Source organism: Delphinus delphis, chromosome 14 (assembly GCF_949987515.2).
Source record: "Delphinus delphis chromosome 14, mDelDel1.2, whole genome shotgun sequence".
Lineage (NCBI taxonomy): Eukaryota > Metazoa > Chordata > Mammalia > Artiodactyla > Delphinidae > Delphinus > Delphinus delphis.
The window spans coordinates 8,589,773-8,661,861 of record NC_082696.1 but is presented as its reverse complement, the minus strand read 5'-3'; the positions used below and the strand labels follow the sequence as shown (position 1 = coordinate 8,661,861).

At 39.9% G+C, this 72,089-nt stretch overlaps 1 protein-coding gene across 1 annotated transcript; it reads right to left on the bottom strand.

Moving 5' to 3' along the window:
- Positions 1–30,118: 30,118 nt before the first annotated feature.
- On the bottom strand, positions 30,119–50,540 carry RSPH3 (radial spoke head 3). The gene is given in 9 exon segments (XM_060029697.2): positions 30,119–31,185; positions 31,600–31,686; positions 34,090–34,252; positions 35,836–36,039; positions 37,418–37,563; positions 39,132–39,273; positions 44,754–44,841; positions 49,572–50,110; positions 50,112–50,540. Coding segments are annotated over 9 exon segments (1,947 nt in total). The 5' UTR covers positions 50,394–50,540; the 3' UTR covers positions 30,119–30,889.
- Between the last annotated feature and the right edge of the window lie 21,549 nt (positions 50,541–72,089).

Genomic DNA, 72,089 nt, shown 5'->3' with positions numbered 1-72,089 from the left:
TAGCTATTCTCTCCACGCTGACAAAGCCTCACATGCTTTGGGCTTTTTTTTTTTTTTCCTGGGCACTTGGCACCCTTAAATGTCTGTTACAGATGTCTATGACTGCAGCAGCCAGGAGTCTTACCACATTTGATGCTGTGGCTGGAGTCCCATTGCACTGCTCGTCCAAGCCCTGCAAAAAAGGTTCCTTGGAGGATGTTCAGGAGGCTTGAGGGAGATGACATTGGTATTGACTTTAAAAGTGGGCATTTGAGGGCTTCCCTGGTGGTGCAGTGGTTGGGAGTCCGCCTGCCGATGCAGGTGACGCGGATTCGTGCCCCGGTCCGGGAGGATCCCACATGCCGCGGAGCGGCTGGGCCCGTGAGCCGTGGCCGCTGAGTCTGCACGTCCGGAGCCTGTGCTCCGCGGTAGGAAAGGCCACAACAGTGAGAGGCCCGCGTACCGCAAAAAAAAAAAAAAAAAAAAAAAAAAAAGTGGGCATTTGAGGGAGGGTCACAAATGAAAATGGTGGAGGATTTTTGACACAATCTTTTACATCCATCACTGCCTGTGAGAAGTGAACAAGAGTGAGCATGATGCCGTCATTCACAGTATTCAGGAATTTGGAAGAGACTTTACATAGATCTAGTTGAGGCCCTCACTCGACAAATGAAGAAAGTGAAATGAGAGAACGGAAGGGCTTTCCCCCTTCCACAGCCGCCAGGCAGGGGCCAGGACAAGAGTGCAGTGCTCCTGACGGGGCTTCACGCTGCTCATTTACTCAACAGACAGCCACTGAGCACCCCCTTGCTGTGTGCAAGGCTGTGTGGGAGAGCAACTTGCGATAGCACAGGGAGCAAGCACTGACCTGGTGCTTACATCCAGTATTTTCTATGTTATAAAGGGTCAAGTTCTTGCATAGTAATTGAACTTGGAAAAAGAAAAGCCATCATATGAATCTGAAAAAATATGAAAAGTAAAACAACAAGGGTTTCTAATATCGTACATACACAAAATTCTCCTGGAGTGGACCTGCTGGTGGCAATCACTATGCCATCAGTAACAACATGACAGTAGGCATGTCAATTATTAGTGCAGTCCAGACCATAGGTCTGTTTTCTATTATTTGTTTTTGTTTTTAGACAGTTTATGAAAGTAATCCCTGAAGTTTTAGGAATTTTGACAATTAACTCATCTGACTTTAAAGTCCTCTCTTCCACTAAGAATGTTTATTGAGCATATTAGTTTCCTACTGCTGCCATAACAAATGACCACTTTGTGACTTTGGAACAGCACATGTTTACTGTCTTACGGTTCTGGAGGTCAGAAGCCCGAAATTAGCTTCAGTTGGCTAAAACTGAGGTGTCAGCAGGGCTGGTTCCTTCTGGAGGCTCCAGAGGAGAATATATTTCCCTGCTTTTTCCAGCTTTTAGAGGCTGCCCACAATCCCTGGCTTGTGGCTGCACATCACCACAACCTCTGCTGCCACTGTCACATCACCTTCTCTGACTCTGACCCACCTGCTTTCCTCTGATAAGGACCCTTGTGATTACATTGGGCCCAACTAGGTAATCCAGGTTCATCTCCCCATCTCAAGATCCTTAACTTAGTCACATCTACAAAGTCCTTTTTGCCATGAAAGGTAACATCTTTACAGTTTCTGGGGATTAGGATGTGGACATCTTCGGCGAACCATTATTCAGCTTATCACTTCCAGCATTTCTTTTTTGCGGGGAGGTGTGGTAGCAAAATTCTAATACACAACTATGCTGTGAATGATGAAATGTGGTACTATGTTAAATAAATCATAAAAAGAACTGCTGACAACTTATATCAGAAACTAATTAGTCACGTTTTGATATTCATTTTAGAGAATTAAGTATTTTTAAAGTATCCTATTATGACTGAATATTAACTTTTGGTCTAGAAATGTGAAAAATTCAGGTATGGTTTTCTTAGATGAAGTTGAGGTATATCTAGAGTCTGTATAAAGTGTGATTTTTACAAGTTTAATTAATTTTTTCGTTTTTTTTTTTTTGCGGTACACGGGCCTCTCACTGTTGTGGCCTCTCCCGTTGCAGAGCACAGGCTCCGGACGCGCAGGCTCAGCGGCCATGGCTCACCGGCCCAGCCGCTCTGCGGCACGTGGGATCTTTCCGGACCGGGGCACGAACTCGTGTCCCCTGCATCGGCAGGCGGACTCTCAACCACTGCGCCACCAGGGAAGCCCAAGTTTAATTAATTTTAAATTAAGATGGAAGGCTGCCTAAAGGAATCCTACAATGATTTTTTTAGAAGCTAAATCCAACTTTCTGTTCTACTGTCCCATTTCTTCAGGTTTTCTGTCATATCATCTGTTCCTTTCACTGCCTCCTCTTCCTTCCTCCTGTCCATTAACTGCATTCTACAACTATCACCCTGTGAATTTCTCTCCTCTTTCACTCTCCAAGATCTCATTCATTCTTTCACTTTCAGTTACCACCTTTATGAGATGGTGCCCCCAAACCAGTCCAGTTTCCCTGTGGCCCAAACTCTTGTCACCCCAACAGCTTATTTGCATACGTCCACGAGGATGTTTCCCCACAACCTGAACAGGTTCCAAATCACAGCCGCCCTGTTCCTTCCCTGCAAACCAGCAGTTCCTTTCAGTCCTGTTTCTGTCACAGGCACTTCCACTATCTTCTCGTCTTTCACTGTCTCTACTCAGAAGCAGGGTAGGCTCCCAAAGGCTGTTCCTGTGTCTTTTGATACTAGAGTGGGAGCTTCATGAGGGCAGGCCTCTGGTCTGTTTTGGTCACTGCTGGAACCTCAGTGTCTAGAATAGTAGTTCCTGGCACACAGCAGGCATGCAGTGTGTATTTATTGCACAAGCGGCTGTGGCTCAATCTGTTGGTGACATATTTTTGCTTTGGCACACAAATTTTAAAAATCTATTTCAAGAGATAATAAGAAAAAATATCTGTGGATCATTTTTGAAACTACAAAGCCATTTGACATTTACCTATTTTATTTTTTACAGAAATCTTGTGATGAGGCTGAGGGAATATATTGTTAAATCTCCAGTTGAGAAATGTGAAAACTGAGACTCAGTGAGCAATTAATTAGTCCAATTTCTTCACCTGAATTTGATTTCATCTTCTCTTAACTTACAGACTTTGCTTCATCTATAATCTCTCAGCTTTGTCTCTCATAACTGTCCCTTGCTTTCATTTTCCACGCTCTCAATACCTTACTATCTCTTGTCTGGACAACTGGGATTGTACCTTCCTGTTTCCAATCATACCGAAAATCTATTTTAAAGTTCTGCTAGAATTATCTTCAAAATACAAATCTGAGGTCATTCCTTTCTTAAAACTACTATTGCCCTCCCAGAAGATTTTATCCTTGACCAGACATCATAATACAGAAGCCAGAATGAAATTTTCCACAATCCAGACTGAAGAGCAGAGAAAAATTAAGTTGGTATACACAATTTTCAATTGGCCTTCAGGGAGTAGGTAGTATGATTTCAATCTTTTGAAAGTACTATGTTATTTCTCAGCATAATTCTTTAAAAGAGGCACACTTCAAATACCATTCCCTCAGTAGTTTATAGTTTACAAGCTTACCTCAGGAAACAAGAAAAATCTCAGATAAACAACTTAACCTTATACCTAAAGCAACTAGAGAAAGGAGAACAAACAAAACCCAACGTTAGGAGAAGGAAAGAAATCATATAGATCAGAGCAGAAATAATTGAAATAGAGACAGGAAAAACAATAGAAAAGATCAGTGAAGCTAAAAGCTGGTTCTTTGAAAAAAGTAAACAAAATTGATAAACCTTTAGCCAGACGCATCAAGAAGGGAGAGGAGCCAGATCAATAAAATTAGAAATGAAAAAGGAGAAGTTACGACCGACATGACAGAAATACAAAGGATCATAGGAGACTATTATGAACAACTATATGCCTAGAAAATGGACAACTTAGAAGACAAATTCTTAGGAAGGTACAATCTCCCAAGACTGAACCAGGAAGAAACAGAAAATATTAACCGACCAGTTACCAGTAATGAAATTGAATCAGTAATTTAAAAACTCCCAACAAACAGAAGTCCAGGACCAGGTGGCTTCATGGGTGAATTCTACAAAACTAAACTCTTCTCTAAATGAGAAGAGTTAACACCTATCCTGAAACTATTCCAAAAATTTACAGAGGAAGGAATACTTCTGAACTTTTTCTATGAGGCCAGCACCACTTTAATACCAAATCCAGACAAAGATATCACAAGTAGCATTCCCTTATATGTGTATAGAGGTATTAATGTAACAACAGCAAATACATCTGTCTATAAGATATAGTCAATTTAGTTCTGGTGTGTCAGGCTAAAGGGAATAGTTCTTATTCAGTATTGTTCTTATATTAAAAATTAACATTCATCACACACACATTATGTGCTAGAATGGTCTTGGATGACCCATCAGGCTGAGCCACCTACTAAATAATAATTCCTAGACCTCGTGGAAATAAAACTCAAATGTTTTATTACTTCAGAGTCTGAAGTGAAGTTCTAGAGAAGCAGACGAACAGTAGCGGGGTCACAGCATTCCTTGATGCAACATTGGCACACCGCTGCTGAGTTCTCGCAATGTTACTGCCAAGGCCAGCGTGGCCTATCCCGTCTCCTCTGAACTCACTGGGTTCAGCTGTCAAGGAACTTCAGCTTTATAGGAGAGCCTTTTATTTAGCTTTACTATTTTATATTTAAAAACTCCATTCTCATTTTCTGATAGATTTTTTAAAAACAGATAACTGGATATAGTAGTTTGAAGATAAATATTGAGAACCCTCTTAACTAAATTGATTCAGTTCAGCATCGTGCAAAATGCTATGTATTCCTGTTATTTTGGTAAACTTTTAAACTTCTAAGGACTCTTCCTAAAAGGAATGAGAATAAAAGATGTGAAGTCACTACCTGATATTTTCTATTGATTACGGTGGCTTCGCTTACAATTCAGGGACCTGCTGAAACGCTGCTGGCTGCCAAAGTATTCAACTTTACCAGGGCAAGATCGCAAGCTGGCTGTATGTCTGCTTAGAAACTCAATGCTCTGTAAACGTGTGTTTGCATTTCCTTTGTGTTATGTTTAGAGAAAGATAAATGATTGTGCAATAGAACAAAAGAATCTATACAGGGTGGCAATGTCGAGAAGTTGACCTTCACGGCATTTAATGAATACACTTTACTCCTACACAGTGGTAGCAGAGTACTGAGCAAGCTGTACTTGAGGCAGGGCAGGCAGAACACAGCTTCATTCTTCCCCCACTGGCTCGTTAAGCCCTCTCTGTGGACTTGTTTCTCCTTGCTTCTTGGATGAAATCTTGGGCACCTTCTAGAGCTTTTCTGGTCATTCATTCATTTATTCATTTATTTATTTATTTATTTTGCGGTACGCAGGCCTCTCACTGTTGTGGCCTCTCCCGTTGCGGAGCACAGGCTCCGGACGCGCAGGCTCAGCGGCCATGGCTCACGGGCCCAGCCGCTCCGCGGCACGTGGGATCTTCCCGGACCGGGGCACGAACCCGTGTCCCCTGCACCGGCAGGCGGACTCTCAACCACTGCGCCACCAGGGAAGCCCTCTGGTCACTCTTAAGGCACTTAAACCTCCAGTTTAATAACTGAGTCTAACGCAGTGCAACGGTCAAAATCCAGACGCTCATCCAACCGGAAGTGCCTCCCCTTCCGGGACTCAGCCAGCTTCAGGTCTGCTGGTCTGCAGCGGGGTGGCAGAGGCCCGGGGGTGGTGTGTCGGGCCCCTCCTCCTTTTCTCCCCCAGTCTCCCCAGCTTGCTGTGAACGCCTGTTTCTCTCCCCTCCGAGCCCGGGCCAGGGAGAGGGAGACCCCCCCGAGGTGCGCAGCTGTGCTCTGCCATCAGGGCCCTCTGGACGGCGGATGCGAGGGCTTGACTCTTGCACTCACACTGCCTGAAGAAGCGGGCTCTGCCATCGGCTGCTGGGGTGGCTCTGAGGGCCTGCCAGCCAGACGCTCACGTCACCGAGCTGTTGGTCGGTGGGGCGGGCGGGAACAAGGGGCATGCTAGGTCCTGCCCTAGAATGTCCTGAGGGGCGTCTGAATGCTCCTGTCCAGCAGCATGTCACTCATGACATGCTGTGTAAATCCGTTCTTTATTATTTGGTGATACTTCTTAAAGTCTGCTATAAACCCTTCAATGGCAATTAACTCCAGCTCCAGGGATTGTAGGTCAAACTCCTGAGTGGTCTCCGGGAAGCCTCTTTCCCACCTAGAAACTGCACAGCACTCCAGTCACCCCCAAAGGACCCCCACTCTGGGGTACTTGGCTCCCTGCAGCTCCTCGGGGCACTGCTCCAAGCGCCCCTGCTCCCCAGGCAGTACCCTGCACCTCCTGCCTCTTTCTCAGCGGCCTCAGCGCAACCCCTGAGAACGGAGTCCAGTTTACCACCCTGTGGCATGACTGCATTACAGAGAACACAGAAACTCAACCAAGAGGCAGTTAATAAGTTTACCTTTAAAGCACTGAGTAGCTTAGTTTTATCCAACAAGGTAACTAACAAAAATGAGTCACTGATTAACTTAATTGCCAAAATTACTTTTGAAACGAGTTTTTTTTAAGGTGATGTTAGTAACAGCATCCTAAAGAGTGTATCTTATTGATTCATCTTATTAAAAAAGTGATCAGATACTAGAAATTTAGGAAAAACCGAAGTCATAGGAAAGCATGAAAATTGGTTGACACAAAAATATTACTAGGTATGTGAAAAAGTAAACAAGGCGTTAGTCATTTGGGCAAGCACTGTTCATGCACTACAAGTGTGAATGTATGAGTTGAGGTGAATTATGAGAATGGGTACCGGCAAACCAAGGGGTCAGAAAAATATGGAAAACAATTAAATGAAGTGAGCTTGATGTAATAGCTTTGTTGAAGTTTAAGCCAGACGAATGTTGGCTAACCCTTCCTTGGTTTTGTTCACGTGGTGGACATTTGTCGATGCCCACGATGTGGATCCGAACATTCAAATGTAAAGCATATCTCGGTCTTCAGGGAGCTCACAGTCTAGTGGTAGAAACTGGCTGATGAACAGTGATAACACCACGTGATGGGGGCTGAATCTGAGGTAACATAATGCCAGCAATGGACCTTCGGCCCTGGGACTGAGCAGGCCATGCTCAGTCTGCCAGGATGACAGGGACGCCACTGGAGAATGCTTGAGGGCAACACTGCTGACCTCAGAGAGTCCATTCTCATGGCATCGCTGTGCCCACTGCTGGGGAGAATGGCCACTGACCAACTGATCCCTGTGACTACACGTGACACTTATCCAGAGCAGCCGGCCCCCGGCCCCAGTTTCTGTGATGGTGGAATATTCCGGTGGAATACAGGAGACACCACAATTGCTCAAGTGGCTTCATTCTTGGCTGGGGGTAACTGAGCTGACAACAGTGATAGTGATCTGTTAGCTGTGCTTAGACAAAGAGCCAGTGAGATTTTCCAAGGCATAAAGACCCAGCAGGTTGGCCTGCTTCCTTGGCCAGGGTGGTTCTGGATAAGAGGATCACTCCTGACATTGTGCTGTCTGCCTAAGGGTGTGCCTGTCTGCCCACTGGCCAACACGTCATGCTGAATATGGGCCAACCCAGCAGGGAGTTAGAACAGTCAGTCTCCCACATGTAAGAATGAGAAGGACGCTTGTTTCCGACGTTCCAGGGAACACCCTGGACAGGACTGGCTACGTTAGTTTGCGGCTGCAATGCAAAATAAAAATGTGGTGCCCCTGTGCAAAAACTATTAAAAATTTCAAGGTAGTGACAACAGGGCATTAAATCAAGCTCGAGCCCCTATAAAAGCAACGGGACACAGGTGCCACAGCCATGACGCTGGCTCTGATCTTGTGACCTCTTTTCTTGCCTGGATCTGGACCTTACAGCCTCTAGTCTGTTCTGCAATGCCTCTTTAGAGTATGTCAAGGACTGGCATCTCAGTCCTCGTGAGTGAAATGGCACGAGATGCTGATGGAACAAGGAATGAGGCAGCTTTTGGATGCAGGAAGGTGAACTGAGGTAGAGGTCAACCTATCCAGGACTCCGCCTCTGCAGAATTGGCCTTTCAGAGATAGAGCTGGCTTTCCATGGAGACCACTGGGATCTTCAATCTGCGCTAAGGAAACCGGCCATAGCTACGTGCTTAAGGCAGTGCAGTCAGTCCTGATAGAATGCCGAGTGGCAGATCAGAGCTGGAAATCACGGATCCACCATGTTATACAGCCGCAGCTATAAGGCCTGGATCTCAGACCCTGATCATGCTAGGGGAGGGCCTAATACTTACCTATTATGCAACTGATCAGATGCATGTCGTAACACAGGGCTGAGGTTTCTCTCCTGGAGTCTAACTCCAGCTCTGCTCAATCCCTGTCAGCTCCCCCAGATTGGGATGGAGAATGGGGAAACTCTGCACTTCACTACTCCTGTTTCTAAGTTTTTCTCCCGTAAGTACTATTCAGGCTGGTATGTGTGCTGCCAGAACGCTACAGTCCTAAGGCAGAGGCTTCATGAAGTGGGGACACTTTAGCTGAGTATTTAAGGATGAGAAGTTTGCTAAACAGGCAAATGGTGTGTGTGTATGTGTGTGCATATGTGTGTATGTGTGTGTGTGGCAGTGGTTGGGGGAGGTTTATAGGCAAGAGGAACAACACGTGCAAAAGCAGAGAAGCAAACCAGAGGAAATAAAAATCAGGAAATCATTAGTAATTTGATTTGGTGAGAACAAAGGGTTATGTGTGCGAGAGTCATGGGAAATGTGCCTGGAAAGATAGGAAGAGGCCAGATCACAGAGGCCCTGCATGTCCTATTAAGGAGTTTGGACTTTATACTTTGTATACTACGGTTAAGACAATGAAGGATTTTCAGGAGGAAAGTGACACAATCAGATCTAAAGTTCTGATGGATTGCCAGAGTATAAGTGAGAGGACGCTAAGACTGGAGGCAGGTGGTTGCAATGGTCTAGAAGAAAATGACGGGAGAGGGAATGCTGTCGAGTTGAATGACTGCACATGTGATTAAGCCAAAGAGACCCTGAAGCCGCAGGATTGTGGAGCCACAAAACAGGAACAGCCTGGATATTTGATTTATTTTTTTGTAAGGGAGATTCTCAGGAGAGTCACCATCCCAGGAACATCTGAACTGGGTTTTACATAAGAGTAACATAAAGTTTTATTGGGTTTAAGCCATTGAGATTTTTGGATTTCTTTTTAAGTATTTCAGCTTTTAGCCTATATTGATGTATAGAAGTAAGGAAATCAATGGTGGGTAGTACCGTTAATTCAATATAGTGAAGACAGAAAGGAACCAATTCAGAAGATGATGATGAATTTGTTTAACTATGTCTTGCATTTGAGAGGCCGGTGTGAAAGCACAATGGAACTTGTAAAGAAACAGTTCTCTGTGAGTCACCTTAGTTTCTGTGCATCCTGAGAGCAAGTCATGGACTGCCCTCTGTTTCAGACTCTATCTTTTCAGGGGTGTTTAGATAGCAAATAACCTTTGAAGAAAACCTGAACAACATTTTTTTTTTTAAGATTTTTTTTTTTTTTATGTGGACTGTTCTGAATTTGTTACAATATTGCTTCTCTTTTATGGTTTGGGTTTTTGGCCGCAAGGCATGTGGGATCTTGGCTCCCCAAACAGGGATCAAACCTGCACCCCCTGCATTGGAAGGTGAAGTCCTAACCACTGAACGGCCAGGGAAGTCCCAAAACACTTGAACAACTTTTGAAGAAAATGATAGTGTCTCCCTCTGGAGCAAAGAGCAGGCATGCCTGCTGCCCACTATAGAAGACTGGAGTTCTCTAAGCTCACGTTCCTCTCCCATGAGGCCACTCACCGCATGTGCAAGTTCCATCTGGCCTTCATTTTGCCTTGTGGGAACCAGAGCTCCAGAACCAGCACAAAAACGCTGATATTCTGGGTACAACTCTTGCTGTGAGTAACATATCACCCTATGTCTCCGACTCAGGAGTCTTATGTCAAAATTTACCAGCATCCATGAATCTCTGGCAGGCTAATTTGATAACTTGGAAGTAGTTCATAGTTCTGGACAGAGCTATCTAGAAATGGTTAGTGATATAGATTTGGAGCTTAGGCCCGAGGTCTCATCAGAGTGTAGGTGGGTTGAAGTCGTGGGTGTTGATGAGATTACCTGGGATTTGGGGAGTAGAAGCACTAAGTGAGAGATGAGAGAGAAGAGAACCTTGAAGAACACTGACTACTAGCAGAGAAAGGAAGGGAGAAGCGCACATGGGACAGACCAAGACAGAGACACATGAGAATTAGTTTCAGCTTCACACAGGAGGGCTTAGGAATGTTAATTATTGTGAAAGTCAGTAAGATAAGCAAGTCTGTATCTGAAACTTGAGAAATCACTGGAGACTTTAGGATGACCAGTTTCAGGGGAGTGATGAAGACAAAATCCAGATTGCCATGGGTTTGAAAACAGTAGGAGGTAAGAATGCAAGGACAAGTGCAGTCCCTGTTTCAAGAAGTAGGTGTGAAGGAAAGAGAGAGGATTGATTATACTAGTGAGGTGTCTAAGGTTTGGAAAAGTGTCTCTGATATGATTTTATATACATATATATATAAAATACACACACACACACACACACACACACACACACACACACACGGCTATACCTTATACTTATATCCAAGCTTTTCCAGCCTGGCTCTAATTTACTTTTCTTTTTTCTTTTTTTTGGCGTGGCTTGCAGGATCTTAGTTCCCTGACCAGGGATTTGAACCTGCGTTCTCGGCAGTGAAAGCACGGAGTCCTAACCACTGGACAGCCAGGGAATTCCCTCCAATTTCCTTTTCTAAACCAATTTCATACTGGTTTCCACCATGAAATGTTAGTGTAAGTCTAGTAGGCTTACTATCCCCATACTTCCTTCCCAAGTATTTTGCTTATTCCTACCTTAATGCCAATACAAACCCTAACCATTGTTCAAGGCCCTGTTAAAATCTCCCCCTCTTCATTAAAGGTTTCCCTGTTTCTCTGCAGTCCACATTGACCTCTCCTCCCACTAGCACTGCAGGCTCTGGTCTCTATCTCTCTTCTAGCACTTCGTATTTCCAGACGTGTCTCATACTTTATAGTCCAAATAGATGGGAGGCAGCTGTGTATGGGGAGTTGAGAGCCTGGGCTTGAGGATCAGGCAGAACTGGAATCAGGTACTGGCTCTGCTGTGAACGAGCAGGCCAGCCACAGGCAAGTCACCTAAGTTCTCACAGTCTCAGTTTCCTCTAATGTAAAATGGGAATTCTTATCTTATAGGACTGCTGTGATAATTAAATTGAGGCATGCAAAAAGGCTTGATATGGTGCCTGGCATATATTAAGTACGCAATTTTGTTCTCAAAGGTACTCATAAACCTTTGCTGAGTAAACATTTAATTATTTATTATCAAGGACAATTTTTATAATTTTTGCTTTAAACAGCTATAAGACTTATACTGTATAAAGAATTTAGAAGTGGAAAAAGCAAAAAGAAGAAAATCATCTTTCACATGTCTCGATATTTATCCTTTCTCATCCTCTTTATTATTTTTTGAGGATCCAACTTTCTATCTGGTATCGTTTCCCTTCAGCCTGAAGAACTTCTGTTAGCATTTCTTGAAATGTAGGTTTCTTGGTGATAAATTCTGTCTTCTTTGGTCTAAAAATGTCTTTATTTCACCTTTATTCTTGAAGGGTATATATTTCCAGGTCATTTGTTTCTTTCACACTTTAAAGATGTTGGTCCATTCTCTTCTGGCCTGAATAGTTTCTGATTTGAACTCATTTGTTAATCAAAGCATTTTTCCCCAGTATGTAATGTGTCATTTTCCTCTTATGACTTTCAACATTTGCTATTTATTTTTGGCTTTCAACAATCTGACTATGATGTGCCCTGGTGTGAAATTTTTCCTGTTTATTCTGCTTGGTGTTCACTGACAATCTGATATCTTTCACTTTTTTCTCTGTTCTTCACACTGAATAATTTCTATTGATTTCTCTTCAAGTATACTATTTATTCTGTCATCTCCATTTGTCTGATAAGTCCATCCAATAATTTAAAAACTTCAGAAATTGTATTTTTCAGTTCTAGAATGTCATTTTGTTCTTTCTTTAATCATTTCTACTTTTCTCCTGATATTTCTTAGGTTTTACTTACTGAAAGCATATTTTATTTTACTTCATTGAAGAAGATAGCAGTTTAAAATCACTGTCTTCTAGTCCCAGTATCTGGAACATCCTGGTGTTGGACTCAGTTGATTTTCTTTTACCTTGAGAATGTGTTCCATTCTCTTGGTTCTTTATATGACAAGTAGGTATCGACTGTATCCCAGTAATGATAAATATTAAATTGGGGAAATTCCGGATTCTTTTATTTTTCTCACATGATTGTTTCTTTTGTTTAAGCAGGCAACTATCTTGTCTGTGCTTGAATTGTAAAATCTATTTTTTGGGTGACAGTTCCAGTCTCAGTTCAGATATTTTGTCCTTAGATGAGCTGCTCAGTTTGGTTTATATATACATGGTTCAGAGGTCACTCAGATGTGAGTAGACACATTTGGTGGAACTCTTTCTTGCTCTTTCCCTTCCAAGATTCCTCTACTCTCTTCAGTGCCCATGATTCTCTGGCCAAAGAGATTGCTGTTTTCAATTAGCACCTCCTCCAAGAACATGCACTACTCATAGACCACGTTTAACCCCAGAATAGAAGCCATAAAACAGGGAACTTACTTTGTGCAGCTCCCTCCTCTCCTACTCTGAGCTTGTCCTTTCCACCAAATTCTGTCTGCTTTGTTCACTCTCCAATTCATTGAGATAGTTGCTTTTTGTATTATGTCTAGGGCTTACAGTTGCTTTCTGTGGGGAGTTCTCCAGTCAGGTCTTATTCTGTCATCACTGGAGGTTGAGATTCCTATTTGCCTTTTAGCTTAAAGGTGATTTATTTCAAGAAGGTAAAAATATAACATCTAAATTACACTGACCTTGATGGGAAGGTAAAAAGCTGGGGCAGGGCTTCCCTCGTGGCGCAGTGGTTGAGAGTCCGCCTGCCGATGCAGGGGACGCGGGTTCGTGCCCCGGTCTGGGAAGATCCCACATGTCGCGGAGCGGCTGGGCCCGTGAGCCATGGCCACTGAGCCTGCACGTCCAGAGCCTGTGCTCCGCAACGGGAGAGGCCACAACAGTGAGAGGCCTGTGTACCGCAAAAAAAAAAAAAAAAAAAAAGCTGGGGCAATCTTTCTGGAAAGCAGTTAACATCAATATGTATTGAGCCTAAGGTTCTTCAAGGACCAACAGTAGGACATCATTAAACCAGTAATTGCACGTTAGGTACTGTTTGTAAAGAATACTGAATGAAGTGTGAAATGCAAAAGAGATTAAATGATAACAGCAGAAAATGAAACGATATTCAACATGATCCCAATTTGGTGGAATTATAAACATACACATTCATGTTAAAAAAAAAAAAAAGACTGGAAGAAAATATTATAGGTGATAACTCCTATTAGCTTTTGGTGGTGAGACTATAGGTGATCTTTTTCCTTTTTAGTAATGTTTAATAACTTCCAAATAGTCTCAATGAAATAAAATAATGGAATAAACAACAGCAAACTGGGGCTTCTCTGGTGGCGCAGTGGTTGGGAGTCCGCCTGCCAATGCAGGGTACGCGGGTTTGTGCCCCGGTCCGGGAGAATCCCACATGCCGCAGAGCGGCTGGGCCCGTGAGCCATGGCTGCTGGGCCTGTGCGTCCGGAGCCTGTGCTCCACAGTGGGAGGGGCTGCAGCAGTGAGAGGTCCACGTATGCAAAAAAAAAAAACAAACAAACAAACAAACAAAAAAACCTCCCAGCTAACAAAAGTCCAGAACTGGATGGCTTCACAGGGGAATTCTACCAAACATATAAAGAAGAGCTTATACCTATCCCTCTCAAACTATTTCAAAATATTGAAGAGGAGGGAACATTCCCAAATTTATTCTATAAGGCCACCATTACTCTGATAACTAAAATCAGACAAAGACACAACAAAAAAAGAAAATTACAGGTCAATATCTGTGATGAATACAGATGCAAAAATCTTCAACAAAATATTAGCAAACAGAATTCAACAAGATTTAAAAAGGATCATATATCATGATTAAGTGGGATTTAATTCCAGGGATGCAAGGATGGTTCAATATCCACAAATCAATTAATCTGACACACCCTATGAACAAAATGAAGGATAAAAATCACAGGATCATCTCAATAGATGCAGAAAAAGCATCTGGCAAAATTCAACATTATAAAAATTCTTATCAAAGTTGGTATAGAGGGAACATATCTTAACATAATAAGGGCCATTTATGACAAATCCACAGCCAACATTATACTCAATGGTGAAAAGCTCAAACCTTTTCTTCTAAAATCAAGAATAAGACAAGGATATCCACTCTTGCCACTTCTATTTGACATATTATTGGAAGTCCTAGCCACAGCGCTCAGACAAGAAAAAGAAAAGTCATCCAGATTGGAAGGGAAGAAGTAAAACTGTCATGTATTTGCAGATGACATGATACCTTATATAGAAAACCCTGAAGTCTCCAAGTCTCCCCAAAAAAACTATTAGAATTTAGTAAAGTTGCAGGATACAAAATTAATATACAGAAATCTGTTGCATTTCTGTACACTATAATGAACTATCAAAAAGAAAAAGCAATAAAACGATTCTGTTTAAAATTACATCAAAAAGAATAAAATTCCTAGGAATAAACTTAACCAAGGAGGTGAAAGGCCTATACTCTGAAAACTACAAAACACTGATAAAGGAGACTGAAGATGACGCAAAAAAATGGAAAGATATCCCATGTTTATGTATTGGAAGAATTAATATTGTTAAGATGTCCATACTACCCAAAGCAATCTACAGATTTAATGCAATCCCTATCAAACTTTTCATAGAACTAGAACAAATAATCCTTAAATTTATATGGAACCAGAAAAGATCCTGAATAGACAAAGCAATCTTGAGAAAAAAGAACAAAGGTGGAGGTATCACATGCCCTGACTTCAGACTATACTACAAAGCAACAGTACTCAAAAGGTAATGGTACTGGCACAAAAACAGATACGCAGATCAATGAAACAAAATAGAGAGCTCAGAAATAAACCCACACAATTATGGTCAATTAACTCATGACAAAGGAGGCAAGAATATACAGTGGAGAAAAGACAGTCTCTTCAATAACTGGTGCTGGGAAAACTGGAAAATGAATGAAATTTGAACATTTTCTCACACCACATACAAAAATAAACTCAAAATGGATTAAAGACCTAAATGTATGACCTGAAACCACAGAAGAAAACACAGGCAGAACACTCTTTAACATAACTCATAGCAATATCTTTCTGGATCTGTCTGCTCAGGCAAAGGAAACAAAAGCAAAAATAAACAAATAGGACCTAATTAAACTTAAAAGCCTTTACACAGCAAAGGAAATCACTGACAAAATGAAAGACAACCTACGGAAAGGGGGAAAATATGAAAATATTTGCAAATGGTATGACTGATGAGGCGTTAATATCCAAAATATACAAACAGCTCATAAAACTCAATATAGAAAAAACAAACAACCCAATCAAAGAACAGGCAGAAGACCTTAATAGGCATTTTTCCAAAGAAGACATACTGATGGCCAATAGACACATGAAAAGATGCTCAACATCACTAATAACCAGGGAAAAGCAAATCAAAACCATAATGAATATCACCTCACACCCGTCAGAATGACTTTTGTCAAAAAGACCACATATAACAAATGTTGGCAAGGATGTGAAGAAAAGGGAACCCTAGTGCACTGTTGATGGGAATGCAAGTTGGTGCAGCCATTATAGAAAACAGTATGGAGGTTCCTTAGAAAACTAAAAATAGAGCTACCATATGACCTAGCAATTCCAATCCTGGGTATATATATCCAAAAACCCCACAAAAACACTAATTTGAAAAGATACATGCACCCCAATGTTCATAGAGCATTATTTACAATAGCCAAGATATGAAAGCAACCTAAGTGTCCATCAACAGATGACTGAATAAAGAAGATCTGGTATATATATGATGGAGTATTATTCCGACATAAAAAAGAATGAAATTTTGCCATTTGCAACAACATGGATGGACCTGGAGGGTATTATGCTTAGTGAAATAAGTCAGACAGAGAAAGACAAATACTGTGTGTTATCACTTATATGTGGAATCTAAAAAATAAAACAAATGAATGAACATACCACAACAGAAACAGACCCACAGATATAGAGAACTAATCAGTGGTTACCAGTGTGGAGAAGAATGGGGAGGGGAGGGACAAGGTAGGGATAGGGGATTAAGAGGTACGAACTGCTATGCATAAAATAAATAAGCTACAAGGACATATTGTACAGCACAGGGGATATAGCTAATACTTTATAATAACTTTAAATGAATTACAATCTATAAAAATATTGAATCATTACGTTGTACACCTGAAACTAATATAATATTGTAAATCAATTACACTTCAATAAAAAAGTCTATAGGGGCTTCCCTGGTGGCGCAGTGGTTGAGAGTCCACCTGCCGATGCAGGGGACACGGGTTTGTGCCCCGGTCCGGGAAGATCCCACATGCCGCGGAGCGGCTGGGCCCGTGAGCCATGGCCGCTGAGCCTGAGCGTCCGGAGCCTCTGCTCCGCACGGGAGAGGCCACAACAGTGAGAGGCCCGCGTACCGCAAAAAAAAAAAAGTCTATAGATCTTGAAAGTGATAATAGAAAGTAAAATTTCAAGCCTCCTCTCACTCCCAATGAAAAGAATTTTTGCTAGTTTCATTTATAGGATGGGCATTGTCATGAGTCATTAATATATGTACCCTACTCAAGAGATGAGGGAGGTCTGGACAAGTATTCCTACATTTTTAGATTCCACAGACTCATAACTTTTAAAAAACAAGTTTAAGAATGCACATGTAGAGGGAAAAATCCCAAGCAACTACCCTCTGCTACCTTTATTTCAATTTCTTTCATCACCCCCTTCCCAAATATAATCTCAGAATTAAAGATCTTTAAACAAAAAACTCATAGCGTTGTCCTTATTTTTCGACGTTTGCCATGCTTGATGAAGAGTTTTTGTGGACTGAATCGAATTTTGAGATCCACAGGATTGGAAAGGTTCTCAAGTCTCTTTCTGTACTATGATTAGATGGTCTTCAACTCATTTTTAGGGCCTGAAATCCATACATAACCAATGTCCTGCCATAAATCATTAACTTTATTTGCTTGCTGAATTTTGATGGCTACGAAAATTCTTTCACCTTGAAATGCAGAAATTCTTCTGGTAGACTCATAGTGAACTCATAGTAGAATGGGTTAGAAACCATAATATGGCAAGAAGGATTGACTTGTAAATAAATTGGTATTGTATCTCAGCCATCTCTAGGGTTTAAAACTTTAAGTTTTTTTTTTTATTTCTTTGGAATTTTAAAAATATTTACTATTCTGACAGTTGGAATTTCCTAATGGATTTAAATATTTCCTAAATGACTAAGATATAGTCATATACCCTAAGTCAGCAAAGAATATTTGCAAAAAAAATTCCACTTGTAGAAAATTAAAAGCAGTATGTTTGCTGGGTTTTTTCCCTATGTATATTTTGTTGTTTTGAAGGGGAAAGCTTTTTAGTTATTGGTTACTTATTGGGTGGTGGAAATCTGCTCTTCTGAAATTCTTTGATGGAACTCTTTATCCTAAGGTAGGTATATCTGAAGGAGCAACAATTCAAAAGACTGAGAATATGGTGCTCTTTCTTTGTGCGACAGCAAAAACTAGTTTATCTATAGGAAGCCTCAATTACTGAACATATTTGGGGCAGAAAAACAGTCTTTCATCTATCCAGGAAGACTGAAGAATAAATTATTGTGGACAGCAAAATTGTGCAGTTGTCTGATCTTCAATTTTTTTCTATAGAGCATTACACACTAAGAATCTTACATGGAATGCACTGAACATAATTTCACTAATTTTTTGATGCTTCAAGGTCATCTTTATAAACAATAACTTTTTTATGCCAGCTGTATGGAGACATAACTTACATATAATAAAACTCATCCATTTAAAATGTACTACTTGGTGCAACTATGACCACTATTCAGAGCATTTTCATTACTTAATACCCATTAGCAGGCATTCCAGTTACACCCTCTACAGCCTCTGGCAACCACAAATTTACTTTCTGCCTCTAGGATTTGCCTATGCTGGACATTTCATAGAAAATAGAATGACATAATGTGACTTATGACTGGCTTCTTTCTGCAGTATAATTTACTTTCAAGCTTCATCCATGTTATAGCATATAAACAGCACTTCTTTCTTTTTATTGACAAATAATATTGCATTGTTTGGATATACTACTTTTTGTTTATCTATTCATTGATGGATATTTAGATTCTTTCCATTTTTTGGCTTTTATGAAAAATGCTGCTATGGACATTCATGTACACATTTCTGTGTGGATATGTTTTTATTTCTCCTGGGTGGAGAAATGGAATACTTAGGAGTGGATTGCAGGGTCATACATAACTCTACGTTTAACACTTTAAGAAACTGCCAGACTGTTTTCCAAAGTGGCTGTACCATGTTACAATTCCAGCAGCAGTAAATGAGCTTTCCAATTTCTCTTTATCTTCATCATCTCTTGCTATTGTCTGGCTTTGATTTTAGCCACCTTAGTGGGTATGAAGTAGTATAATAATGTGATTTTGATTTGTATTGCCTTGTTGACTAATGACATTGAACCCCTTTCATGTGCTCATTGCCCATTTGTTTAAATTCTTTGGAAAAATGTCTAAGAGTTCTTTGTATATTTTAGATATAAGTTCCTTATTAGGTATACAGTTTGAACATGTTTTCTCCCATTCTGTGGTTTGTCTTTTTGCTTTCTTGATGGTGTCCTTTGAAGAACATTTAAAATTTTGATGAAATCGAATTTATCTATTTTTTTCTTCTGTCATTTATGCTTTTGATGTCATATATAAGAAACCATTTTCTAACCCATGGTCACACAATTATACTCCTATGTTTTATTCCAAGAGTTTTAAAGTTTTAGCTTTTTACATTTAGGTCTTTGAGCTAAATCCATATGAGTTCATCCATTTTGAGCTAATTTTTGCATATGGTGTGAAGTAGGCGTCAAACTTCATTCTTTTACATGTGGATATCCAGTTGTCCCAGCACTACTTGTTGAAAAGACTATTCTTTCTCCACTGAATAGTTCTGAACACTTGTGAAAATGAATTGGCCATAAATGTATGGGTTTATTTTGACTCTCTGTTGATCTATACATCTATCTTTATCCCACAGTACACTGTTTTCACTACTGTAGCTTTGTAGTAAGTTTTGAAATTGGGAAGTGTGAGTCCTATGACTTTGCTCTTCTTTTTCAAGATTGTTTAGGTTTTTTTTTTGGTTCTCCTGAAATTCCATATGAATTGTAGGATAGGCTTTTCCATTTCTGAAAAAAAGACTGTTGGGATTTTGATTGGTATTGCACTGAATTTGCAGCTCACTTTGGGGAGCACTGCCATCTTTCCAATATTGTCTTCCAACATGAACATACAATGTCTTTCTATTTATTTAGGTCTTTAATTTCATCAGTTTTGTTGTTTTCATTATGTACGTTCTGCATCTCTTTGGTTAAGTTTATACTTCAGTATTTTATTCCTTTTGATGTTATTATAAATAAAATAGCTTTCTTAATTTCCTTTCAGATTGTTCATTGCTAGTGTATAGAAATACAATTGACTTTTGCATACTATTGATTTCATAGGCTGAAAACTTGCTGAACTCATTTATTAGTTCTAGTAGTCTTTTCGTATATTCCTTAAAATTTCTGTACACAAGACCATGTCTTCTGCAATTATAGTTTTACTTTTCCTTTCCAATCTGGATGCTAGATGCCTTTTATTTATTTTTTCCCACCTAACTGCCACTGCCAGAACTTTCAGTACAATGTTGAATAGAAGCGGCAAGAGTAGACATTTTTGTCTTGTTCCTGATCTTACGGGGAAAAAGCATTCAGTCTTTCACATTACATTATGATGTTAGCTGTGGGGTTTTCCTAAATGCCTTTTATAGGGCTGAGGGAGGTCTCCTCTATTCCCAGTATTGTTGGCTGCTTTAATTAAAAAAATTGAATTTTGTCAAATGCTGTTTCTGCATCTATAGAGATGATCAGGTTTTGTTCTTTACCTTATTAATATGGTATATGACATCGATTGATTTTCAGATTTCACAACTTTGCATCCTTGGGATAAATCCCACTTGGTCATGATACATAATCCTTTTTTTTTTTTTTTTGTGCGGTACACGGGCATCTCACTGTTGTGGCCTCTCCTGTTGCGGAGCACAGGCTACGGACGCGCAGCCTCAGTGGCCATGGCTCACGGGCCCAGCCGCTCCGCGGCATGTGGGATCTTCCTGGACCAGGGCACGAACCCGCGTCCCCTGCATCGGCAGGCGGACTCTCAACCACTGCACCACCAGGGAAGCCCCATAATACTTTTTATATGTTGCTGGATTCAATTTGCTAGTATTTTGTTGAGGATTTTTGCAACTATGACTTTAAAGGATGTTGATCTGTAGTTTTCTTTTGACGTCTTTGGTATCAAGGTAAACTAGCCTCATACAATGAAATGGGAAATATTCCCTCTTCTATGTTTTGAAGAGTTTGTGAGGGATTGGTATCACTTTTTCTTTAAATGCTTATTAGAATTCACCTGTAAAGCTATCCTAGCCTGGGTTTCTGTGAAAAGTTTTAAAAATTATTAGCTCAATCTTTTTATTTGTTTTAGGTATATTCAGGTTTTCTATTTCTTCTTAAGTCAGTTTTGGTAATCTGTGTCTTTCTAGGAATTTGTCCATTTCATCTAGGTTATTTAACTTTGTAGCATACAGTTGTTCATAATATTCTTATAATAATCCTTTTTATTACTGTAGAGTTGGTAGTGATATCCTCTCTTTCATTTGTAATTTTAGTAATTTGAGTCTTCTTGGTCAGTCTAGCTAAGGGTTGTCAATTTTGTTGATATTTGCAAAGAACCAACTTGTGGCTTTATTGATTCTATTGTTTTTCTATTCTCCGTTTATTTCTACTCCAACCTTTATTATTTTCTTCCTTCTGCTTCCTCTGAGTTTATATCACTCTTCATCATCTAATTTCCTAGGTGGAAGGTTAGGTTACTGACTTAAGATCTTTCTTCTTTTAAACAAAAGGAAATCCCTGGTGGTCCAGTGGTTAGGACTCCACGCTTTCACTGCTGAGGGTACAGGTTCAATCCCTGGTTGGGGAACTAAGATCCTGCAAGCTGCGTAGCATGGCCCAAAACAAACAAACAAACAAACAAAAAAAGTAGGTGCATCCCATAAATTTTGGTAGATATATATATTTTGTTTGTGTGTGTGTGTATGTGGTACGCGGGCCTCTCACTGTTGTGGCCTCTCCCGTTGCGGAGCACAGGCTCCGGACGCGCAGGCTCAGTGGCCATGGCTCACGGGGCCCAGCCGCTCCACGGCATGTGGGATCCTCCCGGACCGGGGCACGAACCCGTGTCCCCTGCATCGGCAGGCGGACTCTCAACCACTACACCACCAGGGAAGCCCTGGTAGTTATATTTTAGTTTTCATTCATCGCAAAATACTTCCTAATTTTCCTGTGATTTCTTCTTTGGCCTATTTATTTAGGGGTATGTGTAATTTCCATATTTGTGAATTTCCAAAATGTCCTTCTGTTATTGACTTCTAATTTAAATGTATTGTGGTTGGAGAACATACTTCGTACGACTTTAATATTTCAAATTTATTAAGGCTTATTTTATGGCCGAACATCACCTATCCTGGAGAATGTTCCAGGTACACCTGAAAAGAATATATATTCTGTTGGTGGGAGGAGTGCTCTATGGATGTGTAATCCTAGTTGGTTCATAATGTAGTTCCCATGTTCTATTTTTTTTGTTGATCTGCTGCCTAGTTGTTTGCTCCATTACTGAAAGTGGGGTTTTGAAGTCCTCAACTGTTGTTTTCGAATTGTCTATTTCTCCCTTTAGTTCTGTCAGTTTTTGCTTCATTATTTTGGAGTTCTGTTGTTATATTCCTATGTGTTTATAATTGTTATGTCTTCCTGATAATTGATACTTTTATCATCATATAATACACTTCATTATCTCTTGTAACAATTTCTGTCTTAAAGTCTATTTTGTCTGATATTAGTATAGCCACTCCAGTTCTCTTTTAGTTACTGTTTGCATGTCATATCTTTTTCTATCCTTTTACTTTCAACCCAATGGTTCTTTCAATCTAAATTATGTCTCTTATAGATAGTACAGTTAAATTGTTTTTTAAAAATCCATTTTGCCAATCTCTGCTTTTTGATTGTAGCATTTAACCCATTTAATTTTGATGTAATTACTGACCAGTTAGCATTTCCATGTGCCATTCCATTGTTTTTTTTTTTTTTTTGCGGTACGCAGGCCTCTCACTGTTGTGGCCTCTCCCGTTGCGGAGCACAGGCTCCAGACGCGCAGGCTCAGTGGCCATGGCTCACGGGCCTAGCCGCTCCGCGGCATGTGGGATCTTCCTGGACCGGGGCACGAACCCGTGTCCCCTGCATTGGCAGGCGGACTCTCAACCACTGCGCCACCAGGGAAGCCCCCTATAATTCTTTTTATAGGTTGTTGAATTCAATTTGCTAATATTTTCTTGCAGATTTTTGCAACTATGAGAGATATTGGTCTATAGTTTTCTTATAATGTCTATGTCTGATTTTGGTATTAGAGTAATGCTGGTCTCATAGAGTAGGTTAGGAAACATTCCCTCTGCTTTTATTATGTGAAAGAAATTGTAGAGAATTGGTATAATGTGTTAAATGTTTGGTAGAATTCACCAGTGAACTCATGTGGGCCTGGTGTTTTGTTTTGTAAGGTTATTAACTATTGATTCAATTTATTTAACAGATATAGGCTTATTCAGATTGCCTACGTCCTCCATTTTTTTTTTTTTTTTTTTTTTTTTTTTTTTTTGTGGTACGCGGGCCTCTCACTGTCGTAGCCCCCCCCCGTTGCGGAGCACAGGCTCCGGATGCGCAGGCTCAGCGGCCATGGCTCATGGGCCCAGCTGCTCCTCGGCATGTGGGATCTTCCCAGCCCGGGGCATGAACCCGTGTCCCCTGCATCAGCAGGCAGACTCCCAACCACTGCGCCACCAGGGAAGCCTCCTTCCTTTTTTAAGAGCAGTTTTGTCGGATATAAAATTCCTGAATGGCAGCCTTTTTCTTCTGGCACTTTTGAGTACATCATTCTACTGCTTTCTGACCTCCATGGTGACTGAATAAAAATAAGCTGTTAATATTGAGGAGCCCTTGTATATGATGAGTTATTTTTGTCTTGCTGCTGTTGAGGCCCAGGGCATGCTGCCCCCAAATATGTCTCAGTGGCATATTGATTATTTTGAATTAAAGTTACTTGAGAAACAGTCAGTGAAAAAAATGATATATAAAACCCACTATGGGGCTTCCCTGGTGGCGCTGTCTCAGAATTGTCTTTGTCTCTGTCTCTTGGCAGTTGGACTATGATGTGTGCAATTGTGGATCTCTTTGAGTTTATTATACGTGGAGTTTACTGAGCTTCTTGGATGTAAATATTAACATTTTTTTTCCATCAAATTGAGGATGTTTTCAGCCATGGTTTCTTCAAGTGTTCTTTCTGCCCCTTTCTCTCTTTCCTCTCCTTCTGGGATTCCCACTATGTGTCTGTCAGTGTTCTTATAGTGTCCCACATGTCTCTGAGGCTCTATTCAGTTTTCTTCATTCATTTTTCTTTCTATTCCTCAGAATGGATAATATCAATTGATTTAACTTCAATTTCATGGCTTCTTTCTTCTAACAGTTCACATCTGAGGCCCTCTGGTTAATTTTTCATTTCAGTTATTGTACTTTTCAACACGAGAATTTCTATTTGGTTCCTTTTTATGATTTCTACCTCTTGATATTCACTCTTGGGTGAGAATCATTCTCATACTTTAAGTCTTTAGACATGGTTTCCTTTAGTTCTTTGAACATATTTATAATTGCTGATTAATGTCTTTGTTAAATAGGTTCAAAATTTGGACTTTCTCAGGGACAGTTTCTATTGACTGCTTTGTTTTTTCTTCTGCATGGGCAATACTTTCTTATTCTTTGCATGTCGTGTATTTTTTGTTGAAATTTGAACATTTTATTTTACTTATTTATTTTTGGCTGCGTTGGGTTTTTGTTGCTGTGCATGGGCTTCTCCCTAGTTGCAGCGAGCGGGGGCTACTCTTCGTTGCGGTGCGTGGGCTTCCCACTGCAGTGGCTTCTCTTGTTGCAGAGCATGGGCTCTAGGCGCATGGGCTTCAGTGGTTGTGGCACGCAGGCTCAGTAGTTGTGGCTCGTGGGCTTAGTTGTTCCACAGCATGTGGGATCTTCCCGGACCAGGGCTCGAACCCGTGTCCCCTGCATTGGCAGGCGGATTCTTAGCCACTGCGCTACCAGAGAGGCCCTGAACATTTTAAAGAATTAAAATGTGGTAACTCTGGACATCAGATTCTTGCTCTACCCCTTCAACCTGGGTTTTTTGTTGGTGTTTGTCTGTTTAATGGCCTTCCTGAACAAATTCTGTAAAGTCTGTATTCTTTGTGTTGCCACTGAAGTCTGCTCAGTTAGCTTAGTGTTCAGCTAATGATTAGAGAGATTTCTTAAGTGCCCTGAACCAGTAAGTCTTACACCCTTTGCTGAGGGGCTCTGTGTGTGTCGAGACACACCCTCAGTATTTCAGCAGTTTACAACTCTGACTTAGCTTTTAACTCCTGCTTGTGTAGATCCTCAAGGTCAGCCAGGGATGAGAGATAAGGGCCTTCCCAGGTCTCTCCTGGGCATGCAAACAGCCCTACAAAGCACCCTACACATATAGATTCCCAGGAATATGTTGAAGCTTTTCAAAACCTCCTGTGGACATCACATTCCTCAGATTTCCTTTTCAAGTTTTTTGGCCAGCCTCCTGTTTGCTCCAACTGGCATTTCCACCTCAGGCAGCTGTGATGTTAGACAATTACTGCTGATTATTTATTTATTTTTAAACAAATGCCCTGGTGTTGGGACTTTGCTCACCGAGCAAGCTCTGAGTCAGGTCAAATAAAGATAAGCCCTGTAAAAAGACTTATCCAGGGAGCTAGCCCCCAGACAGGTCAAATACTGACAGTTTTCTAGGGATATGGCTTTTCCGGAGAGCTCTAGGGCATGTTTTGCTCCCTCCAGTGGCTGATAGGCTGCTTGTTTTCTCAGTTACCGTGGTTTTGAGTCTGTTGGTTTTCAAGGCTATTGTGGAGCTGGGAAGAATGAGATGGGAATAGGGCAAGTTAAAATGCCACAAAGCTTACTCTTCTGTGATTCAGCTACTGTTCTTAAATAAATACTCTTAATTGTTGCAAGCCTTTGGTTAATTTCCAGAGTTCTGAAAATGTTATTTTTTTGACAGTTTTTGCCTGTGTTCTCATTGCTTTTATGGAGGAGCTGAGTTTCAGAGGTCCTTACTCCACCATTCCAGAAGTGCTTCTTCCATAAACATTAATTTCTGTACTGTGCTGTAATGTAATCATGTATTCAAGAGCTGATGAGGAATATTCAATTTTGGCCCCAGACTGCTGTGCCTTTTGAGCTATCTATTGTTTCCTGCCTTTCTTCTACCTTTTTTTTCTTATAAATGTTAGCCCACGGTCTTCCCATAGCAGTCCCTCTCTCCTTGTCAATATGCTACTTCTAATACGCTGTGGGGTTAATAAACAGCCCAATTGGGTAGCAATGTTAGAATAGCTTTAGATGGTCCATGGCAAAATGTGTGGACTCGGACACTGTGACTGCTCAGAAGTCACTTTGGCTTTCTCTCTCTTATGCTCTAAAAATGAGGTTTCTAGATATCTGAATTTAGAAGAAGTGAGTTGGTGATGTCCAAATCATAGGAGATAATAGTCCCACAATACTCCTTGCTGAGTCAGATTATATCTATAGTAGGATACCTAATTTTGGGTAACATGTTTCAAGATGACTTTGACCAAATAGGAATTTCAAGGTAACAGTAACCAGGATGGAGAGTGAGTAGTTCTAAAACTATGCCATACAAGGAATAATTGGGAACAGTGGTGGTACTTCATTGGGAGAAAGAAAAACTTGGAAAAAAGAAAAAACTATTGGAGTACAGGACAGTGCTGGTATGGTAATAAAATTATTCTGTCTCCCTCCACCATAATCATGCCAATTGATTACAGGTTATAAACGAAAAAGAATAGGTTATAATGGGACAGATTTTGACTCAGTATAGAAGAGATTTCTCATAATGAGAACTGTCAAACAATGTAATTGACTAAGTATTTACCATAGCTTGAGCCTGGGGAGACAAAACTAAATAAGATAGAATCACTATTCTAGGGCAGCTCATAAAGGGAAAGCCCCGTCCTTAGTGATTAAACAAAGACTAAGTGACCACCTGTTAAGGATGCTGTATTGGATAGAAGACTGGAGTACATACAGCTAACGTCCATTCTAACACCACCATTTTAAGGGTCTGAGGTACAGGGTGGAGTCTGCTGCAGTCCCTGCAGAGCTGGCAGATGACTTTAGGGCAAGATAAAATATTCAGTGTGAGTCTAGAGCAGCAGTCCCCAACTTTTTTGGCACCAGGGACTGGTTTCGTGGAAGACAATTTTTCCAGGGATAGGGGAGGTGTAAGATGGTTCAGGCGGTAATGCGAGTGACGGGAGCAGCAGATGAAGCTTTGCTTGCTGGCCCGCTGCCCACCTCCCGCTGTGCGGCCGCCTCCTGACAGCCTGAGGACCGGTAGTGATCCGCGGCCCAGGAGTTGGGGACCCCTGGTCTAGAGTCTCCAAGGAGTACAATATATTTCTGAACTCTTTGCCTACCAAGGTCTCTTTAGGGTCATTAAATTATGTATGACGTTGGAGGCAAGTCAACTTTACTTTAGGGATTTACTGACACCTAGTGGTAAAAATAGACATCAATATAATCCAAAATGTTAGAAGACCATACACACAAGTTCATTATAAATATAAAGATGTATAACAACAAAATGTATAATTTACAAAAGTTATAAATGCACATTGTGATAAAAATGTATTAATGTTTCAAATTCTATTTTCAAAAAGAATTTTAAATTCTTTAAATGTTATATTTTTATACTGAAATTTCAAACTTCGATACCTTGATTGATTTTATTTATAAGCAAACCTATAACACCACTACTGTATCTTTTAACTCATATATTTCATTTATGCTATTTTCATGGTTTATGAAAAACAGAAAAATATCACCTAAGCTATCAATTTATTAAATTTTAATCTGTAAGTTGAAAGCACTAAAACAGAAAGGTTAATATGCTCTAATTCAAAGGGAGAATTAGAGACATCAATCCAATACCATTAATAGTAGTTTTTCATGATAGTGACACCTGATCTGTAACATTTTTGTTTGGGTCTCTGTGAACAAACTTGGAGAAGCTTGGAGAAGGCTGGTTCTGGTTAGACCTAGGAGCTATGGCTAAAAAACAATAGGTGTTAATTGGGCTATGGGGAAATCAAACCCATATTTGGGCCTCTTCAGAATGCCTTTATGCTAAATAAACTGAGATAAATGGCTATGGCTACTGAGCTACAGAATACATAATAAAACTGTGATTCACCCACAAACAAAAGAGAAAAGCAGAATGGAACAGATTTTGCATAGTAAATAAAACATATGAAAACTAAAATTATAGATAAAAAATTTAGCTGATGTGGTTAATATGTTTTAACAACATGACAAGAAAATGAAAGTTTTTTAGGTTCGAAGAAATGAGTACCATTAACATTCGGATGGTTATGGTACCATAACATTTTGATATGATATGCAAAATGCCACTTCTCCCACACCCATTATGAGTTTTAAAGGAACTATCATGTCCAAATACTTTTTCCTTCTGCAAAACCTCCACTCTCCTACATGTTTTCAAAATAAACCACAGTCTGATAAAACAGTTCTTTTTCCCAACTACAGAGGCAAACCCCTTATGCGTGGCGAAGAACTCAGGACCAGGCAGTCTGGCTCTGGTGTCTGCTTTCAGTCACCACCATGTGATGCTCTGAGTGACTTCTCAGCCCACGCCAATATTCCTCAGCTCAACAGAAGTCAGAATGGCTTAAACACCATGATACCTACACTAGAGAAAATCACTTCTACCTTTCAGCTCTATTTCAGTGATATGGGAATTTTTGTCAGGGATGACAATCTCTATAAAGTTCTTACATATTATCCGTTTTATTACTATTTAGCTTCTGTTAGCTTAGTGTTGGTTGAAAATAGAAAGGAACAGGACTCGTAAGAAGAGTATTAGCAAATGTGAGCACAGCCAATTTAAAGTTTCCATTCAGTATTTTTTCCTACAGATAATATATAACCGGCTTCACGGGACAGTGCCCTAACTTCGCAACTATTTTTTTTCTCTCTAGGATGGAACAGGATGGCAGTTAAGCTTAACCAACTTCAGTGTGGGGTCTACAGATGTAGGTATATTTAATAAACTGAATTAACTTATGGAATTATAGAGCTCAGAACTGGATGTTTAGCAAAACATCTGCAAAGTGTTTAACGGACTGGCTTACTGTAAAGCCAGGTTAGAATTGCAGAAGATAATCAACCTCAAATCCATCTAGAAAGCATTCTTAAAATTGTGGGTATTGAACAACCCATAATAAAAGTGATCCACAACAACCCCAATTAAAAAAAATGTCCTGGTCTTACTACCAAAATTAGTATTTTGTAAATTTTAGGAGGATCGTAACGACCTTTTAACAAGATGGAACTAACCCAGCAATGAATAACAGAAGTGATTCCAATTTTTAAAATGCTGTTAATGCAATAATTTATTTGAAGTTATTCTTTGCACCTCACAAGGGCTCAAGGTTGTTCAGAAGAAAGTATAGTAGATTAGAAGGAAGGAGATTGGGGCTCCAGCTTTCATCCCATTATTTACTAGGCTTGTCACTTAGGGCAAATCACTTAAAACCCCTGAGCTGTGGTTTCCTCATTTTACCCCTGCTTCACTCAGCTCCACTGCTAGGCAGCCTCCTCAAGGTGCTCCACACCCAGAAGGCACTCAGTGAATGTTTGCTGGCTGAACAAACCAAAGATTGATTGAAAATGAAAATAAAAATATTGTCACATACACCGCAGAAGTTGCTCTGAGGTTAAAATGATGTGGGGTTATAATATGTGGGGAATTAGCTTGAGAATCATGAAAAATGCTATAGAGACATACAGTGCAGTTCATTTTACAAATGGAGAAAGATGTTCTTATATATTTTTAATACCTAATTTAAAAAGAAACTAAGGTTGGGACTTCTCTGGCAGTCCAGTGGTTAAGACTTCGCCTTCCAATGCAAGGGGTGCAGGTTTGATCCCTGGTCAGGGAGCTAAGACGATACATGCTTTGTGGCCAAAAAACCAAAACACATAAAACAGAAGCAATATTGTAACAAATTCAATAAAGACCTTAAAAATGGTCCACATGAAAAAAAATCTTTAAAAGAAAAAAGAAACTAAAGTAAGTGTGTTAATAACTGCAAGCTATTTCAAATAATTTATATATTTATAAATACTTATATATATTTATAAATATTATATATTTATAAATATTCTGAGAAAAACAGACTATATCTACCTAAAGCTTCAGAAGACTTCAGTGATTAAAGATTCATAATTTCAGAAATAAAATATCTGTGATTTTCAATAGTGCAGGTAAATTCACCAGAGAAGTTCAGATTAAAAAGTCAAATGGTAATTCCCTATAACACAGTCATACTAGGTAATATCTTACCATATTTTAAAAAGAGATTTATATGTACTAATGTTGAAAGGTCTAAGATATACTATTAGGTGAAAAATGCAAATAACACATCCCATATACTTCCAGGTGTTCAAATCTATATCTATAAAAATATCTTGAAAAAGGCCTGGAAGGTACACACCTGATCGATGACAGTGGTCGTCTCTGAGGAGGGACTTTTAGCTTTATTGGCATTGCCTGAAATTTTTTAATAGCAGGAATGTGAAAAACTAGATGAGAGCATATTACTAATTCATAGAATCCCTTGAGCATTACTTGAAGATTGAAGATTGAAGGGGTAACTATCTGTTTAATTTTATACAAATATGGGTATACTTCTTGGTCTTTGCAAGGAGAGAGCACTATAGCTTTCAGTTACCCAACATTTAGGGATTCTTGGTTAGAGTAAGTTAAACAGTTTTTCTGCAGAGAAGAAAAGCTCAATGGCTGACAGCACTGATATCTAACATTAAATAGCATACTTACTAAAAAAAGAACGAAACCACAAAACTAAGGAAAAATATATTAGCTATATATAGTGGTAATGGGAAGAGTAAGTAAAAATATATTAGTTACACAGTGGTGATGGAAGGGCTAAGGAAAAATACATTCATTAGTTATATATACTGGTAATGGGAAGCTTGTAATTAGACATAATTCTCATTAGAGTTATAATATAGCTTCTAAATAGTCTACTATTAAATAAAGTTTCATTTTAAAAATTAGTTTTATTATTTCAACGTATTTGATTTGCTCAGTCCATTGGACAAGAAGACATGTTGACTAAACACAACCTAGCACATAACCTGAGGGGACTCGCGCATCGTTACCTGATTGCTCGCAAAGCTGACTGGCTGCTGCTGGGTTCCACGGCTCCGAAGCTCCCCTCTATTGCAACAGTTCTTCACTCCTGAAGGATTTCCTCATTTGTTTGCTCATCTTCTTCTTCCATAAGCTTCCTGTCTTGGGATGACACTCTCTCCATATACATTGCATCATACGGTGTTCTTTGCAGGGAGTCTGTGTCTGGAAGTGGCCTCTGTGCCTGTGATGCACCGTGATCCTGGAACTCGTAGCCCACCGGTGGGTCTCTCATTCCTCCAGGACCACTGAGCCCATCCTCAGGTTTCAGAGAAGAGTGCCTGTCCTCCTTACGCTCATACAGACTCAGTCGTTTCCCAACCACCTCACGGATCAACACTGAGAAATTATAGGTGCAGAAATCACTGTGATTTTTCGTATTTTGGTAGTTATAATGCTGACTTACAGATGAGTACAAAATATTCACCAGCCCTCGTCCCTTCCCTGTATCATGACCTTTTATATAAAGTCAACATACTTACCTTCTGTGCCACTTAATGCGCTAAATATGCATTATAGTCAATGCCCGTTTTAACAGAATATAACTTATAAAGTAATGACAGAAGATATTAATTCTGATCAAATTATACAAGAACCAAAATTAATATTGAGGGTAAAACTATGTACCTTTGTTAATATAACTGGTAAACTGAAAATTTAAGAACCAAAACTTTAAAATATCTTTCTTCTATATATTCTTTCTACTGAAAAATTTCAGAGATGACTTTCAAATAATAAAATAAAAGAACTTACTGTCAACCACTGTTCTTCCAACCATGCTGTGCTCCATGGCTTTGTCAACTTCATTCATTAGCCATGGAAGGAATCCTATCTCAATATCTGTAATTTAAAAAGTTAACTTCATTAAGTGATTTTTAGGCATCATTATAGATTGGAAGAATTTGTGTTTTCCCCTAATGTTACAGATACATCAATATTGTTTTCTTATTATAAAATGTCAAATAGACTCATACAGCATCACTTTTGTTGTTACCACATTCTCTATATATCTTCTGGTCTATTTCTGTTCAATTGCAGTAGAAACAGTATTTTTAGAACTATGAGGCCTTCCTTGGGGTCAAAGGTGTTAGAACTGACTTTATAGGTGCAATGTGAGATGAATCAAGGAGGCGGGGGGTGGGGGTGGAAGCAGGGGGTGTGGAACTGGGAGCAGAACTCCAAGCCAAATGCAATGCAAAGCCAGGACTGAGCAATGCTGGCACCTCCACCTGAAGCCCAGCTGAAGCCTGGGGACGACAGAAGCTGATCAAGATTCAGAGGTAAGGGTCAGAGGGCATCTAAGAAGGCCATGTAGAAATGGGTTGGAAACGAGGTGTTTCCATTAGTGATAAATTTGTTCAAACTGAAATGGAAATCTACTCTATGGTATAAGCCTTTAAAAAATATGGTTCCTGGGCTTCCCTGGTGGCGCAGTGGTTGAGAGTCTGCCTGCCGATGCAGGGGACACGGGTTCGTGCCCCGGTCTGGGAGGATCCCACATGCCACAAAGCGGCTGGGCCCGTGAGCCATGGCCGCTGAGCCTGCGCGTCCCGAGCCTGTGCTCCGCAACGGGAGAGACCACAACAGTGAGAGGCCCGCGTACCGCAAAAAAAAAAAAAAAAAAAAAAAAGGTCCCTTACAATATACATTTTAATGTTTTAAAATGGCTTTTTTGGGGGGCGTTTCTGGAGGTGCAGTGGTTAAGACTCTGCACTTAAACTGCAGGGGGCACAGGTTCGACCCCTGCTTGGGGAACTATGATCCCACATGCCGTGCGGCATGGCCAAAAAAAAAAAAAAAAGCTTTTTTTGGGGGCAGGCACCTAATTGTTATTTTTCAATGGGTGACAAGAGAGAGTGTGATAGAATATATATTCACTACTATAAATAGTCTTAATCTGAAGCATGAATCTCCTTTGCAAGCTTTTAAATGATCTATAACTGACTTTTCCAGCAACCCATGAACGCAGAAAAGGTTGCTGGCCTCTGTGACTAACAGCAAGAGGCCCAGCTGGACCCCGGGAAGCTGGCAGCATGGCAAGGGCACTGGACCTGGAGTCAGAGTCCCAGTCAGTGCAGACCTAAGCACCCCCCGAGTGTCCAAGAGCAATTCAAGTTCTCTGAGCTTCAGTTTCTACTTCTGAAAAATGGGACTTAATCTGCCATACTCCCTCCCTCACAGCCCTTTCGGATGGGCCAAATGGTATCATGTGTGAAAAACACGACAAAAATTGCAAAGTACAATAGAAATGTAAACTAATAATATTTGTCTGTAACCTGACCCTTATGTATTGAATTCAGTGTGTCATCTGTGAAAACTGACATGGCTAATATCTGCCCTCAGACAGTATTAGCCATTTGAAATAGGACCTGTGTACAAAGCAGCATGGATGTAAGTGCTTTTGAACCCGAGGAAGGAGGGCGGCAGTGAGAAAGTGCCAACTCTTCCCCTCCGTTTGGCCACACCAAGCTGAGGAGAGTGGCTCTGAGGGGATGCTGGGAGATGGCTAACAGGTACGGGTTCTATCAAGGCAGAGACCAGGTTGGTTTGGTTGTTGTTGAAGCCTCCAACACTTAATACAATGCCTGGGATAGTATAAACACCTCATTACATAACCTCACTAGCTGTCCCCAAAGAGATTTTGATTGGAATAGGAAGTCTACTGAGAAAAACTTAGCGACAACTACTTACACATATAGATTACATATACAACTGACCCTTGAAGGACATGGCGGTTGGGGCTGCTGACCGCAGGCACAGCCAAACATCCGCGTATGACTTCGCAGGCAGACCTCTGTATCTGCAGGTCTGCATCTGCGGCTTCAACCAACCATGGGCTGTACTATGCTGCAGTACGTATTGGGTGAAAAAGTCCGCGTTTAGGTTTTATTTACATTATGACGTTTAGCTCCTAAATGATCCTCGTGTCACACAGGAGGAGACGGAAGGTCATAGAGCTTAGTTAATGATAAAACTGGGATTCAAGCTCAAGTTTTTGACATCAAGTCCGTATTTCTTTCTACTATCCAATATTGTTTCTCAATGAAAGTAAACATCCTAAAATCAAGATCTTTATAATGCACCTCTTACTAGTAACAGTTCTTTCTTAAAACAACTGTAATTGATTTTAAAATTTGTTTCAGAAAGATTCCAATTCAAAATAAAAATGGGCACGCGATAAATCTGAACCATGAAGAGGATGCTTATTGTTAGACAGTTAATCTAACAAAGACCTCCACAGACCTCTTTCAACAGGATCATAAAAGTAGCCTGCATCCCTGAGGCTGCTGAAAACAGAAGGGAGAAGGTCGGCCAGGTAACGCTGTGCAAACGCTCGGGCGGCGATTTTCTGTGCAGTCTCCTTATGCTTGTGAACCACCTGCCACTGCTGCTGCTTACGACGTTCCTGCCCAGAGAAAAACGCCACCACAGGTGGTTATTCAGCTATTACGTCTTCCCCAAATGCTGACTCTAGTGAGCGGGAAGAATTTGGACTTATATTTTTGTATCCAAAAATGAACAGCGAGGTGTCTATTACCAGTTCAGGTTTTTCATCAAGATTTTAATGAATTTCAACAGCTAGGTAGGTACTGAATTCAGAGGAGATGAAACTTAAGGTAAAATTTGTTTCCTGATCCATTTTCAAGTAAAATAATTTCAAGACATACATGTTTGACTGTATGGCTGATATCAAAGAATAATAACAGTTATATGTATTTTTAATTAGTATTTTAAAGTATTGCTGATATGAAAATTACAGTTGCTTAGATATCTTTGATTAAAAACTTGGGCCAATAAGTTATCTCATTTGTAATGATTCTTTGAGTTCATAAAGTTCAGAAAATTATAAAACCTCTTTTTGTTGTTGTTGCTTCTTGTAGCTCATATGAAACCTCTGAAGCTAATGAACTATTCTCTACTCCTATGTACAAGTGGGAACATTAATATATTTTCTAATTAAATCTATTTTCAAAGTTTAAGCAAATATAAATCTAGATGATTTGTAGACTTCATTTTTTAAAATATATTTCCTAACAGTAAATAAACAAATTTAACTTTTTTTTTGATAGGGTCTTCACCAATTATTTCAACAAAGCTAATTCTGTCAGTGTTCATTTTATAATTGTGAACAAGTAATCCTGCATTTGTACAATCTTTACCATCAGCCCTATGCTCTTTACACAATTAATTATTCACTTTGGAGGAGAACTGAAAGTCCATTTGACTAGGTTTTGGGTAAAATGTCCCGACAACTAAGCTATTCTGCGTGGTAAGCTAAACTCTTTGAGCCCTTTCAGGTGTCTGGGAACTCCTTCATCATTTATCCAGCCAGTGTTTAATACAGGGTGACAGTTATTGCCAAACCCAGACAGACTCTTATCTAAAGATTACTGAGCCTCGTGCTTCCTAACTAGAGGTTTCTGGCATATTTTAAAAATTGGATTCTAAAACTTTTCTTATTAAAGGTTCTAAAAACCTATAATCTAGAGAAATATTCTATAAAGACCCCAAGTATAAATATTTTATAAAGACACAAGTAGTAGACTCTACAGATGAGGAGCAAGGCTCACCACAGAGAATAAGATGCAGAATTCTAGGCAGATCTTCTGCTTCTTACCGCCCACCTACCCAAAGATACTCCACTTTTTCCTGCCACCTTCTCTGCCACTGACTTGTGGCAAATTCACGTTATTTCTTTCTCTAGCACTCTTGATATTTAAGAGTGCCTTTCACTGGAACATATGTAATTTAAATTGTTACATTTAGGAACTTTGGGAACTCTGTGTAGGTACATTTATGTAAAGTGGAACTTAAAAACGTAATTCAGTCCAGGAAAGATCTGTGATCTACAGGAGAGACCTGAGCAACAATTACTACAGGTCTTTTCTATATGTTTGCAAAGATCTTGAGCTCTGTTCATACTACATGTGATTTTGAACATAGTCTATTAAATAACCAAAATCTAAGAGAGAAACTAAAATTCCATACTTTTTCCTCTCGGTGTCGTCTCTCCCGCTCTTCAAGTCGCTGAACTTCCGCAAGCTCGACGTTGCGTAACTCCTCATGTACGTGCTGACGGGCCTGCAGGTTCGCCAACTCTTCTTCTTCCATTACTTCCAGAAGAGACTGCTCGATGGTCTTTCCCACCAAAACTTCTAACATTGGTTTAACTTCAAGATCAAAGTCAAAGAGCTTAAACACACAAAACAAAGCAAGTTTAAAATTGTAATCATGAACCAAAGGCTCAGTGAAAAAATATCTGGAAGAGTAGCAATAACAGAATACTATTTATTGAGTGTCTTCTGTGTGCCAGACACTGTGCTGGTGTTTTATTTATGGTTTCTGATCCTCAAAATAGCCTGAAGGGCACACAGGCTGTTTACAAGCAAAAAATGATTGAGTCTAAGTTATAAAAAGACCTATGCAATCATCAGAATGAACCTCGATACTCAACAATTTTCAGATAAAACTCTGAAACCCAAGGGAAATGTCCGTCTTTCTTATTCTCTGCCTTTTCTGCTCAGTTTTTACTGGTCGTTTTGATAACGGTTTGAAGAACAAAGGAACAAGAATAACGGATATTTTGGTGATTCATCTCTAGGATTTCGAGGCAAATATACCCTTCTATGTAGGTTATGAAAACTTAATTTCCCAATCTCAACGACCGTACTTTCAAATTCCTTCAAATCTTAAATCTCACTGAAGTCATTATGTACATAAGGACTGCCTTCTCTTCTTCAATTTCATAAACTGGCCTATTTATGCATTCCACACTGATATGAAAATGTAATTATTTCAGGATTATTTTCCTAACATAGATCATCTTCATAAAATTTATGTAATCTACAAGGAACTAACAGTGGAACTTTTTATACCAGAGATATTACTTTTATTTGGTACAAATCTACCTTAATATTCATATATTAAGCAAGTATGCAAACGCACAAAAATTAAATATGTAAATATTCTAAAAACATTTCTAAAAATTTTTATTTCTGAACAGCAAAGAGGGAAAATGAGATCATGGTATTTAAAAACATGCAGACCTACTAGAGAATGGACTTGAGGATACGGGGAGGGGGAAGGGTAAGCTGGGACAAAGCGAGAGAGTGGCATGGACATATATACACTACCAAACGTAAAATAGATAGCTAGTGGGAAGCAGCCGCATAGCACAGGGAGATCAGCTCGGGGCTTTGTGACCACCTAGAGGGGCGGGATAGGGAGGGTGGGAGGGAGGGAGATGCAAGAAGGGGTAGGATTGGGAGGGAGATGCAAGAAGACATATGGGGACATATGTATATGTATAACTAATTCACTTTGTTATAAAGCAGAAATTGACACACCACTGTAAAGCAGTTATACTCTAATAAAGATGTTAAAAAATAATTTAAAAAATAACATTTCTGGGTAGCTCAGTATAAAACTATTATAGATAAATTTGGAAAGAAATGCAGTAAGTAGAATCTTCTTGACTGTGAAGTGGTTTGTATTCATGTTAAGCTTTTAAGTAAACCTAACTGTAACTATTTATAAAGAAGATAGAGGGAAGTCCAATAATGTACTATACCTCTCCTTCTAGAATTTGGGTGGCCACATCTTTGCCAGTTTTGGCAGGAATAAAGAGCGGTGTTGGTGGTTTGTCCAAAAATGCATCTGTTTGGCATTCCATATCAACTTCTATTATGCGGTCAGCAATTTCTTCAAGGTATAATTCTAAGAGAACACCATATACATTGAGTTTGAAATTCTGGTCTATTCCAAGTATTTGAAACTACAGTCCCTTCAAAATAGAATTGAATATTTTGGATCAGAAAACAAGTCTTGGAATAAAAGTACTCAAATGTGGGGTTCAATTCACATAGTGTGCTAAGCGTTTTTATAATATTTGGAAGACTATAGGGTTACTCAGGCTAGAACATTAATTAAATGTTGAGAAAGCACTGTGCTTTGTATTTGAAAACAGAACTAAAGAAGAGCATGAAACCATAGATGTACGTAAGACACAAAGTATAACACAGGATGCAAAGTTAACGATCCATTTATTTAACGAGTCCTAAGATAGTCAACTTATAAAGATTTTAAAATTCCTGGATATTTAAAGAAACTATGCACCATGTCACTGTGTCACCTGATGTTCCCTCTAGCCTACATATTATAAACAGACATATGAAACCAAATTTCACCTTAGGAATAATTTATATGAGGCAAGGGCAGTATGGTATCACGCAAAGAACATGAGAATCGGAGTCAGATGTTGAACACAGAACCCAGCCAAATTACATCCTCTTTGGGCCTCAGTTTCTTTATGTGTAAAAGGGCTCATAATTATCAGTCACATGGAGTCTTTGTAATAATAAAGGAGATACATAGGAAAAGGACCTGGTGTAGTCTCTGAGATATAAGAAATACTCAACAAAAAGTACCTGCTATTCCATCACTTAATATTCTGATGGTATAAATAAACACTAAAATTTAGCTCTCTCAGAATTACAACTATGTTGGCTAATCACAGACATATACTCATTCTACACTTGGCCTCAACGTAGGGAAAAAACACGGAATGGTCCTCTTCCTTTCATCCTTATTATCCAGAAATATCTCAGATGAATCTACTCACCATCTTGGCAGGGTGCAAGGTGAATGCCGAGTAGTTACACTGGTCCAAGGAGAACACCAAGTACTGTTTGACTATCAAGATTCTATCAACAACACAGCTAGACCCTATAGATCTAGGTAAGCCTCCACAGCTGACAACAGTCAAACAAGAGGAAAAGCCTGGCACTAGCCTAGGAAAGCCCGAATGGCCTTGGGGAGTAAGCAAAGCGAATGGAGAACAAAAGGAGAGACAAGAAGAGGCCATGGTGAGAGAAGTGAGGGACTCAGATCTAAATGGGTTTACTCCCCTCAAAAGACAAAACACCAAAATAAAACTAGATTGCTGTCCTCTCCTGTTGGTCCAACACTGATTCATGTTGGGCTATAAAAAGTAAGAAATAATGCCAGTTTGAGAATAGAATATGTGAAAAGGGCTAAGAGAGAACTTAATTTGGTCATTAAATTCTTTTTTCAAAAACCCCATCTCATACTTGCAGCCATACCCAATATAATAATAATATATAGTCTATGAGTTTGTTTAATGAAGGGACTTCTCCTACCATGTGACTGGGGAAGTACTGGACAGCATAACAGACACATAAATAATATAAAGGCCAAATAAAATGAACTGACTTAGAAAACCAAGCACACCCAGGAGCCACCACGCCAATGGCGGGCCCACATACCTGTCTGTACATCTACATGCTTTCTGCCTTCCACGGGTTCGGGCGTTCGTGGTCTGAGCTCTTCTTGGGCTCGTTTTTTGGCAAGAGCCCTCCTCTTAGCCTGCTGCTGTCTCTGAATCTCTGCAGGATCGGGCTGCTCAGGCTGAGTGACAGAAAAGGCTTCTAAAATTTAGAAAATATTTCTCAAAGCATATAGGACTGCTGTTCCAAAAGTGATTCCTGGATGGTATAAAAGCCTCTGTCAGAGAATGCCTCTTGATTATCATCAGTGACTTGATGATTAAAAATTTATTTGAACTTTGTGTGGTAATTACAAAGGTATCTGACAAAACATATAAAGTAACTTCAATTTATGACTGTTAATTAAAATGGGTGCAGAATCCCATTTAATAAATTGTTTTTCCTCATTCAAGGATTTTTACCATGAACTCCTCTGGGGCCTAGTAAACCGATACAACCATTCAGTCACAGTAAATTTTAATGTGTACTTAAGAAATTGAAAAGCGCTCGAATTTTTTAAAAATCTGATTTCATGGACAGAATTTCCTTAAAAACTATATTAGCTCACAAAGAAAATATCCTCAGTCCAAACGAAGCCTGTCCAAGTGCACAAAATAGTAGCTAAGGGATTAAAAGTATAATTATTCACAGTAGTCCTGCAATATGTGGCAGTCCTTGATTTCATATTCATATCTAATTCTGTAGTCCTTCTCTATAGCTAACTTATCTTATCTCAAGGTAAATATGAAAAGAAAAGGAGAAATATAAAAGTACTTTACATGAAAATTTTTAATATTTAAAATTAGACTTCTAAAAACATTTTAATTGAAATTGTAGTTTTTTAAAAAAGAAAAAAGAAAATTACCTATAATCCCATCTTCCTAATACAATGGCTACTGCTATTGAAATGCAGACAGTGTTTGTGAAGTTGTGGTGATATCATACATTTTATACTGTTTTCCTAACTTAACACTACCTATCGTAAATTTTCCCCATATTCACATTATATAGTGGAAGGAAGAGCATTGGCTCTGAAGCTCAAATTCCAACTCCTTAATTTATTAATTACTAGGATTAGTAAAGCTTGGACTAATAACCCACATTTTCAGATATTCAGTTTTCTCATCTGTACAATGGGAATAACATCTGTTAAGTTTTAGATTATAAGGAACAAATCAGATGATAATGTAACAAGTCTAACACAATACCTGTCATAGAATAGCTCTTCCCTTACATAGTTATTATTTCCTTTTATTATAAAATAACCACCAAAAAGAAGGAAATATCTTTACCAAAAAGAAAGAAATATCACCTACAGTTTTATTTTTCTAATACAATTACTAATATCATTTTGGGATTCTTCAATGGAGGACTTTTCCTTTGTATAATGTGTATATTCTACATTATTGTAAATATCATGCTTGATTTATTTCTATTTTTTAATGTAATAGAATTATAAATGTCAGCCTTGAAAGATTTAGGGTAACAGAAATACAACAAGTTCATTTTAGAAATGCATTGCCTAACTTAACTGTTTCAGATCTAGTTATAATCTCTTTTTAAAAAAGTTTTATTTTGAAATAATTCACAGAAATTTGCAAAAATTGTACATAGCGTCCTGTGTATGCTTCACCCAGCTTCTTTCAATGGTAACATCTTATACAATTATAACAAAATATCAAAATCAGGAAATTAACATATAAGATATTAACAGATCTTACTCGGTTTTCACAATTTTTACAGGCATTGATTTGTGTCTGTGTATATTATTCTATATGATTTTATATATAGATTTGTGTAACCGCTACCACAATAAAGATAGAGACCTATCTCATTGCCCCAAAGGAGCCTCTTTTATATTTCTCCAAGTCCCACCTTCAATTCTGTTCTCCATCTCTAGATTTTGTCTTTTTAAGAATGTTATATACAAGGAATCATTCAGAATGTAACCTTTTGAGATTGCCTTTTTTTCACTAAGCATAATGTCCTTGAGGTCCACCCAGGTTATTACCTGTATCAATAGTTCATTCCTTTTTTTTAAAAAAATTTATGTATTTAATTTATTTATTTTTGGCTGGGTTAGGTCTTCGCCGCTGCACTCTGGCTTTCTCTAGTTGCTGCGAGCAGGGGCTACTCTTTGTTGCAGTGCACAGGCTTCTCATTGCAGTGGCTTCTCTTGCTGCAGAGCACGGGCTCTAGGCGCATGGGCTTCGGTAGTTGCAGCACATGGGCTCAGCAGTTGTGGCTCACGGGCTCTAGAGCGCAGGCTCAGTAGTTGTGGCGCACGGGCTTAGTTACTCCGTGGCATGTGGGATCTTCCCAGACCAGGGCTTGAACCTGTGTCCCCTGCACTGGCAGGCAGATTCTTAACCACTGCACCACCAGGGAAGCCCTCATGGCTTTTTGTTAGCAGTGCTTGATTGCATGAATGTACCAGGTTTGTTTAACCATTTACCTACTGAAAGACACTTGGTTTTTTCAGTTTTTTGGCTATTATGAATAAAGCTGCTACAAATGTTCATTTGTGAACAGGTTAATATGTGAACATATGTTCCCATTTCTCTGGGATAAATGTCTAAGAGTTAAATTGTGGACTTGAATGGTAAGTGTTTGTTAGTTTTTATAAGCAGCCACTTAACAATTTTCTAGGGTCAATGTACCATTTTACATTTCAAACTGCAATCTACCAGAGTTCCAGTTGCCCTACATCCTCACAAGCACTTCATCTTACTATTATTTTAAAATTTTAGCTTTTCTAACAGGTGTGTAGTTACATCATTGTGGTTTTAATTTGTATTTCTCTAATTTGTATTTCCCTAATCTTGGTTTCAAGACTTTTTTTGTTTTTTGCTTTTGGAAGTTTGATTTTGATGTGTCTTGGTGAAAATTTGTAGGTTTATGCCTTTTGTCAAACTCGTGGAATTTTCAGGCACTATTTCTTTGAGTATTTTTTCAAATCCCACACTTTTCCTCCTTTCCTGGGACTGAATTTAGATATTTTGTTATTGTTCCTCAGATCTCTGAGGCTTTTTTGGGGGCAGGCGTCTATTTTCTACCTGTTCTTCAGACCAGGTAATTCCACTGATTTGTTTCTGTATTGACTGACTGTTTCCTATGTCATCTCCAATAAGTCCATCTGAGAGGTTTTTATTTTGGTTATTGTATTTTTCAGTTCTATATTTTCCATTTGGTTCATTTTAATCTTGTCTGTTTCTTTGCAAAGATTTTCTATTTTTTTCCATTTGTTTCAAGAAAGTTCATAATTGTTCATTTTTGATTGAAGTATTTTTATGATGACCACTTTAAAAGTCTTGTCAGGTTACTCCTACATCTGAGTCATCTTGGTGTTGTCATCTCTTGATTGATTTTTCTCATTCAAGTTGTGACTGTCCTGGTTCTTGGTACAATTGAGTGATTTTTAAATTGTCTTCTGGACATGTTGGGTATTATGCTGTGAGACTATGGGTCTTAATCGTTTTAGCAGAAAGTCACCCCTTTTGTTTTAGTGCACAGGTGTGAGTGGAGAGGAAAGTTTACCACCATGCAGTGAAAGCAGGGTGCCAACCTGCATCACCTCACTGGTGCCAGGTGGGGGTGATAGTTCAGCTCCTTGCTATGCTCCACTGACACTAGCGTTGGAGTGTAGGGGAGTTGAGTTCTGGCTAGCACTGCCTCTTACTACCTTGTTCCTCCTTGTTGCCGTCAGGTAGGGTTGAAAATTCAGCTCCCTCCTGGCTCAGCTGATGCCACCCCAGAAAAAGCAGGGGATCCATTTATACCATCTCTTACCACCTCACTGCCCCGGGTGAGGTGGCACTTCAGCCTCCTGCTCTGCCCTTGTTGACACCAACTCCATGGATGAATCAGAGGACTGATTCGTATTGTTGCTGTCACGTGGAGATGTTAAAAGGTCCAGCTCTCCACCTTGGCCTCACCAATGGCCATGTGGAGGGGCAGCGCGGTTTATCCATTGGGGTGTGGCTGGAGGAGGGCTACAATGGTAAGGAGGTTTCTGTTGCACGAGGCCACCCTCTACCTTTGGACAGAGGGAGCAGGCTTTTCTTAGGGTGTGCCAGGTTCCAGGGTGTTCGTGGTTGCAGGTTGCAGGCTTCTCTGGCACTCTGGGATATGTGAGAGGCAAAAAGAAAACCCATGGACTCATTGCCATGTTGTTCAAGTCCAGAGGTTCCTAGCCAGTCCACTTTCTTCTTTCTACCTTTCAGAATCTTCCTCTTTGTTTGTGGTGCTACATCCAGGGTTTTTTAGTCGTAAAAGGAGGAATAGGAAGGAATTGGTGAATTCCTACATGTCTGGAACTGGAAGTCTGAGTATACTTTTAAAGTGAGGTGTTGATGAACTGACTAAAGAACTAAAAAAAAATGTACCAAATCATCATAATATTAATTTTTTTAAAAAGGACTAAAAAAGCAGTGATTCTCCATTCTACTCTTGTTTGAGGTCTGGCAGTATTCATTGCTACTGCCACAAGAAAATGCTGGAACATGTCTATATCACATGTTTGAGCTATTGTTTCTAAATGCTGGCCCCTGAACTGGCTGTACCAGAATGGCCCAGGGAAGTTTATTAATACTACATACCCCTGTGTCCAACTTTTGGAGGTTCTAATGCAGTAGATGCATGGTATGCTGAAGCATATATATTTTTGAGTTTTCTAGGTGATTTTGATATATGCTGATTCAGAATGTCTAACATCCCATACATCCCATGTGGTGGTAAGCATTTATATGTCAAATAGTGTTTACAAGTTAACTATATTTCATTTCTGTGCCAAGAAATCATTCTTTTTTTAAATTTAATTTTTTTAATACAGCAGGTTCTTATTAGTTATCTATTTTATACATATTAGAGCACATATGTCAATCCCCAAGAAATCATTCTTAATATCACACTATATCTTACTCATCTCTGTATCCTACATACCCAGCACAGGACTTAAAACTCAATAAATATTTGTTGAGTGAACTAAAGAAAAGAAGCATAATTCAGACTTTTTGATTAAATAATGGTAACAGTATTGGAGCATGAGATAATTTAAACAAGCCTAAATATATTAGACCAGTGCTACTGAAAGTGTGGTCCTCAGACTCGTGTTGTCTGTGAGCTATTTGAACTGGTCTATAACAATTTAATTATAGAAACTGAGAGTAAACATTTGGAAACTTTTAGAATAGATCTCCACAGTTCTATTAACCTAGTAAAAAATTGGGGTTTGTATTTTTAAAAATACTTTTAATTGTGGTAAAATACACATAACGTAAAATTTACCATCTTAACCATTTTTAAGTGCACAGTTCAGTGGCATTAACTACATTCACATTGTGCAACCGTCACCACCATCCAGCTCCAGAACTCTTTTCATCTTGTAAAAAGGAAACTCCGTACCCATTAAATAACTACTCCCTATTCCCCCATCCCTGGCAACCACTATCTGGTTTGTATTTTGCATGTCTTTTTTTTTTTTTTCATTTCATTTTTCTAGCAATTCATCTTTATTTTATTTCATAAATGTGTTAGTCTATAACAGATTAGAAATTAAAAGAAACAAAAATTGGTCCTTCACCACAAGAACGCTCTGTGTTATACTATTCAAATTATACTTACCAGTGGTACTGTCTGCAGAGCATAAGTGTTGCCTCGGATCACCCTTCTGTCATACATTATGTTTCCGTAATGCATAGGTTCTTCAGCTCTGTAAAAAAGCAAATTCTAAATAATGACTGTAATAGAGTATTGGTATCTATGAAGTCAATTCATTTTTTAAAATTGAAGTATACTTGATTTACAGTGTTGTGTTAGTTTCAGGTGTACAGCAAAGTGATTCAATTATACATATATATATATATTTTTTCAGATTCTTTTCCATTATAAGGTATTACAAGATATTGAATGTAGTTCCCTGTGCTATATAGTAGGTCCTTGTTGTTTATCTATTTCATATATAGTAATGTGTATCTGTTAACCCCAAATTCCCAATTTATTCCTCTCCCCCCTTTCCCCTTTGGTAATCATAAGTTTGTTTTCTATGTCTGTGAGTCTATTTCTGTTCTGTTAATAAGTTCAATTGTATCACTTCTTTAGATTCCACATGTAAGTGATGTCATATTTGTCTTTCTCTGTCTGAAGTCAACTCATTTTTAATAGGATTTAGAAATGAAAATATTTTCATTTAAGATGAAAATACTTTAATTGATTTTTTTTTTAGCACAGTCCATAAAGTAAGGAGACAAATGGAATGTTTATTATAAAGCCAGGTGCTTCACAGATATTATTTATTGCTCACAATAAGCTTCAAGTTGGGAATGATGGTTGCCATTTGACTGAAGAGAAAGTAGACCCAGAAAGGAATCTGACCAAGGTCACCTAGCTAGTGAGAGGTGGAGCTAGATTTAGGATGCAAATCTGTTAGACTACTTAACAAACCTGAAAAGAGCCCAGGTGAAATGGGGCTTGCTCTAAAGGACTGAAAACATTTTGATTCCAGAATTGAAAAGTTACATTAACAGAATCAGGCTTAAAACATAAGTTACATTTATTATTGTTCTTTAACCTCCAAGATATTTTAAAATGATATTTTAAAAATATTAATAAAATTTTAACTTCAGAGGTCAGAATGATCAATAGTGAAAAATACACAGCTGATATTTTCATTTGAAATTCTGTAGACGATATGCCATTTGTGGTTATGAAACCAAATAGCGACCTGTACCAATAACAGTACTCTCTCAGAAATGATTCTGTTAGGGGTAGTAAATTGCTTGTTTATCACATACTGAAACCACTACCGGATAGCCTGGCATCATATTACTCAAAACCCAGACATGCTTCACTGCTCATCTTACTCGACTCCTGGACAGTGTTCGGCTCAGCCGGCCACTTCCCCACTGAAGTGCTCTCCATCCCAGGCCTCCCTGATACCACCATATTATTCTCAACGCTCTTCTGCTTTTTCTCTGACTCCTTTCTCAGCCAGGTATTTGTTAGTTCCCCCCACTGAAGAATTTCCTTATGATTCAGTCTTCTCTTGTCCTGAGTTGACCTCATCCGCTCTCAAGGCTTCACTTAATGTCCATATACCTAAAACTCCCAATTTTATCTTTAGCTCAGAACTCTCCTCTGAGCTCCAGACTGTACAGCCAGTTGACATGCCTGATGACATCTCACTCAAATGTCTCAAAGGCAACCTCAAAATTGAACTAATTATCATTTTCCCACTCCAACTTGTTACTTCTGTAGTGTTCTCTATTTCATTAAATGGTACTACTAATCACCCAATTGGTTTAGAAGCCTGGGAGTCATCCATGACTCTTCCCTCTTCCCCATTTTCTACAACCAGCAAATCCTATTGATTCTACCCCCCAAATCTTTCTGGCATCCATCCACTGCTCACTGCCACCACTATTGTTTACTGGGACTGTTGCAGAAGTCTCTTAGTCTCTTAACTGTGTGGAACAACATTTCTTTCCAACATTTTTATCCACTGTAGCCAGTGATCTTTCAGAATGGAAAAATCCAAACATAATGCTTACTTGATTAAAGCCTCCTAGTGCTAATTAAAAGTGATAGTGAGGATAAATTTTGGTTTTGTTTTTATGATATCAAAGACAAAAAGAAAAAAAAGTCCATAACACCTATTGCTGGAGAGGATGTGGGAAAAAGAATACGTTTAAACATTTCTGGAGGAAAGATATTTTGTTCCATTTGTCTGTATTAAAAAAACACATGACTTAACAATCCCACCCTGGGAATCTGCCTCATAGATATATAAAAGCCAGTACATAAGGCTATTTACTGAAACTTCCTTCTTTGTGGTAAAAACTTGAAGTGAACTGAATATCTATCAATAGTGGAAAATTTTAATAACATATGGTATCAGGGGATATCATGCTGCTATTAAAAATAATTGGAGGAATTTCCACAAAGAATTAAGTGAGTGAAGGAAGATGTTGAGAACTGTGTATGTTACCACTGCTATGAAGTAAAGCCCTTGTAGCTGTGTATGTGTCTGTATATATTTATACACGTGTACATAAACCTGTGAGCCTGGAGAAAAGTACAGAAGTATTCATTCAAAGTCATTAACATGGTTTGGGGGCAGGAGAGGGAGAGTAGGTTTGCAAGGGAAGGGGCTGGGGAATAAGGCTGTACTAAGAAAACCCACAGGCATGAGTGATAGGATAATTATTAAAAGATTAGATATGTATGTGCATGTATACATAAAAAAATTAGGGAAAAAAGGAATCAGAGCTTATAAAATAGGGGGAAGCCAACTGCAGATTAATGTGTGTAGTATGATTCTACTTTGGAAATAAACCTTCTATACATATGTGCATATGCTCCTGTATGAGTGAACAAGCAAGGAGGTGTGGAAGAATAAGATTTTTTAAAAATTTATTTATTTTGGCTGCATTGGGTCTTCTTTGCTGTGCACGGGCTTTCTCTAGTTGTGGTGAGCGGGGGCTACTCTTCGTTGTGGTGCATGGGCTCATTGCTGTGGCTTCTCTTGCTGCGGAGCACGGGCTCTAGGCGCGCAGGCTTCAGTAGTTGTGGTGTGTGGGCTCAGTAGTTGTGGCTCACGGGCTCTAGAGCGCAGGCTCAGTAGGTGTGGCGCACGGGCTTACCTGCTCTGCGGCATGTGGGATCTTCCCAGACCAGGGGAGGATCGAACCCATGTCCCCTGCGTTGGCAGGCGGATTCTTAACCACTGCGCCACCAGGGAAGCCCAAGATTGTTAAATTTGGTTACAACAAGAAAGTGGGAGTAGAGGTCGGTGGGAGATAATTAACTCTGCCTTTATTCCCCCTTATTTTGTATTCTTCATTTGCTTCAACAAGCATATATTACTTTTATAAATTGAAAATCACCAATAAGGATAATTTTAAACTGAAAAATCAAAGACATAATATAAAAGAACTCCTTCCAAAGGCTTGAATCAACAGATTACTTGAATATACCAATCAACCAACTCTATAAAAAAAAAGAAATTGTTCCTAATGAACCACCATTGATTCTTATTTCAACTGTTGGTGTGATTTAATAGGAAGGATTTGTAAGCAACCACTTAAAGGCACCAGGAAGTATTTCTCAAAGGAGTCCCTTTTAAAATTGAATCCTTTTATAATATAAATAATTTAAATTTAAATTTCCTTGTTTTGGCTTTCTTAAAGTGGTAGACATTTATTATAAAAGAAGTCTTGGGCCTCCCTGGTGGCGCAGTGGTTGGGAGTCCGCCTGTCGATGCAGGGGACGCGGGTTCGTGCCCCGGTCCGGGAAGATCCCACGTGCCGCGAAGTGGCTGGGCCCGTGAGCCATGGCCGCTGAGCCTGCGCGTCCAGAGCCTGTGCTCCGCAATGGGAGAGGCCACAACAGTGAGAGGCCCGCGTACAGCAAAAAAGAAAAAAAAAAAAAAAGTCTTTATTGTCAGAATAAGATAATTATGAATTTAGACTCTGTTTGAAATAAGCATCAAGAGCTACACTGCTCCTGTTCAGCCATTAATTCAACAATTTGTGTTGAGTGCTATGTGTCAGGCAGAGTCTTAAGTGAACAAAAGTCACAAAGGTTCCTGCTTGCATGGAGCCTGAATTCTTGTAAAGTTCTGCTGATTCCAAAATTTGAGGCTTACGGCAAGAACTTTAAGAGAACCATAACGTTTAACGCCCTTTCCAAATATGGATATTTGAATATTTGAAAATACTGATGAATGTAAAAGTACAATTTGGGGTCCAGCATGTTAGGATAACCTGATTCCTGTCCAAAGACTGCTGTGGAAACAGCTTTAGTTGGCTCCCATTTTGGACACGCTATTGTGTGTGACACCTTTTTTTTTTGCGGTATGCGGGCCTCTCACTGTTGTGGCCTCTCCCGTTGCGGAGCACAGGCTCCGGACGCGCAGGCTCAGCGGCCATGGCTCACGGGCCCAGCCGCTCTGCGGCATGTGGGATCCTCCCGGACCGGGGCACGAACCCGTGTCCCCTGCATCGGCAGGCGGACTCTCAACCACTGCGCCACCAGGGAAGCCTTGTGTGACACCTTTTTACCTCAGTTTCTTCATTTGCATAATGGAGACCAAGGTCACAGCACTGGGGACTACGTAAGAAAATGTCTGTAAATGCCCCTGGAAGGTGCCTGCATGGCACATAGTCGGCCAACAGTAAACATCACTTGACTCAAACTTAGTGAAATAAGTCGGTTCCGTCCACATGTTATCAATCATGCCAGCATGATTTCTTGCCCTTTCTTGCTTCAGTTCTCCACACCACGGGAGAGTTCTTTAGGGGAGGAAATTTTATATTTCGCAGAGTGTAGAGAAGGGAAAGCAGCATAGGCAGGTTTTGCCAGGGCGAAGGGGCCAGGACCCCGCGGCCCCGGGACGTGGCGGGGTGGGGGTGAGATCACAGAGGGGTTGGTTGGCTCACTCACTGCTGCATCTGGTCGTCCCGGTAACAGCGGCGCCGGCCAGGCAGGGCCCGGGGCCGGCTGGTGTAGGTGTAGGTGGCCATGGCTGGAGAGGCGCGGTCCGTCAACGTGCAGGCCACGCCCAGGGTCAGACCGCTTCGCTTTCGGTGAAGTTTGGGTTCGAAGCAGGTGGCCACAAAAGTGTCGTGGGAGCCGGAGAGGTGCACGTAGTGCCAAGGGCAGGGATTCCGCGACGCAAGGAGAGGCGGCAAAAAGGGAAGCGGGCGGGACGGGAAGTTGCCAGGGCAGGAGGTGGGAGCTACACTCGGCTTACTCGGTGCAGCACTGAGCCCGCCGGCGCCACCCGCACCGGTTGCCCAGCAACCCAGCGTTCCGGCTGGAAGCGGGACCTCAGGGAAGTTCCTGCTGGAGGGTTTCGGGGGAAGACCAGTGCGCCGGGGCATTTCCGGTCTTGACTCCGCCCACCCAAGTCTACCTTGTAGATGCACCTGCGCGTGAAGGAGGCGGGCGTGGCAGACCCCCGCGGAGGCTTGAGGAGGACGGCCGTGGTCCCCGGTCCCACTTTTGAGTGTGGCTTTGCGGGGCCTGTGTTGGCGCCGTTCTCCCAGGCCTCGTTCCTCGGGGGCCGCCCTCGGCTGCTTCTCCCGGCACTGACGCCGCGCCTCTACTTCGGGCTGTCCACCTACGGTCGCACACGCGTGGCACCCGGGCTCCTAGCTCTGTTACGTGCCAGGGCCGGGCCAGGGCTTCCCTGGTGCCTCCCAGCACCGCCACCTCTCCCGCCCCAGGGGCCGCCTGCCGCCGTCCTCCGCAGCTGGTCTGCATTCTCCGCCTTCTCTGCTTACCGCTCTGTTGCTAGTCCTACAAGGGACCCTCGGGCGCACGGAGCGTGAAGGCCTGCCCCACCGACGTCTCATTTTGGGAAAGGGTGGGCACTTTCTTGAGTCTTTTAGGCCCCCTTTGCCCTGAAGAATGAAGCATCATGGGGTGAGTCTGCCCTTAGAAACGCAATGGATTGGTTTTAGTACTGGCAATGTAGGAATATTGGTTTGTGTAAGTGAAGTTTAGGCATCCCTGAGCGATCGGTTATTTGCATTTGCATTTGCGTTCTTCAATTCAGTTAAGTGCTGTGTGGATTTAAATGCAGGTTCTGCAACGTACTAGCCCTGTAACCTCTGGCAAGGTAATGTTTTTGTGCTTCATCTTGCTAATTTGCAAAATAGGGGTAATAGAATTTATCTCTTAAGAGTTTGTCATGAGGATTAAAAGAGTTAAGAGTAAAATTGGTAGAACTGTATCTGGTAAATGATAAGGCATTCTATTAAGATCGAGATCCCTCCTGTGCTTTGAAGCTTATGGTCTAAAGCAGATGTAGGCATTGTATAAACACTAACATAAAGGTATATGGTAAATGCGAGAGGTAAAAACACTGAATGAAGATTTTAGGTCTGATCTCTTAATTTTGAGGTGGTTTCTGAATGGGCCAAAGGAGAAAGTGACATTTAAATTGTGTCTGATGTGCATAGAAACAGATGGACTAGAAGTGGGGGGCTAGAGAAAGAAACGAGTTAAAGATGACTCTAAGGGTTTTGATTAAATGTTGGGCATTGTGTAGAAAAAAATGCAGAGACGCTCTGGCTTATGTTGTTTTTCTTCAGAGGATTTAATTTTACTCAGCTGGCAGAGTTGACATTTAATAAAGGATTCAGGCTTTGGGAGGACTGATCGATTTCTGGTTTTCCCTTATTCCAGACCATAGGCCTCTAAGAATCTCAACAAAAAACCTAGCATTTTAATGGGTCCCCATCTTGGGGGGGCCTTGAACTCTGTAAGTTTGTATTCCCAGCTCTGTGAGATTGTGGAAAGGTCTACTTAGCTTTTTGACCACTTAGCACCTGCTTGGTATCTTGATTTCTAGTGTCCTTGCAGATTAGAATTAACCAAATGTCTCAAGGATAAAAGGAAATTAAGCAAATTGTCAAGCAAATTGTCCAATTTACTTCTCTGTGGTCCCCCTATCTCTGGGGTCTTGTCCCTTCAAGACCTGTCTAAAGTTCTCAACTCTAGCTTTTATCTTCCCAGATCTGAAAGACTCCTGACACTTCTGGGTCACTGCTTTCTGCTTGCACTAAGTGCTGTGCTCAGAAACTCAGTAAATGCCCCAGGAGAAAAAGCAATGGAGAAGTTCTCTATCACTATGTATTTTTCTTCTCCCTGGGATCCCAATCCCTTATGTCCTCACTGGCTTGGTTGCTCTCCAGTGCCTTCAAATCGCCTGTGTGGTTTTTGTTTTGTTTTGTTTTTTCAGCTTTTCTTGGTTTTTGTTTTACTCTTATCCTTTGGTTTTATTTTTCTTTTCAGCAACAGATATTCCTAATTCCTATAGAAGTGTTGGTTTGATTCAAGCTACTAAGTCATAGCTAGAAGTTATGCCAAGAATGAAGTTTCCGTTTACTGATACAGGGAACACTGGGAAGGAGCAGATTGCGGGGGCAGCATTGGAAGCTCAGTTTTGGGCACATTAAGCTTGAGAGACGTGTTAGTCATCTGAATGTAGAGATGTTGAGTAGGAGTTGGATATGGGAGTCTAGGGTTTCAGGGGATTGGTCCAGAGTAGAGATGTGGATTTTTGACTCAATAGCATATAGGTGGCATTTAAAGCCATGAGGCTTGATGAGATTATCAAGGGAGTATAGAGAGATGAGCCTTGAGCATATTTAGAGGTTGGAAAGTTAAGGAATAAGCAAAGGAGACTGAAAAAGGTGATCAGAGAGATGGAGGAAATTGCAGACAGTTTGGTCACCTGGGAGTCGAGTGATGAAAGTGTTTCAAGGAGAAGGGAGTAGTCAGCGATGTCTGATCCTATTCAGAAGTTAAGCAAGTTGTGAACATTGGATCTAGCAACATAGAGGTGATCTGGGAAAGCACACCTTCAGTAGAGTTATGGAGAAGAAAGGTCAGTTATAATGGATTCAGAAGAGAATGGGAGGAGAGAAATTTGTGACTCAAGGAGGTTTGCCACAAAGGAAAAGAAGGAACTAAGGTGGTAGCTAAAAGGAAGTTGAGTCAAGAGAAGGTTTTCTATTTTTTAATGGGAGAATTAACTGTATATGTGTTTATTTAAAGGAGTGATTCAGTAGAGAGGGCAGAATGGATGATGTAGGAGAGAGAGGGAATGGATGTAAGGATGTAGGCAAGAAGGGATGGGCTCTTACCCACAAGTAGAGGGATTGGCCTTGTCTAGAAGCATGGACAGTTCATCCATAGCATTGGAGAAAAAGTAGGGATATGATCACAGATTCAGGTAGATTGGTAATACAGATGGTCCCCAATGACAGTGGTTCGACTTATGAGTTTTTGGCTTTACAATGTTGTGAAAGCAATAGCATCCAGTAGCAACCTTACTTTGAATTTAGATCTCTTCCCAGGCTAGCAGTATGTGGGACCATCCTCTCTCATGATGCTGGGCAGAGACAGTGACCCACAGCTCCCCGTGAGGCATGATAGGAGAGTCAACAACTGATACAGTTACAGCCATTCTGTTTTTTACTTCCAGTAAGGTGTTCCACAAATTACATGAAGTTTTCAATACTTTATTGTAAAATAGGCTTTGTGTTAGATGGTTTTGCCCAACCGTAGGCTAATGTAAATGTTCTGAGCACGTTTAAGGTGGGCTAGGATAAGCTGTGATGTTTGTTAGGTTATGCGTTTTCGACTTAATGATATTTTCAACTTACGATGGGTTTCTTGAGACATAACCCCATTGTAAGTCGAGGAGGATCTGTAATTTTAAAACCCCTTAACAATTCATGGAGGTTTCTGATATAGCAGGCGCTATGCTAAGCACTTTGCATACGTGATTTCATACAATGACCCTTTGAGGTTAGTTGTCATATTGTTTCTATTTAACTTACAAGGAAATTGAAGCTTAAGGATGTTAATGTCATACAGCAAGTAAGTGACCGAACCAAGATTTAAACCCTTATCTGTCTGACTCTAGAACCTGTGCACTAACATATCAGCTTACGGTGGTTGTTCTCTTCCCATCCCTCCACCTCTTTTGCTGTGTATCTCTCTCTCTCTCATATATATATATATGTATCTCCCAAATAATCACCAAGCCGTGCCCATTTTACCTCCTAAATGCTTCTTGATTCTGAGTCCTCTTCTTTGCATTCTTACTATTCTTACCAGCCTTTGACGAGACCCATACAGCCTAAGTTGTATCTTCTGTGCAATCAGAGAATGGTCTATCTGAAGTGCAACTCTGACCGTGCTAGTTCCCTCCTCAAATATTTCTGTCACCACTTTGCCCTATGAGTTCAAACTCCTTAAACATGCTGAGCCTTCACTGTCTGGTTACTGCCTGTTTTTCCAGTCTCAAATATTGTTAGACTCTCCATAGTCCTCAAGCAATTTCTATCTTTTACTTATCAAGTGATATTCATAATGATGTGTTGACATGTTTGCCTCCACAACTAGGCCATGAATTCCTTGAGGGTAGGGATTGTATCTTATTTGTAATGTTTGTCTATAATAGTTTGTTGAGTGAATGCGTGAATGAATGAACGAATAGCACAGATGTATAGTTTTTCCAAGGAAAAGAAAAGGAAGCATCTTATCCTTTTAGAGTTTTTAAAAAATGAGTGAATGGCTGTGGTTTCTGAAATTTTCTGAGCATAGGTAAGAGAATGCAAGAGAGAACTTATGACAGCTCATTATTCAAGACACATCAAGCAACGTCCTTGTACCAGGCACTTTAGTGGGAGCTAGGGATAGGTAGAGGCAGATAACAGGCAAGTAAACCAAAAAAGAAAGAAAGAAGAAAATTTGGGGGGAATGATAAAAGCTGCGATGGAAACAAAGCAGGGTGTTATGTTAGGAGTACCTGAGCAGCTGCTTTAGATTAGCTCTAAGACAAGGCCTGAGGAGGTAATACTTACCTCGAGACCCGTATGACATAAGAAGGAAGCAACCACATGGAGTTTGGGGGACAGCAGCACAGGCAGAGGGGAGGAGCTGGTGCACGGTCCCGTCCTGAAGGCGGAAGAGAGCTTGGCAGTGAGTTTTTAGAGGTAGTGAGGAGTCAAAGCCCGTTAGGGCCTTGTAGGATGGGGGAGGACTTTGGATTATGGGGAGCTGTTCAGAGGTTTTAAGGTGGGGGGATGACCCGATCTGAGTTAGCGGGTACAAAGGTCACCCATCGCTCTGTGAAGAAAGGATTGTAAGAGGTAAGGGTACGAAATGAGTCAGGAAGGCGTTGCAGGTTAGAGAGAGGGTGTGGCTTGAGTCAGGGTGATGGCAGGGAAGGTGGAGAGAAGGGGTGCATTTGGGATACTTTGGAGAATGAATTTAGGTAATTTACTGATGGATTAGATGGAGGGGAGGAATAAAGGAGCAAAGGGTGACTGCTAAGTTTTTGGCTTGAGCAAAATGACGTGATAATCATGTCATTTACAGAGACGCAGCCGACTGGGTGGAAGGAGTAGGAAATCAGGAGTTCTGTTTTGGGCATGTTCATTCTGAAATGCTTTGGGCATCAAATGGATGTATCACGGGAGTAGGCTAGAGATGTGAGCCTGGAGTTCGGTGGAAAGGTTGGGGCTAGAGATAAGAATTTGGTGCTCATGAACATGTAGAGGCTTTGGAGACTTTAGAAGTTACAAAGAAACAGTGCGGTCTTGCTGAAACCAGAAGTTTCAGGACCGGTGGGGTCAGCCTGGTCAAATATGAGAAGTTAAGTAAGATGAGAACTGAGAAGTAACCGTTGGGTTTGCCAACATGGAAGTTGTCTGTGAACTTGACAAAAATAGCAGTTTCCATGAAGTGGTGGGAACTGAGCCCAAGTGGAACAAGGGGAGGACAGTTTTAGTTGTGAGAAGCAGCGTCTACAACCATAGATTACTCTTTCCAGAAGTTTTGCTATTGTCTTAACTACTTAGTGAAGGGCATAAGGCCTTTGGACAAGTCTCGCAACTGAAAATGGATGGTAGTAGCTCACAAATTAATGTGTTTTTGCCACAAGGTGTCACTAATTCTTTATTATCTTCTGGTAAGTAAAATTATTGCAGCACAAGCATACCTGGTATTAAGGAAATACTGTTTTTTTTTTTTTTTAAATCACATTTACAAAATAGGCCAATTAGAAGGTAGTTGTTTACACTGGGGAAAGGTTTCCTTTCAAGAGCCAGTCTCTCTAGAATATTCAACATCTGTGCACAGGCCTAAAGGGACACATTGAACATGAGGCTGGGTATCAGAGGGCCAGGATTCTGGACTTAGAGCACTGGATTGAGAGAAGACTGGGGTGCAACTCCAGTTTTGCGCTCACTAGCTGTGTGACCTCAGGCAAAATTTAAATGATTCTTTGTCTTATTGATTTTTTTATCTTTCATTATTATTTTAAAATAACAGAGTAGAGGCTCCTTTACCCATCTCACCCAATTATTTTTACACGTCAAAAGAGATGTGTATAACAGAGATGCTTAGAAAATGGTGAAGTGCAATGTAAATACAAGATTTAAAACAATTTTTATAAACATCATTTATGCCCAACTTTATAACAATGAAGGTATAACGTTAGGCCGTTATATTAGTGAAGACTCTTGATGCCAAGTGGTAGAAACCCAGTTTGAACTTGCTTGGCAAGCAGGGTATGTTTTGATGTTTCTAAGGGCGGTTCACGTGACTTCCGGAATGGCAGCGCTGCGGGGATGGGAGGGCTTCGGGCGTCACTGGATTCAGGGATTTGAATGACAGCAACGTGGGCACCCCTACTTTCCTCTTTCCTTCTGTACAATGTCTTTATCTCTTTGGTTCCAGCTTGCTTCCTCCACCTAATAGGGAACATGTTGATATTATGAAGGTTGTGGGAGGTCCACATGACAACACCCCGTAGGTTGAGAAGACAGAGCTGAAGAAGTAGATGCTATAAATTACCTTGATTTTGGTGAAGAGAATGTAAATTTCAAATTTATGAAAGCCATTGTCAATACTGACTTTCAAATTAAAAAAACTAAAAACCAAATGTTCTGAAACAGTCTAGTATCTTTGGGTCTGCATGTCTTTATTTTAAAAAGTTAGACAGTCTTTATTATCTTCAATAAGTTCATATTATAAAGAGTTAAGATTATGGGATCAATGTACCTAATTTAAAGAAAGCAAAATTTTTTTAAAAATTACCAAAAAAAGAGGTATAATTTTTTAAAAAGAAATCTTCATTTTAAACATTTCAGAATGGTATTCTTTTAAAAGGCATTCTGGTCTGGAATATATGTTAATTAAAACCTATTTTTACATAACTCTTCAGGAACATATGTATCACAATTTTATGAGGTATATTTGCTAGTCATGTATAATGTATTTAATTTCTTTTAAACCCCCCCAAGTATGCCAATTCCTTTTAACTGAAAAATCTTAAGAACTATTACTGAATTTTTTCCCTGCATATGCATTAATTAATCAAAAGTCACTTTAGTTATCCATGAGATTTTATCTGAAAATAAATTCTGAGCTGAATTCCCTTGGCAGAAGCAGAAGCAAGTTTTATAAACTTTCTTATGTTGAATGGATGGAATCTCTCTTCCCAGCCCTGAGATTATATTGAAATCCAGGAAATGCAGACACTAGCACTTAAGTCCCCTGTTTTGAGGGAAACATCTCAAAAGGAAAGACCATTCCCTTTCCTGGGAGACTGGTGTCTCCCTGCTCTCCATACAGCTCACCCAAACATTGACAACATTGGTAGAATTGTGCTTTATTGTATATATGCCCCAGCTGTTTATGAATATTGTTAAATATTTAGATCTCTATAAGAAACTCTGATACAACATAGAGCATAACTAGGTCTTCTAAACTGTATTCAAGGATATTTCCCAAAATTATAACATCCTTGTCCCTGAGATTTGTTTTAAAAGGACAGGGTTGGGGACTCTTGGTTTAAAATGGCATTGAATGAAGTGGGAATTTCTTCCAAGTACTAGCTACATATCTGTGGCAGCAGTGATAGGGTTTGTCCATTTCTGTTTAGAAGAGCGCAGTAGATGTAAGCAAGGGGCAGGGGGTAGAAGTTGTGCATAGCAGTCTGTTTCAGCTTGAGAAGGAGATTTAAAAGGCACCCAGGTAGACAGCGAGTGAGGCCGGGGGGCAGTTATGATGCTGTTTGTTGGCAGAGCACCAAGTCTGGATTTATTCCCTTGCTGGAAGGTAAGAGGAGGAAGAGGAGAAACATGGAGCTTCTGGAAAAAGTGCTGTCAGACAGGGGAAAGGAAGTATGTATTTGGACAGTCAGAGGAAGACGCATCTCTAGAAGTGAGACAGTTTGGCATCCCTAAAGACATTGGCACCACCCATGAATAAAAGCAGGAAGCCACAAGAAAAAGAGTGCTTGAAAGACAATTAGATGCGATTGAAAGGGGGTGATATTATAGGCAGAAATACTTTCTGAATGCCAGGGATTGTGCTGGGGGCTGAGATTAGGATGATGAATAAAATTGCCATGGTTCTTGCCCTCACGACTCTAGTGGGGTAACCAGGGGAACAGAAACTTCCAATCCTGTGTGATATGAGTGATAACAGGGTGGGACAGGGTGCAATAGAAGCACGAGGACCCCTAACCCATGCTGGGGGTCGTGGCAGGCTTCCTGTGTGACATGATGCTGGAGATCAGGCCGAATGAAATTGTAGGAGTTTGCCAGATGAAATGAGGGGGAAAGAATACCAGGTGTGAAGCCCAAGAGGTGAGAGAATGCCTAGAATCTTGAGGATCTGAGAGCTCAACGTGTCTGAATCAGAATATGAGGCAGGGGGTATTAAAAATATGTGATTAAAAGGAGATTAAACCTGCAGTTACAGAATTCAAATCCACATTATGGAGAATGTTGTTGAACGTCAAATGAGTGATTTAAAGAACCATCCTGAGAAATGTTCTCAGAACTAGAGGAAAGGATTAAAATATTGACCCAGCATGGGAGATGATAGGTATTGATATATAGGAGAGCAGATAACAATTCAACCTAAAACTCATATTCCTATGGGACCAGAGAAGTAACAATGAAACATGTAATTTAACAAGTGTTCCCTGAGTTGAAAAAGTACTTGAATACACAGATCAAGATGGCTGTCCACAATCCAAGAAAAACTAATGGCAACATTTTTATACTACAGGGATATAGAAAACAGATCTTACGAGCATCCAGGCAAAAAGAAGCAAATTACCTTGCAAGAATGAAAATCCCACTGACCGTAGGCTTTTCTGCAACAAGATCAGAAGACAATTTAACAACATCTAATAGAGTTTTCAGGGAAAATGTTGGGAACAACCTCACCCTCAAAAATTCCATTATTTTTCAAGGCAATAGCATTTACTTTCAGACTTGCAAAGCCTTGCACCATAGACCATTCCTGTCCCTCATTAAAAAATACTCACAAAAGAGCAGTCAAAATGAAGAACTCAGTAATGAGGAAATTATGATTCACAAGGACTTATGAAACCAACCTTACTCATTTTGGACCAAAATACAGCTACTTGGTTGACCTCCATGTGGTCTGGTCGGTTCTGGGGACTGAGGGTGAAGCTTGGCCTGCAGAACTTCCCTGAGCTATTCCTCCTGAGGCAACTCTCAGGTCCCAGAAATTTTTTTTTTTTTTTTTTTTTTTTTGCGGTACGCGGGCCTCTCACTGTTGTGGCCTCTCCCGTTGCGGAGCACAGGCTCCGGACGCGCAGGCTCAGCGGCCATGGCTCACGGGCCCAGCCGCTCCGCGGCATGTGGGATCTTCCCGGACCAGGGCACGAACCCGCGTCCCCTGCATCGGCAGGCGGACTCTCAACCACTGCGCCACCAGGGAAGCCCCAGAAAATGTATTTCTTGCCTCGCATGCTTTACCCCTTGTTTCAGAAGGAATGTCATGTTTGATGACCGCTTAAAACTGATTTCGTTTCCAACGTCTGCTAATATTGCCTTAGCTACTTACCTGGTTGAGATACAATGTCGAGAAGAACTAAACACTCCCCTTTTCTCAGAACAGAGTCATGTAGCTTATTGATCATTTTCATGTCCAAGAGCTTGCGGTTCTTTTAATTGGGCAAGACTAGTAAACTGTGTATTAGCAGCCGTTGAGTCCTGAATCTTCGCCTTATCTCATCTGGGACTTGTGAATGTCCCTGTGTTACCTATGGTTAGAACCAGCATGTTCATTATATACATATGATGCTGACGTTTAGAAATGTAGCTTATTTCTTTTTCTGTTTCTTACAGAAAATCTCAGAAGCAGATATACAATTTATCATTTCCTTTTGATCAAGGAAGTTAGTGGCTCATTTCAGTAAGACAGATATTCTTAAAGGCACAGAAAAAAACCTGAAAATCATAACATTTCTAGTTACTATTGCTGTGTAGCTAGTTCCCCCAGAAATGAGTGGCTTCAGTAATAACCATTGTCTCATGCTCCCAGATTTTGTGGGTCAGAAATTGGAACAGGATGCAGTGGGGATGGTTTGTCTTTACTCCGTGAGGCCTGGGACCTCAGCTAGTAAGACTCAAACTGGAGATGACTTGACAGCTAGGGGCTGGAAACATCTGGAAGCTCTTCCACTCTCCTGTCTGGTGCCTGGGTTGTGATGACTTGAATACTAGGACCACTGAGCAAAATAGTTGCTAACTTGCCGAGACTCAAGGAAAGGGGACGTAGATCCCACTTTCAGTGGGAGGAGTGTCAAAAAATTTGTAGCTCTATTTTAGAAACTACCTGATAATAAATTGCTAACATTGGTTTTCTTTGGCTCACAGGTTTTGGAATGGTGCTATGGGTTGAATTGTGTCTCCCCACAAATTCATCTGTTAAAGTCCTAACCTTCAGTACTTTAGAAATAGGGTCTTTGCAGATACAATTAGTTTATTTAGAATGATGTCATACTGGAGTGGGGTGGGCTCCTAGTCCAACATGATTGGGGTCCTTTTAAGAAGGGGAGTTTGAACACAACCCCCCACCCCACCCCCCACCCCCACACACAGGGAGAAACCCTGTGAAGCTAAAGACAGAGATTGGTATGGTGCTGCTACAAGCCAGGGGATGCCAGAGACTTCCAGGGAGCTACCGGAAGCTCGGGGAGAGGACTGGAATAGACACCTTCACAGCCCCCAGAAGGAACCAACCTGAGCAACACCATGAACACCATGATCTTGGACTTCTAGCCTCCGCAACTATGAGACAATAAACTCCTGGTATTTAAGCCAATCGATTTGTTACAGCAGCCCTAGAAAACTAACGCAGATGGTTTTTAGTTTCTTTATATTTTTCAATATTTTTCATATTTTTGACAAGGAACATATGTTTCTTTAAAAGTGAGGGAAATAGATTTATTTAATATAATAATTTCAATTTCTAGATTCCATAAAACATGGAAATATACTTTGGTTGTATCTGGGTAATGCAACTATAGGTAACTTTTTTTAAAATTCCTTCTACTTCTCTATCCTGAAAGTGTTTTCTATCATAAGTGTGTGTCATTTTATTATGGGAGGGAAAAGAGACCGCAGGAAGCAGCCATTGAAAGTAGAAAGAGTAAGGACTTCAGGGAGATGACCCTGGGTCCTGCTCTGCTACTTAGTAATTCTGAGCCTGTTTCCTAATCTGAACATGAGAGGACTATTTCTCAGTGTTGCTGTGAGAGGTCAATGAACGAACACATCTGAAATCACCTAACCTGATGCCTCATAAGCTTCGCCTTCACTCTCTACAGTTTAACTGACAACCTCCATGACTGTGATTATGGGGGTGGGTGGAAGACTGAAATAATTTAAGAGCTCATGCATGATTTTCCCTGATAGTTAGTGGGAGACTAAGTGCGTGAAAAGCTAGGGAGCCTAGAGGTGGCTTTTACTGTGAAGCAGAGGCCGCTTGAGCTAATAGTCTCTACTTACCCAGCTCCCTCCTAAGGCTTTGGGAACGGTCAAGGTCAAAAATGGATCAAATGGTCATGTGGCTTTGAAAAAACCTGCAAAAGGTATTTTAACTGCAATCAGTTAGGACTGCGGCCTCCTTCCGCTCTGCCCCTCTGCCCCGACCCCAGCCACTTGGATGGCCTTGGAGTGGCCATGGGGATTTGGGGCCTGGGCTAAGGGAAAGTTGACTTATGGATACATTTAATTTGGGCTCAGTGAGATGTATTTATGGGGTTTGCAGCCACCTCCTTGAATATGTAAGCTGTTAATAGCTAACCTGGGGTACAAGGGCCTTGCAGAGGTATTCCCACTGGCCACTATGCCTACTCACCCAGCTTTTGAGACGAATAAGAACACATATAAGGGGCTTTCCTGGTGGCGCAGTGGCTAAGAATACGCCTGCCAATGCAGGGGACACGGGTTCAAGCCCTGATTCAGGAAGATCCCACAGGCCGCAGAGCGGCTAAGCACTTGCGCCACCTCAATGAGAAGTCCGCACACTGCAACGGAGACCCAGTGCAGCCAAAAATAAATAAATTTTAAAATATAGATTTCATATGTTTAAAAAACACATGTAAGAACACTTTTTACAGAGCCTAGCACTGATGCAGTATGTGGGTACTGGAGGAGAAAAAGGGTTTGAGATACATGGAGCCAGAAAGTTGCCTGTGGAAAAAATTTCCAGATTTTACAGCTTCTATATGAAAGAAACTTGATAGAAATTTCTCCAAGTTTCACAACAGTCTTAAAAATTTAAATGACATTATCAATAATGAGTTGAGAAGCTGAAAAAATTATTCTAAACTATTAATGTTGACGAGAACACCATTTGAATCAAGTAAGCTAAAAAAAAATCAGATATAAGTTTTATTCTTTCTACACAAAATGTTACAAAATCTTCATAGGAAGAAGTGATTTAAAAGGGTATGCGGAAAAAATCTTATTAAAAAGTGATTAAAAAACTACAATGAGGTATCACCTCACACCAGTCAGAATGGCCATCATCAAAAAATCTACAAACAATAAATGCTGGAGAGGGTGTGGAGAAAAGGAAACCCTGCTGCACTGTTGGTGGGAATGTAAATTGATACAGCCACTGTGGAGAACAGTATGGAGGTTCCTTCAAAAACTAAAAATAGAATTACCATATGACCTGGCAATCCCACTACTGGACATATACCCTGAGAAAACCATAATTCGAAGAGTCATGTACCACAGTGTTCATTGCAGCTCTGTTTACAATAGCCAGGACATGGAAGCAACCTAAGTGTCCATCAACAGATGAATGGATAAAGAAGATGTGGCACATATATATACAATGGGATATTACTCAGCCATAAAAAGAAACGAAATTGAGTTATTTGTAGTGAGGTGGATAGACTGAGAGTCTCTCATACAGAGTGAAGTAAGTCAGAAAGAGAAAAGCAAATACCATATGCTAACACATATATGTGGAATCTTAAAAAATATATATTCTGAAGAACCTAGGGGCAGGACAGGAATAAAGACTGCAGACATAGAGAATGAACTTGACATGGGGAGGGGGAAGGGTAAGCTGGGACGAACTGAGAGAGTGGCATGGACATATATACACTACCAAACGTAAAATAGATAGCTAGTGGGAAGCAGCCGCATAACACAGAGAGATCATCTTGGTGCTTTGTGACCACCTAGAGGGGTGAGATAGGGAGGGTGGGAGGGAGACACAAGAGGGAGGAGATATGGGGATATATGTATATGTATAGCTGATTCACTTTCTTATAAAGCAATTATACTTCAATAAAGATGTTAAAAAAAGTGATTAAAAAGTGTATGCAGAAAAAGGAGCATTAATGAAATGTGTCTAGAGGTTGTTAATCAAAATACTAATATTTGAGGGGGGATTTTATTGTCAAACAAACCACTGCTTCATTAAATTTATCTAATATGAACATTAAATTTATAATGTGTGATTTGTTTCTCTATATAAATATTTGTATTCATTTTAAAATTTGTATTTGTAAGTTTGCGTCCTTTTTCTCCAGAATGACAGAAGGCCCCTCACTACCTGGGTCTGGCTTAAAAGAGCCCAAGTTTCGGATTAATCCTTGTTCTTCTGCAAAGTTGTTACTTGAATCTGATGCTAATATTTAGCATTGTAGCTTCTGCTTTTCCATTTCCTACAGCAGAACTGAAAATTGGAGGAGCTATTTACTGATCATTTCCTTTTGATCTAAAAGGTTTCAGTGGCTCTGTCTAGTAAGAGTTTGAGGATGCTGTTCACCTAGTCAGAGTAAAACCGTGACTCAGAGTGTGAGAAAATGGCTCTCATCTTCCCAGGAAGCTTTAAATATGAAAACATGTTGTGCTTTTGAATAAAAAGTACAATTTAAAGCCAGTGGATGGAAATTTCTTGTAAGAAGATATGAAAATCCCCTCACTCTTCCTATTCTTAAAATTAAGAGTTATTTTTGTCACAGGAGCTGAGACCTGAATACATTTTGGGAAATGAATTTGGCAGTTTGTGATAAGGCCCATGAGTCTGTACATCTTTCCTTGGGGCAGCCCCTCCAGTACCCCCCTTTTGCACCCACTGTGCCACGGTGTCTTGCTGTTTCAAAACACAGGAAAAATGGACTTGCATAATAAAATTACTTTTGCACATATATGATTTTAATTTAAAGCCAGGAACTACTCTGTTGTTTTAAAAATATTTCAGGTCTGTGAAGCTCTATTACAGATTTATTACAGAAAGAACATAAAACCAGTATCCAGCCTCGAGTATGGTCCTCAACCCCTATGCTGGTATGGAGAAAAAGAGCGCGTCTTCAGAGTATCCATGTTCAAATGCCGACTTCATTATGGGGCAAGTTACTAAATTTTCTCATCTATAAAGCATAGATATTAATATTCACCCACAAAGTTGTGAGAATTTAATGAGACAGAGGTAAAAATTTTTTAAAAACCTTTCCCATCTAGTCCCCTGGCACCAAGAAGGAGCTAAGTAAATGCTTAAAGGAAAAGCAAGATAATGTCTTAAATCTCCTTCCAAAGAGTTTGGGATCTAGAATATAGCAGAAAAGAAGGATCAAAGGAAAAGGATTAAATCATGGAGCCCTTGAAGTTGATGAATGTTGAAGGAAGTTGTAGAAAGATGAGTGATTATGGTTTGGAGAAATTCTACTAAGATGTAAGCAGATAAATTATGTGTAAGGAACCACTGTTAGATTTTCCTGGTTGAATTAAAGTTTTCACATTCATTTATTTGTTTGTTCTTTCATTAACTCAACAAACATGGAACGAACATTACAACATATGCCAGGAGGGTTTTAGGACGGGGAATACAAAGAGAAACGCAACCCGTTTTTGCCCTCAGAGAAGTTACAGTCTACATGGGGGAGAGTAACGTGACAACAATAAGGACTTTAAAATGTGGGGTAGAGAAGAGGAAGGATCAGTTTTACATCAGAAAGGAGGCAGGCTCAGCGAGGGCTTCATGGCAGAGGTGATTCTTGAGACGAGAAAGTGTCTGCACAGCTGAGGAGGTGAGGAGGGTGGACGGTGTAGAGCGCAGGCAGACGAGCCGGAGTGAACAAAGGCACAGGCATGAATCAGCTTTGCACGCGTGTGGGAGGGGTAGGTGGGGTGACGGCAAGCGGTGCAGGGGCGCCTGGAGCCGTGGGCTGGAGAAAGGGGCAGGGTCAGATGGTGGAGAACCTCACCTGCGATGCTTTGTGGCAGGGCCATGAGGGGCCCCATGAGCGGGTAACGACAGTGGCGATGGAGGGGACTCCAAGAACAAAGAGGCCACCTCTGGTGGGCCAGGCAGGAGAGAGGAATGTGAAGGTTTTGATAAACACGATGAAGTGAGGTTTGGAAGGTGAGGCTTCCCATCACTGCTCGCTGTATCAGTTGCAGGGGGAGCACACCTGAGGCGTCGAGCAAAAAACAGCACAAAATTAAGCACAAAACTGAGCATTTCGGCCCGGAAGACAGCCTCTCAGATCGCTCTAAGGGATGGCTCCCAAGAGGTAAGGGAGGAGCCAGGATATAGAGGAGTTTTTGCAAGAAAGACCAGGTATTCAGAACATCAAAAGATTACTGTTAATTAAAGAAAATGTGCTTTTCTATATATGGGAAGATGCAGGAGTCTGGGCTTATTGAAATCCTTCCTTTGATAGGTACCTTAGGACCAGTATCCTGCTTTTCTCCAGCCTGAATCCCTTCAGGGTGCACAGCTGGGGGCAGCTGCAGTGGCTACTGGCTTGATGGCCACAACATCCTTTGTATAATGATATGTCAGGCAAAATTTTTTCATCAACAGAGGCAAGGATATTAAATAAGATGACATTTTTAAAGCCTGGGCATTTGATGATACAGTCTACTATAGACTACAGTAGACTGTAGTTTAAATTTTGCCTAATTTCTAACTCTTTGATCTCTAAGAATGGCTGGAAAATTTGAAAAATGACTATCTCTGCTATGGGGTCGCATAGTCAGATACCAATGTTCACAAATTAGATCTGAAACATGACTCAAACAATTTGTTTAAAAAATGATGTAACAAGAGGAACTGCACACATGCAAATGAACACCTGTGAAAATTCTTAGGCAAGAGCTGCTAAGTTTAGCAACATCAGTTTAGCAATTTGAGAGAAGGAATCTCTTTTGGGGCCAAATGCCCAGTTTTACAGATTGCTTTGCTTCTTGGCTCTGCTGGAATGTTTGTTGAACACACAATTCCTGTCTTTAAAGGAGTTATTGAATTTTATAATTAATAATCCTGGAAGGAATACATTTAGATCATGTGCATCTCATTGTGTTCTGAGGCCTGCAGATGTCTGCTGTACCTTTCAGGATTTAGACATATAAACCTCGCTGTATAAAATTTTTCTTAGCAACTAAGTGCATGCAATTCAAGTGTCATGTTACCTACAAGTCTGCCAGAAACGAAGCTACACTTTTTCTTATTTCCAATACAATGAAAACCCCATCACTTTTTGCTGCAGATTCACAGATAAAAATAATTGGGCTCACGAATGAAATGCCCAGGTGACTTCCCTGTCACTCACTCTACAGAGAGAGCCCCCACTTGACATGTTTCTGGTTCCTTAAGACTTTAAAATATTTTTCTTTCTTTTTTTTCATACTTTCCTAAAACTAAAAAAAGAAAACATGGAAAGAAAAAAATAGAAGATATATACCAAGAAAATATTAACCAAAATAAAGCTGATATTGACACTGTTAATATTATACAAAATAACATCAAGAAAAAGCAGCGTTAAGGACATTATAAAATGATTAAAGATTCAATTCATCGAGAAGTTATAACAATTCTGAACTTGTATTCTTTTTTTTATTTAAAAAAATTTTTTTGATTACCAAAGCAAAGACACTTATAAAGCAAATACAATCTGCAATAATAAGTACATCTGCAATAGATGCTAAATATCATTAAATTATTATATAATTTAGACAGTAAACATGGTCTATTTTTGCTTCTTTCCAATAGAATACATTTGATCACTTTTTTTTTATACAGCAGGTTCTTATTAGTCATCCATTTTATATACATCACTGTACACATGTCAATCCCAATCTCCCAATTCATCACACACCCCCCACCCCCCCCCACCACTTTCCCCCCTTGGTGTCCATACGTTTGTTCTCTACATCTGTGTCTCAACTTCTACCCTGCAAACTGGATCATCTGTACCATTTTTCTAGGTTCCACATATGTGCATTAATATACGATATTTGTTTTTCTCTTTCTGACTTACTTCACCCTGTATGACAGTCTCTAGATCCATTCACGTCTCTACAAATGACCCAATTTTGTTCTTTTTTTATGGCTGAGTAATATTCCATTGTATATATGTACCACATCTTCTTTATCCATTCGTCTGTCGGTGGGCATTTAAGTTGCTTTCATGACCTGACTATTGTACATAGTGCTGCAAAGAACATAGGTGTACATGTGTCTTTTTGAATTGTGGTTTTCTCTGGGTATATGCCCAGTAGTGGGATTACTGGGTCATATGGTAATTTTATTTTTAGTTTTTTAAGGAACCTCCATACTGTTCTCCACAGTGGCTGTATCAGTTTACATTCCCACCAGCAGTGCAAGAGGGTTGATTCCCTTTTCTCCACACCCTCTCCAGCATTTGTTGTTTGTAGATTTTCTGATGATGCCCATTCTAACTGTTGTGTGGTGATACCTCATTGTAGTTTTGATTTGCATTTCTCTAATAATTAGTGTTGTTGAGCAGCTTTTCATGTGCTTCTTGGCCATCAGTATGTCTTCTTTGGAGAAATGTCTGTTTAGGTCTTCTACCCATTTTTGGATTGGGTTCTTTGTTTTTTTAATATCGAGCTGCATGAGCTGTTTATATATTTTAGAGATTAATCCTTTGTCCACTGATTGATTTGCAAATATTTTCTCCCATTCTGAGGGTTGTCTTTTTGTTTTGTTTATGGTTTCCTTTGCTGTGCAAAAGCTTTTCCATTTCATTAGGTCCCATTTGTTTATTTCTGTTTTTATTTCCATTACTCTAGGAGGTGGATCAAAAAAGATCTTGCTGTGATTTATGTCAAAGAGTGTTCTTCCTATGTTTTCCTCTAAGAGTTTTATAGTGTCTGGCCTTACATTTAGGTCTCTAATCCATTTTGAGTTTACTTTTGTGTTATGGTGTTAGGGAGTGTTCTAATTTCATTCTTTTACATGTAGCTGTCCAGTTTTCCCAGCACCACTTATTGAAGAGACTCTTTTCTCCATTGTATATCCTTGCCTCCTTTGTCATAGATTAGTTGACCATAGGTGCGTGGGTTTACCCCTGAGCTTTGTATCTTGTTCCATTGATCTATGTTTCTGTTTTTGTGCCAGTACCATATTGTCTTGATTACTGTAGTTTTGTAGTCTGAAGTCAGGGAGTCTGATTCCTCCAGCTCCGTTTTTTTCCCTCAAGACTGCTTTGGCTATTCGGGGTCTTTTGTGTCTCCAGACAAATTTTAAGATTTTTTTGTTCTAGTTCTGTAAAAAATGCCATTGGTAATTTGATAGAGATTGCATTGAATCTGTAGATTGCTTTGGGTAGTATAGTCATTTTCACAATATTGATTCTTCCAATCCAAGAACATGGTATCTCTCTCCATCTGTTTATATCATCTTTAATTTCTTTCATCAGTGTCTTATAGTTTTCTGCATACAGGTCTTTTGTCTCCCTAGGTAGGTTTATTCCTAGGTATTTTATTCTTTTTGTTACAATGGTAAATGGGAGTGTTTCCTTAATTTCTTTTTCAGATTTTTCATCATTAATGTATAGGAATGCAAGAGATTTCTGTGCACTAATTTTGTATCCTGCTACTTTACCAAATTCATTGATTAGCTCTAGTAGTTTTCTGGTGGCATCTTTAGGATTCTCTATGTATAGTATCATGTCATCGGCAAAGAGTGACAGTTTTACTTCTTTTCCAATTTGTATTCCTTTTATTTCTTTTTCTTCTCTGATTGCCGTGGCTAGGACTTCCAAAACTATGTTGAATAATAGTGGTGAGAGTGGACATCTTTGTCTTGTTCCTGATCTTAGAGGAAATGCTTTCAGTTTTTCACCATTGAGAATGATGTTTGCTGTGGGTTTGTCGTATATGGCCTTTATTATGTTGAGGTAGGTTCCCTCTATGCCCACTTTCTGGAGAGTTTTGATCATAAATGGGTGTTGAATTTTGTCAAAAGCTTTTTCTGCATCTATCAAGATGATCATATAGTTTTTATTCTTCAGTTTGTTAATATGGTGTATCACATTGATTGATTTGCGTATATTGAAGAATCCTTGCAACCCTGGGATAAATCCCACTTGATCATGGTGTATGATCCTTTTAATGTGTTGCTGGATTGTGTTTGCTAGTATTTTGTTGAGGATTTTTGCATCTATATTCATGAGTGATATTGGTCTGTAATTTTCTTTTTTTGTAGTGTCTTTGTCTGGTTTTGGTATCAGGGTGATGGTGGCCTCATAGAATGAGTTTGGGAGTGTTCCTTCTGCAATTTTTTGGAAGAGTTTGAGAAGGATGGGTGTTAGCTCTTCTCTAAAGGTTTGAGAGAATTCACCTGTGAAGCCATCTGGTCCTGGACTTTTGTTTGTTGGAAGATTTTTAATCACAGTTTCAATTTCATTACTTGTGATTGGTCTGTTCATATTTTCTGTTTCTTCCTGGTTCAGTCTTGGAAGGTTATACCTTTCTAAGAATTTGTCCATTTCTTCCAGGTTGTCCATTTTATTGGCATAGAGTTGCTTGTAGTAGTGTTTTAGGATGCTTTGTATTTCTGCGGTGTCTGTTGTAACTTCTTCTTTTTCATTTCTAATTTTATTGATTTGAGTCCTCTCCCTCTTTTTCTTGATGAGTCTGGCTAATGGTTTATAAATTTTGTTTATCTTCTCAAAGATCCAACTTTTAGTTTTATTGATCTTTGCTATTGTCTTCTTTGTTTCTGTTTCATTTATTTCTGCTCTGATCTTTATGATTTCTTTCCTTCTGCTAACTTTGGGTTTTGTTTGTTCTTCTTTCTCTAGTTCCTTTAGGTGTAAGGTTAGCTTATTTATTTGAGATTTTTCTTGTTCTTGAGGTAGGCTTGTATAGCTATAAACTTCCCTCTTAGAACTGCTTTTGCTGTATCCCATAGGTTTTGGATTGTCATGTTTTCATTGTCATTTGTCTCTAGGTATTTTTTGATTTCCTCTTTGATTTTTTCAGTGATCTCTTGGTTATTTAGTAACGTATTGTTTAGCCTCCATGTGTTTGTGTTTTTTACGTTTTTTCCCCTGTAATTCATTTCTAATCTCATAGTGTTGTGGTCCGAAAAGATGCTTGATATGATTTCAATTTTCTTAAATTTACTGAGGCTTGAATTGTGACCCAAGATATGATCTATCCTGGAGAATGTTCTATGCACAGTTGAGAAGAAAGTGTAATCTGTTTTTGGATAGAATGTCCTATAAATATCTATTAAATCTATCTGGTGTCATATCTATCTGGTGTCATATCTATTAATCTATTAATCTATCTATTAATCTATCTGGTGTCATATCTATTAAATCTATCTGGTGTCATTTAAAGCTTCTGTTTCCTTATTTATTTTCATTTTGGATGATCTGTCCATTGGTGTAAGTGAGGTGTTAAAGTGCCCCCCTATTACTGTGTTACTGTCGATTTCCTCTTTTATACCTGTTAGCAGTTGCCTTATGTATTGAGGTGCTCCAATGTTGGGTGCATATATATTTAAAATTGTTGTATCTTCTTCTTGGATTGATCCCTTGATCATTATGTAGTGTCCTTCCTTGTCTCTTATAACATTCTTTAAAGTCTATTCTATCTCATATGAGTATTGCTACTCCAGCTTTCTTTTGATTTCTATTTGCATGGAATATCTTTTTCCATCCCCTCACTTTCAGTCTGTATGTGTCCCTAGGTCTGAAGTGGGTCTCTTGTAGACAGCATATATATGGGTCTTGCTTTTGTATTCATTCAGCAAGCCTGTGTCTTTTGGTTGGAGCATTTAAGCCATTCACGTTTCAGGTAATTATCGATATATATGTTCCTATTACTGTTTTCTTAATTGTTTTGGGTTTGTTTTTGTAAGTCCTTTTCTCCTCTTGTGTTTCTGACTTAGAGAAGTTCCTTTAACATTTGTTGTAGAGCTGGTTTGGTGGGGCTGAATTCTCTTAGCTTTTGCTTGTCTGTAAAGCTTTTGATTTCTCCATCGAATCTGAATGAGATCCTTGCCAGGTAGGGTAATCTTGACTGTAGGTTCTTCCCTGTCATCACTTTAAGTATATCATGTCACTCCCTTCTGGCTTGTAGAGTTTCTGCTGAGAAATCAGCTGTTAACCTTATGGGAGTTCCCTTGTATGTTATTTGTCATTTTTCCCTTGCTGCTTTCAATAATTTTTCTTTGTCTTAATTTTTGCCAATTTGATTACTATGTGTATCGGTGTGTTTCTCCTTGGGTTTATCCTATATGGGACTTGCTGCTCTTCCTGGACTTGGGTGGCTATTTCCTTTCCCATGTTAGGGAAGTTTCGTCTATAATCTCTTCAGATATTTTCTCGGGTCCTTTTTCTCTCTCTTCTCCTTCTGGGACCCCTATAATGCAAAAGTTTTTGTATTTAATGTTGTCCCAGAGGTCTTTTAGGCTGTCTTTGTATCTTTTCATTCTTTTTTCTTTATTCTGTTCTGCTGCAGTGAATTCCACCATTCTGTCTTCCAGGTCACTTATCCGTTCATCTGCCTCAGTTATTCTGCTATTGGTTCCTTCTAGTGTATTTTTCATTTCAGTTATTGTATTGTTCATCTCTGTTTGTTTGTTCTTTAATTCTTCTAGGTCTTTGTTAAACATTCCTTGCATCTTCTCGATCTTTGCCTCCATTCTTTTTCCGAGGTCCTGGATCATCTTTACTATCATTATTCTGAATTCTTTCTCTGGAAGGTTGCCTATCTCCACTTCATTTAGTTGTTTTTCTGGGGTTTTATCTTGTTCCTTCATCTGGTACATAGCCCTCTGCCTTTTCATCTTGTCTATCTTTCTGTGAATGTGGTTTTTGTT